The following is a 72,089-nucleotide window of genomic DNA, read 5'->3' on the forward strand; positions in this document are numbered from 1 at the left end:
CAACATGACTACAGGTATTATCACCGCGTTTACTTCACCATATGTGCAGCCTTTGCCACGCACCTAGTACTCTATCAACTTGTATGAGCTATTATATTTAGATTAGGTTTAGGCGTTACATGTGGTGTATGTATTTAGCTGCGCCATTGCACCAGTGACTCGTTATGACAGCATGCTACTAGTGTGCAGCTGGACTAGTTATACCTTAACCTGTAGTCACTCTATTTGGAGGGAAGGGATGTCAGCCTTTGGCTCTGTGAAGACTCCGTTTGTGTGACCGTTTCTCACTTTGTTATTGTAAGTGTTATATCATGTTGTTTTTATATTTTTGTAATTAATAAATAGATGGTTTTTATAGTTTAACTTATTTATGATCCAGTCTCTTCATTTTTTCTCTATTTATGCCCATTATATATTAATGGAGGGATCTTAGCAATATCATGAGGATATTTGTAGCTATTATATACTTTTGTATATCGTTTGTTCCTCTGTGTGCTTGTACCGTGTATGACTCGGCTTGTTCCACGTTCGGTGTCTGTATCATGATTCTGTACTACTGATATCTCTCTGGTATCGACTTTTGGCTTGTCTCATGACATCCTCTCTCATCTGTGTCCCTGGTTACTGCGTTCTCTGTCTGGCTTCTGACTTCGGCTCGTCTTGCACTATTTTACTGACCTCGGCTTTCCTAACTTCTCTCCCGGCGCTGCGGGTTTCCGACTCTCGCTCTCCCTCTCTCTCTTGTACGGGGGTTGGCTTCACCTCCAGCCACTCACTCAGTGGTCATGTGTCCTGCCAGATCCTGCTCTGGTGTGGCTTTGCACATAGCGGCGGCTGCATGTTTCGGTGCGGAGCTGCTGCCCCTTCTACAACTCTCCCTTGGGTGTGTACACTTAGACAAACAGTCAGTGTGCCTTGACAATACATTTTTCCTCTAGCTACTCATACTATATCCGTACCTATTCCCTCATTCACCATACTGTGTCTGTACCCATGACCTCACTCGCTCCTCATACTGTGTCCGCATACATTCCCCCTTCGCTCTCCATACTGCTTTGCACTCATCTTGCCCATTCTGTGTCTGCACCTATCCCCCACTCGCTATAAGTTTGCACCCATCCCCCATTCATACATTCCCTCTCATTCATCATACTGTGTCCGCACCCACCCCCACTCAACATACTGTGTCTGCACCCATCCCCTCACTCACCTTACTTTGTCCACACCCATTCCCCCACTCACCATACTGTATCTACTATGCTCAGTGAATGGCCGAATCCCAGAGTGGGGGTTGGCAAAATGCAGCCGCTGGGGAATACAACTTGAAGCAGCATTAGGCGGCTTGACTGCGCCACCCTGCAAGCTGTGTCCGGGGCAGATGTCTTGCCTGCCCCTCCCAGATACGCCTCTGCTGTGCCTATACCACTGTTCTCAGAATGAAATACAGAAGAGAACTATAAGCCTTTAATGATAGGTTTAACCCCTTAATAACCAAGCCACTTAGTAGGTAAATGGCCGGGTCTAATTTTTTAAATCTGGCCAGTGTCAATTTATGTGGCAATAACTCTAGAATTCTACAACGGATCCTAGTGGTTATGAGTTTTTTTTGGGAAATATTGTACTTCATGATAGTGTTAAAATTTGTATCATACGACTTGCTTTTATTTGTAAAAATATCAGATATTTGGTGAAAAATGTTGAAAATTTCACAATTTTCAAAATTGTAATTATTATCCCCTGAAACCACTGAGTTGTGTCACACAAAATAGTTCCTGGATAACATTTACAAAATGTCTACTTCACATCAGCACAATTTCTGAAAAACATTTTTATATTTTCAAGAAGGGTAAGGCCGGCCTCACACTAGCGAGTTTTACGGACGTAAGAGAGGTGCAGAAAATACGGATTGCACACGGTACAATGCATCTCTATGGCCAGGCTTCTACCTGCCGTATTTTACGGATCCGTATTATACGGGCTTCTACGGCCGTAGAAAATCGCAGCATGCTGCGTTTGTCACCGTATTGCGCAAAAAAAAATCGCCAATGAAAGTCTATGGGGGCGAGAAAAATACGGATTACACACGGACCAACAGTGTGACTTGCGTGAAATATGCCAGACATCTCCAGACATCGCCAGGTGCAAGGAATTGAGCCAAGCCCTCAATCATGAATCTCAGACATGCTAATTAGCTCAAAAAGCCACACAGACATCCCGGAAGTCTGGTGCTCGCCTCCACAGAGTTCCAAGCAGCATTGCATCCATCATTACCGTGGATATGCTCCTCATCCTGGTCCAAGAAAGGCCAGAAATATGGGACCAGCGGGATCCCAACTACTCAAACCAGGCCAGGTAAGAGGCAGCTTGGAGGGCCATCTGTGGGCTCCTATTCCCCGATTATGCCCAACGGCCACGTGCGGAGCAGACAAGTCTATGTAAGTACACTCATGTATTCACAAGATTGAACTTTACAAGATGCTTTCCCTACATGATTACTTGAGCAATCATTTTTATCTTTCTATGTCATTTATGGCCATTTTTGGCAATTTCTAAAGCTGAGTAACATGCAAAAGTGTTTCTGGACATAGGTAATCTTGATCTTGCCCTGCTAAATATTTTCTTGGCCTCATACCCCGTCCAGAGGGGTGTTGTCCCTTGTCTTATTTTGACATAATTTCGCTCATTATTGCACAAGGCATTTTCCTTTCCTATCCCAAATCTTACCTAATGTATGTTTGCAAGAACAGGGTTCTCTCCCTTCTCTACCAGTCTGTTACTGTAAAGTTATTAACTGTGGGCGATATATAGACCTCTGCATGTAACCCCTTTATCATCTGCAGCACCATGGAAATTATGGTGCTAGAAACAAATTTGAAAAAAAAAAAAAAATATAACTGACAACTGGGATAAGCTATGTTCAGAATGATATCGAACAATATTTCTGACCATGTAATTGCAGTGGATGATGTTATGACACGATGGCGCAGCATCCGGGACCAATACCGGCGGGAAAGACAGCAGCGGGCTAAAAGTGAGTCAGCAGCCCCACTGAAGAAGCGGAAATATACTTACTATGACCGTCTTTCCTTTTTGGATGTCAGTATGGATCTTAGGCAGTAAGTAAAAACCTCTCAACACATTTGTAATGAAACAAAATCTTAGTCTGTTTTGTGGTTTAGGGTTTTAATGTTGCGAATAACATGTAAGGATGTGTCAATACAGTGCCAACAATAATGTAAACAAGCATAAATTCAAAAAGGGTCCTGGAGGAGAGAGGATCCTGCCTGCAAGGCATCCCAAGCTTCAACAAGGGATGAGTGAGAATGTAGTATGCGAGGTTAGAGATGTTCATGCAGTGTTTTGTTGGATGGGTTGTTCCTGTAGGTTATCTGATAGTTTGAAGAGGTGGTTTGCCTGGTTTTTGTGTAGCTTGAAATGGTATGCCACATTATGATGTGTTGTGATAGTGTTTGGTACATTTGTGGGGATCCACAAGACAAATCTTGTATATTCTTGTGTGAATATGAGATAAGAGGGGAGTAGAGAAGGAGATGTTGTGCTGATCTGAGGTTGTGTTTTTTTTTTTTTTGGTAATATTGCTCACAGATGTGTAATTAAACAATGGCCACAAAAAAATTACCTTTTATTGTTTTATTAACAGAACACAGTCTAACCTCACAGAGAGGGAAACCGGATCAGAATCTGAGGCTCTCATAGATCCTGTAAGTGTGGATGAAGAGGTGGCAGGACCATCTTTTGATTCTTCAGCATCCTTCCTTGAGGACCCATCAGCATCATCATCACAGCAGGCAGCAGCAAATGAGGAAGATGCAGCACCACCACCCTCAGCAGCACATGATGCGGAAAGGCTTGAGGAACATGGCCAGAGCAGCAGCCCTACAGGCCCACTGGTGTCATCCCCACAGGCAGCTGGGCCTTTACGGAGATCCTGCCGAAGGAGAGAGCTGGAAGCCAGAAGAAGTGATGTTGATGCTGGGGTCCTCAATTATTTGGCCAGGGCAGCCACGGATGATGGAGAGGAGGCCTTTTCCCGCAGCCTTGCCCGTTACCCTAGACCCCTTCCCCGTGAGGTGAGGCTACGTATGAGAGGGTGTATGCAAATCCTGATTGATTTAAGCACCCCTCCAAATAACCCCTATGAGGTGTTTGAATATCTGGAGCGAAGGCAGCTTGGCCAAACCAACCTCTTGCGCCTTCAATTCCCTCAACAGGAGCAGAATAAATCAGGATTTGCAGCACCTACTCCACGTATGCCTCCACCTCAACCCCTCCCGCCCCAAAATCTACAAAGGCCATCAGACTACCAAATGGCAGGCTACAACCCCCAATCCCAATGTGGCCACTTTTCCAGACCCAGTGATGTTGGCTGGTCCCAACCTGGGTTTGGACAACATGGCCATTTTGGGTTGGGGTATGATGCAAGCCAATATGTACGTCAGCATGATGCACAGAGACAATTGGCTTATGGTCATCACACAACTGGCCAATATGGACAAGGCCAGTATTCTGGCCCACAAGCCACTGCATCCTCACAGGAAGAACTCCCATCGGCCCAACAAAGGCCCCCTGACCAGGACCCAGAGCTGTCAACATCTCCCCCACCAACTTACAGGGATCTGTAATTGTTTTTTGTTTTGGCTGCATTTTTTTTTGGGGGGGGGAGCTGCCTACCATGTTAATTTTGTGTTTGGCCACCATTTCCACTTTGTCGTGGTTCCTTGTTTGAAAGCCCCCCCCAAAAAAGGTTAAAAAAACCATATGCCAAAAATATGGTTTAAAGTTACCAAAAAAAGGCTTGGTATGTTAGTAAAAAGTTATCACAAAAGCCAATTGATGTTTGTGGATTAATCATTTTTGCATCACACACATATTCAGAAAACATAAACATATGGTCATTAAGAAAACAAAACACACACAGTACTGTTTCAGTGGATAAAAATAGTATATTTCTCAAACATATCTTTAAAATAATGAAATCACAACTGAGAAACAGCATAATCTTGCCAGGGAGTAGAACCCTGAGGAGAGAAAAAAATTGGTCAATACATCCCTAACTTTTAGGGCAGAAAGGGGACGGCGCGGAGGAGGGCCATGTGGTGTTGGCCTAATTACACTACGCAACATGTGTTCATCATTACCATCTGAGAAGCAATCATGTATGCGGGTATAGTTGTGCAAAATTACTGATGCTTTGATTACTTCATTTACTGTAGCCTCACTGAGCTGTATGGCAGTCTGTAGGACACGCCATTTGGCCACCAGAATACCAAAGGCGCACTCCACCAGTCTGCGCGCCCTAGAAAGGCGCAAATTAAATATCCTCCGACGGTGGTCCAGGTTGCACCGGGGATAAGGCCTCATGACGTGTCTGGTGAGCTGGAACGCCTCATCTCCCACAAAAAAAAGGCAGTGCTTCTGCAGTGGAGCCTGGGAGTTGAGGTGGTGGTGGGAAGTCTAACTGGTTGTCACGTAGCCGCCGACTCATTATAGACGAATTGAAGACCCTAGAGTCTCCAGTTCGGCCATAGGCCCCAATGTCTACAATTATAAACCTGTAGTTACTGTCAACTACAGCTCACAGAACTACAGAGAAAAACTGCTTATAGTTGTAGAATTGGGAGCCAGAGTTCGGCGGTTTACGTACCCTGATATGTTTCCCATCCACCGCACCAATGCAGTTTGGGAAGTCACAATTGACCTGGAACCCACGGGCTATTTTGAGTCAATCAGCCTGTTTTGGCTCAGGCATCACACAATGCCAGAAATTGTGGACCGGCCAATCAAAAATTCCAGGTGGAGACCCGCAAAGGACAATCCAGTGGACAGGAATCTGTAAGTGAAAACAAAAAAAAAAAAAGGTATGTTTCAAGAGTGAACACACAACATGAATAAGCACAATAATATTTGCATTTGTCTGATACTAGATTAACGCTGGAAAGGAAAAAATGTCCTTAAGGGGCTTAACTATAACAGTTACGTCACTTTGTCACATCTGCTTGGGACATAATGTACACATATTCCGGCAAAAAAACAGATTAAAACAAAAAAACCTAAAAGAAAAAAGATCATCAACATACAGTATGTGAGGATGTAGAATACATACCGTAACGTGAGGAGAAGACGCTTCTCAGCGGAGATGGCTTTGCGCATCCTTGTGTCCTGAAATGTGATTCCTGGGCGTAATATCTCCAACAATCTGTCAAATGTTTGGATTGTCATGCGACAGTAGAGATAAAACTTTTCTGGATGTTCCCGCAGAGCTGTATATAGCCGATGAAAATGGCCTTTAGTGAGCCGTTTAGTTAGAAGAGGATGCACCCACATTCTTCTGCTCCTCCTTCGCGGATCCACAATCACAGGGTATGGGTGCCCAAACTGACGAGACAATAGCCAGTTAAACAAAACCCGCTGCGTTGGGGTGAACTGCAGGTGGTCAGACATGGTACAAATGTTACCACAACACTACAACAGATGTCAAACCACAAAATGACCATATGGGAGTGAGCCACCTGTTGTAGAGGCCTTAAATAGGGTTGATGAGGGTAATTTAAATCAATTTCACCCTCAAAAACCGTTAAATGTCCATTTTATCAGGTTGCGTGAAAAATACGCATTACGGTGGGCATACGGATTACATACGCAACATTACATGCGCAAAATACGCGACCACACCTTGCCTACGGAGTTCTTACGGATCACCGTATTTCTAATTTTGAGGCGTATTACGGCCGTAAAATACGGACCGTATTTTTCAAAGCTGAGTGTGAGGCCGGCCTTAAAAGTTGATCAGCATTTCTAATTTTTACAACAAAATTTACAAAACCATGACTTTGGGCTGCCTACAGTATATGACAGAAAATACCTAAAAATGACACCACTCAAGAAACTGCATCCGTCAAGATGCTCAAAACCACATTCAAGAAGTTTATTAACCCTTCAGGTGCTTCACATGAATTAATGGAATGTGTAAAGAAAAAAGTAACATTTTACATTTCTGTTACAAAATTTTTTTTTTAGACCCAATTTTTTTTTCAAAAAGGTATCAGGAGAAAATGAATGGCAAAGTTTGTTGTGCAATTTCAGCTGAGTACGCTGATATCCCATATCTGGGTGTAAACTACTGTTTGGGTGAACGGCATGGCTAGAAAGGGAAGGAGCACTGTTTTACTTTTTGAACACAAAAATGGCTGGAATCGAAAGCAGATGTCATGACGAGCGTGGAGAAGCACTAGTAGTAAATCAACGTGCTCACAACCCACGAAGGTGCATGGGTAGGTTCCCAAACCGTTATATCAAGTAAGTAAGAAACCCAGCACTCAACTTTGTATGGTGAAAAGAAAACAGGTGGTTTATTGTATCCCAAGCAGAAACGTTTCGGTCACACAAAGGACCTTCGTCAGTAACAAACACTGGGATAAAGGATGAATATTAATGGCTATAAGCTCTGTCTCGATAGAGTCCTGGGAACAGCGCTAGTTCCAGAGGTAGAGGAATGTATCCTGGTGCAGCCTATGTAAATGGCCAGTTCCGCGGCATCCACCGCTCATGTGACCGCGACATCATCGAAGGTCCTTCACTCACCGCATTCTAAGGAACAGAGGGAGACGCTAGCAGCGCTGTGATCCAGGGCCTGTCTGAGGGTGAGTATGTCCATGTTTTTTATTTTTATTCTTTATTTTTTACATGAATATGGATCCCAGGGCCTGAAGGAGAGTCTCCTCTCCTCCAGACCCTGGGAACCACACGCCGAAATGCAGGATCGCTCCCTGCACACACCGTACCCGGCGTATAAGGCTACTTTCACACTAGCGTTAACTGCAATCCGTCACAATGCGTAGTTTTGCAGAAAAAACGCATCCTGCAAAAGTGTTTGCAGGATGCGTTTTTTCTCCATTGACTAACATTACGCGACGCATTGCGACGGATTGCCACACGTCGCAACCGTCGCGTGACGGTTGCGCCGTGTTTCGGCCGACCGTCGGCCGCAAAAAACGTTCCATGTAACATTTTTTGCAGCCGACGGACCGTCTTTTCCGACTGCGCATGCGCGGCCGGAACTCCTCCCCCACCTCCCCGCACCTCACAATGGGGCAGCGGATGCGCTGAAAAGCAGCATCCGCTGCACCAGTTGTGCGGCGGAGGCAACGCTAGCGTCGGTAACCTCGGCCCGACGCACTGCGACAGGCCGAGCCCGACGCTAGTGTGAAAGAAGCCTAAGACGACCCCCGACTTTTGGGACAATTTTTAGGGGTCAAAAAGTCGTCTTATACGCCGGGAAATATGGTAGCTAAAAAGTAATGACAGATTCTTTTACATAATTCCTATTTAATGTCACTGGCCTACCAAAGAACCTGAGCATCCCATGGTAGGAATGTAGTAGAAGAAATCCTTTAGAATCATTAATCCATTGATAGGAAGATCTACGCATTTCTGGTGCACACAGCACCCTTATTCATAATGTGAGTAAGGGTGCTGAGTGCACCAGAAACATGTAGATGTACCTATCTATGGACCACTGATGCATGTGGGGATGAGTTACTTATCTATATATAAACTTACCATGTAATGTCTTCACATCGTGTTCCGTCCAGATGTGTCCGGATCCCAGAATTCCAAGCTGCGGAAGTTCACCGACCTCCATATTGGGACACCCAAGTGATGGGTGTCTCATTATGGAAACTGCTGCTGGTACCAGCTACTTGTGCGGTACCACCAGCGGAACACCTTCGCACCATACACAAACACACTGTGTACGCTGTACGCACCACACACACACAAACACACATTGTATATGCCGTACGCACCACACACACACAAACACACATTGTATATGCTGTACACACCACACTCACACACACTGTATACTCCATATGCACCACACACACACACACACACTGCATAGACTGTATGCAACCTCTTGCGCGATACCACCAGTGGAACACAGTCGTGAATACGCCGCCGCCGGGATCAGCCGAATGATTCACTGACCGCCGCCATCTTTATACAGGAGGAGCGCATAGCACATGGGGTAGACAGGTCAAAGAAGAGAGCACAGATGGGAGAAGTCAGCACATGGGGAAAGAGAGAGTGGATAGGTGGGTGAGCACATGGGGGGAGAGATTTTCAACATTGCAAAGCCTGCCCCCATCGTGATATTACCGCCCTCCCAATGCGGGAGCATCAGACCTCCATCTAGTATACAAATAAAGTTGAAGATTTTATACTGTTGCACTGGATTATTTCCACTGCATTGTGATCATCATCGCCGGTGTCAGCGACGTTTATTGCGTGCTCTGGAGGAACTAGGCAGCTGTGCGTGAACTGGGTTTTTTCCTGTCTCCAATTCTATGGTAGGTCTACACTGCTGTTAAGTCTAACTCTGGTTGGCCCAATCAGCTGTGTTGCGATTGGTAAAGCCTCATTCCCCTCACAATCATAGTAACACTGTGAGGAGCAGGCGAAGATAGGTGGCATCCAGTTGCATCACTGGGCCTTTATCTCCCATAACCAATTAAGGCCTCCACTCCCAATCCCAGCATTGCCAGCAAGTGTGATTGGAGAATAGGCCCTCAGCAATTTAGGGGTGATAAGGTGGTGGAGTGGGACCATTAGGCAGGGTTTGGTAGGGTAGCTCCTCTCCCACAAAAGATTTCACCCCTAACAGAACAAGGCAAACCAAAAAGTTATGGCCTTTTTGGGTGATGTAAAAAAAGAGGTTTGTATAAAAAGTGTATGCAGGTGAAAGGTATCTCTCTAAATCTGCGATAACTCAGGAGGTTTAGGACCTCTTCTAAATCCTTACCTCTACTATGTTCTCATGTCGCTCTGGTAGTTCCGTTTGTCTGTCCTTTTTAGAAACAAAATTCCTGCCCAATATTGGACTGTTTGGTAACTGAAACAAGTGGAAGCTTGGAAGACCACATATTATGGGTCCATCTGGTTTGTTATTGTTACAATGCATTAATTTTCTAAAAAAAAACTACATTAAACTGAACCTAGACAAACCTCATAATTATCAAATAGGCCCTTTGTTTTCATTTACCATATATCACTTAGGAAAAGGGTTTGTTTTGTGCACAAATTCGGTTTGTTCCTAAAATGGAACAAACGGAACTCCCAAATTAAAGTGTGAACAGAGCCTTAGTTGGTCCATTTGCACATAATTTGTTGCAGAATTTCCACAATGTAAATTTTGCAGTTATATCTGTACAGATATTGTTGCATTTATGTCTTTGCAATTTATGTGCATTTACCAATATCTTGATCCTTTGCATGGCAGAGGGTGAAATCTGTGGTGAATATCCACAGCATAAATGCAGAAGTCCACAGCACCGGTCAATAAACTATTCAGGTTTTCTCTGCATAATACTAAAGACATTTTATCTGCATTTCCCTTCACCATATTTGGAGGATCTTCAAGAGATCAAAGGTGGTCTCAGTATGCATTCCCACAATCAAGAATAGCAGCATTTTGGACACAGAGCAAATGCTATAATGATGCATTCTGCATTAGAATTACAGTGGATGGGAATAGCATTTTAAGGGGTGCATGCGTGTGGGGTCAGGCATGCGCATTCCTGCAGCAAAGCATCACGCAGCGAAGCATAGAGACACCGCAGTTATTTTAACATCATCTCCTCTCTTCACACAGGTACAATCTCTGCTTCCTGTCAACTGCTGCCTATCATCCTGCAACATTCCCTTTAATGGTACAATCTCTGCTTCCTGTCAACTGCTGCATATCATCCTGCAACATTCCCTTTAATGGTACAATCTCTGCTTCTTGTCAACTGCTGCCTATTATCCTGCAACATTTCCTTTTAATGGTACAATCTCTGCTTCCTTTCAACTGCTGCCTATCACCCTGTAACAATTTCTTTAATGTGCCTGCTGAATGTTTGCTTACTGCTACACATCCATGCTTACTGCTACACATCCATGCTGGGATCACAGGAGATATTGTCTTGTGCAAGGAGGTGTTAAGGTACCGTTACGCTAAACGACTTACCAACTAAGTCGTTGTGTGGTCGCTGGGGAGCTGTCACACAGACAGCTCTCTCCAGCGACCAACGATCAGTGGAACGACTTCGGCATCGTTGAAACTGTCTTCAACGATGCCGAAGTCCCCGGGTAACCAGGGTAAACATCGGGTTACTAAGTGCAGGGCCGCGCTTAGTAACCCGATATTTACCCTGGTTACCATTGTAAAAGTTCAAAAAAAAAGCACTACATACTCACATTCCGATGTCTGTCACGTCCCCCGCCGTCAGCTTCCCGCACTGACTGTGTCAGCGCCGGCCGTAAGGCAGAGCACAGCGGTGACGTGATGGACTGGAGAGGTGCAAGGGTGATAGCAGGGAGGCCACAGAAAAGGATGTTGCAGTAGTCAAGGCGGGAGATGATGAGGGCATGCACAAGCATTTTAGTAGATTGACGGTTGAGGAAAGGACGTATTCTGGAGATATTTTTGAGCTGGAGGCGACAGGAGGTGGAAAGTACTTGGATGTGCGGTTTGAAGGACAGGGCAAAGTCAAGGGTTACTCCGAGGCAGCGGACTTCCTGTACAGGGGAAAGCGTGATGTTGTTAATTGCGATAGATAAGTCAGGTATGGAAGATCAATGAGATGGAGGAAAGATGATGAGTTCAGATTTGTCCACATTGAGTTTGAGGAAGCGAGAGGAGAAGAAGAAGGATATGGCTGATAGACGCTCCAGGATTCTGGACAGCAGAGAGGTGACGTCTGGGCCAGAAAGGTAGATCTGAGTGTCATCAGCATAAAGGTGGTACTGGAATCCATGGAACTTTATGAGTTGTCCCAGGCCAAGTGTATAGATTGAGAAGAGTAGGGGTCCTAGAACAGAGCCTTGGGGGACTCCAACAAAGAGAGGGTGGGATGAGGAGGTAGTGTGGGAGTAGGAGACGCTGAATGTGCGGTTGGAAAGGTATGAGGAGATATAGGATAGGGCAAGGTCTTTGATGCCAAAGGAGGAGAGGATCTGTAGTAGGAGGCAGTGGTCAACTGTGCAAAAGCAGAGGACAGGTCTAGAAGGAGAAGTACAGAGTATTGTCCATTATCTGACTATCGCAGCTGACATCCGGCACTATGTGCCAGGAGCAGTCACGGACCGCCCCGGCACATTAACCCCCAGCACACTGCGATCAAACATGATCGCAGTGTTCCGGCGGTATATGGAAGCATCGCGCAGGGAGGGGGCTCCCTGCGTGCTTCCCTGAGACCCTCAGAGCAACGCGATGTGATCGCGTTGCTCCGAGGGTCTCTTACCTCCTCCTCCCTGCAGCAGGCCCGAATCCAAAATGGCCGTGGGGCTGCATCCGGGTCCTGCAGGGAGGTGACTTCACAGCGCCTGCTCAGAGCAGGCGCCGTGAAGCCTCCAGGAGTGCACGTCAGATCGCTGATCTGACACAGCGCACAGCAAAGTGTCAGATCAGCGATCTGTCACTTTACTGTGATGTCCCCCTGGAGCAAAGTAAAAAAAAAAAAATTTACATGTGTAAAAAAAAAATAAAAAAATTCCTAAATAAATAATAATAAAAAAATATATATTGTTCCAATAAATACATTCCTTTAAGTAAAAAAAAACAATAAAAGTACACATATTTAGTATCGCTGCGTCCATAACGACCCAACCTATAAAACTTTCTCACTAGTTAACCCCTTCAGTGAACATCGTAAAAATAAAAAAAAACTAGGCAAAAAACAAAGCTTTATTATCATACCGCCGAACAAAAAGTGGAATAACATGCGATCAAAAAGACAGATATAAAAAACCATGGTACCGCTGAAAACGTCATCTTGTCCCACAAAAAATGAGCCATGATACAGTATCATCAGCAAAAAAATTAAAAAGTTATAGTCCTCAGAATAAAGCGATGCAAAATTAATTATTTTTTCTATAAAATAGTTTTTATCGTATAAAAGCGCCAAAACATAAAAAAATGATATAAATGAGGTATCGCTGTAATCGTACTGACCCGAAGAATAAGACTGCTTTATCCATTTTACCAAACACGGAACGACATAAAGGCCCCCCCAAAAGAAATTCAAGAATAGCTGGTTTTTGGTCAGTCTGCCTCACAAAAATTGAAATAAAAAGCGATCAAAAAATGTCACATGCCCAGACATGTTACCAATAAAAACGTCAACTCGTCCCGCAATAAACAGGACCTCAAATGACTCTGTGGACCAAAATATGGAAAAATTATAGCTCTCAAAATGTGGTAACGCAAAAAATATTTTTTGCAATAAAAAGTGTCTTTTAGAGTGTGACGGCTGCCAATCATAAAAATCCGCTAAAATACCCGCTATAAATAGTAAATCAAACCCCCTTCATCACCCCCTTAGTTAGGGAAAAATTAAAAAAATTTAAAAAATGTATTTATTTCCATTTTACCATTAGGGTTAGGGTAAGGGTTAGGGCTAGGGTTAGGGTTGGGGCTAGGGTTAGGGCTACAGTAAGGGTTGGGGCTAAAGTTAGGGTTGGGGCTAAAGTTAGGGTTAGGGTTAGGGTTAGGGCTAAAGTTAGGGTTAGGGTTGGGGCTAAAGTTAGGGTTAGGGTTTGTATTACATTTAAGGTTGGGAATAGGGTTGGGATTAGGGTTAGGGGTGTGTCAGGGTTAGGGGTGTGGTTAGGGTTACCGTTGAGATTAGGGGTGTGTTTGGATTAGGGTTTCAGTTATAATTGGGGGGTTTCCACTGTTTAGGCACATCAGGGGCTCTCCAAACGCGACATGGCATCCGATCTCAATTCCAGCCAATTCTGCATTGAACAGTGCTCCTTCCCTTCCGAGCTCTCCCGTGCGCCCAAACAGGGGTTTACCCCAACATAAGGGGTATCAGCGTACTCAGCACACATTGGACAACAATGTTTTGGGTCCAATTTCTCCTGTTACCCTTGGGAAAATACAAAACTGGGGGCTAAAAATAATTTTTGTGGAAAAAAATTTTTTTTTTTATTTTCACGGCTCTGCATTATAAACTGTAGTGAAACACTTGGGGGTTCAAAGTTCTCACAACACATCTAGATAAGTTCCTTGGAGGGGTCTAGTTTCCAATATGGAGTCACTTGTGAGGGGTTTCTACTGTTTAGGTACATTAGGGGCACTGCAAACGCAATGTGATGCCTGCAGACCATTCCATCTAAGTCTCCATTCCAAACGGCGCTCCTTCCCTTCCGAGCTCTGTCATGCGCCCAAATGGTGGTTCCCCCCACATATTGGGTATCATCATACTCAGGACAAATTGGACAACAACTTTTGTGGTTCAATTTCAACTGTTACCCTTGGAAAAATACAAAACTGGGGGCTGAAAAATAATTTTTATGGAAAAAAAAGGATTTTTTATTTTCACGGCCCTGCGTTATAAACTTCTATGAATCACTAAATGGGTCAAAGTGCTCACCACACATCTAGATAAGTTCCTTAGGGGGTCTAATTTCCAAAATGGTGTCACTTGTGGGGGGTTTCAATGTTTAGGCACATCAGGGGCTCTCCAAACGCAACATGGCATCCCATCTCAATTCCAGTCAATTTTGCATTGAAGCTTCCGAGCTCTGTCATGCGCCCAAACAGTGGTTTACCCCCACATATGGGGTATCGGCGTACTCAGGACAAATTGTACAACAACTTTTGGTGTCCATTTCCTCCTGTTACCCTTGGTAAAATAAAACAAGTTGGAGCTGAAGTAAATTTTTTGTGAAAAAAAGTTAAATGAACGTTCATTTTTATTTAAACATTCCAAAAATTCCTGTGAAACACCTGAAGAGTTAATAAACTTCTTGAATGTGGTTTTGAGCACCTTGAGGAGTGCAGTTTTTAGAATGGTGTCATACTTGGTTATTTTCTATCATATAGACCCTCAAAATGACTTCAAATGAGATGTGGTCCTTTAAAAAAATGGTGTTGTAAAAATGAGAAATTGCTTGTCAACTTTTAACCCTTATAACTCCCTAACTAAAAAAAATGTTGGTTCCAAAATTATGCTGATGTAAAGTAGACATGTGGGAAATGTTACTTATTAAGTATTTTGTGTGACATCTCTGTGATTAAATTGCATAAAAATTAAAAGTTTGAAATTTGCAAAATTTTCAAAATTTTCACCAAATTTCTGTTTTTTTCACAAATAAACGCAGGTAATATCAAAGAAATTTTACCACTATCATGAAGTACAATATGTCTCGAGAAAACAGTGTCAGAATCACCGGGATCCATTGAAGCGTTCCAGAGTTATAACCTCATAAAGGGACAATGGTCAGAATTGTAAACATTGGCCCGGTCATTAACGTACAAAACCTCCCTTGGGGGTAAAGGGGTTAAACACTTAGTATTGAACTTTAGGGCTACATTCCCACAATGAACTTTTGGTGAGTTTTTGATATTGCACATTTTCTGCACTATTTCTGCACCCATTAATTAAAATAGGTTACTTGCATTTTTTCGAAAATATACAGTGTAAAAAACTCATAAAAACTTATTATGGTAATGTATAAGTGGTGCACATGTTTCTATTATACTTTTCTACTGATTGTACCACTCCTGAGTTTGACTGATGTAACATACTGTACTGACCAAATACTGAAAGTATGAATATGGCTTAAGAGTATGTGTTGAAAAGTTGAACCAATGCTATGTGTAATTGCAATAGACTCCAAGGCAAGGTGTCAAGGCTGACCATCGGAATGCTGCCACGGATTTGCATTTTGAACTGCCAAAAATCCACATAAGGATTAGCCCGATTTAATGACATAAGTGGCCTCACACTTAGAGTACCGTCACACATAACGATATCGTTAACGATATCGTTGCTTTTTGTGACGTAGCAACGATATCGTTAACGAAATCGTTATGTGTGACAGCGACCATTGATCAGGCCCCTGCTGGGAGATCGTTGGTCGCTGGGGAAAGTCCAGCACTTTATTTATGTCTGGTCATGTCCCCCGCCGTCAGCTTCCCGCTCTGACTGGTGAGCGCCGGCCGGCCGTAAAGTACAGCACAGCGGTGACGTCACCGCTGTACTTTATGGCCGGCGCTCAGTCAGTGCGGGAAGCTGAAGGCGAGGGACATGACCAGACACCGGGAATGTAAGTATGTAGTGTTTTTTTTTTTACATTTACAACGGTAACCAGGGTAAATATCGGGTTACTAAGCGCGGCCCTGCGCTTAGTAACCCGATGTTTACCCTGGTTACCAGGGACTTCGGGATCGTTGGTCGCTGGAGAGCTGTCTGTGTGACAGCTCTCCAGCGACCAAACAGCGACGCTGCAGCGATCGACATCGTTGTCGGTATCGCTGCAGCGTCGCTTAGTGTGACGGTACCTTTACTGAAGCAGTTTTCAATGTTGTTGCAGAAAAAAGCTTGGTCATAAGAACAAAGTTATAAGATCAAGGTTATTTTTTTATTTAAAACAAGGGAGAAGGATTGTAGGCGGCTTCCATTTGGAAAGGCTTTTAAGAGCAGAACTTGTGGACAAATAAGTGTGAAAAAAACCTCTTTGATGCACACAAAGGCTGAAATCACATATACAGCGTAAGATGGCCGCCAGATTCTTGGGGGGAGATATGTATCATCGAGGTTGGTAGCTTTGGTGATGTGAGCTCTGAAAGCATGCTCCAGCACATATGGTGCTGAGAGAGTTATTAGCGCATTCCAGAGCTGGGATTAACGAGCAGTCAAAAGAGATGAGTGGGAATGACTGCTCACATATCCCCACCCCAGAGGCATGGTTTGGCAGATAAAATGGAGATCAAGTGTCTCATTCAGTGTCTGTGACTGCAGGTGTGGATCCTCCAGTGTGTTTGCTGAAAGACACTGACCTGAGCAGGCGGCCAAAAGTACTATATGGACTGTTTATTTTCTGTTTGTTTTCACTTTGTGCTGGAGAAGGCTATCTTTTGTTTTGCTTATGCTTAAGCAGGTTTATGGATTTGAATAAACCTGACTGAACATTTTTATGAAAACCGCTTCCTGTACCTACCTCAACCGCAGCTGACTGAGTAAAATCTTACAGCAGATTGACGTGCAGCTTTTAGCCATTCTACTATATAATTGTCTAAGGGTCACTTCCATCTGTCTTTTTGTCACGGATATTCATTGGTCACGGCCTCTGTCTGTCATGGAATCCAAGTCGCTGATTGGTCGTGGCAAAACGCCCACGACCATTGCCACGACCAATCAGCGACGGCCACAGTCTGGCAGCAATATGGCCGCTCTTTCCTCCCTGCAGTCAGTGCCCGCTCCATACTCCCCTCCAGTCATCCAGTCGGCCCTAACACAGGGTTAATGCCAGCGTTACCGGAGCACGGTGTAACGCACTCCGGTTACGCAGCTATTAACCCTGTGTGACCAAGTTTTTACTATTGATGCTGCGTATGCAGCATCAATAGTAAAATGATCTAATGTTACATATAATAATAATTAAAAAAAAAACGTTATTCCCACCCTCAGAAGTCGCATCCTGTCTGCCGGTAGGTTCTGGTGCTAAGGATGCTATGGGAGAAGGACCTGCCATGACGTCACGGTCATGTGACCGCGACATCATCACAGGTCCTGCATGGCTGCGTGAGGAGGACCTGCCATGATGTCACGGTCATGTGACCGCGACGTCATCACAGGTCCTGCGCGAGAAGGACCTGCCATGACGTCACGGTCATGTGACCACGACTTCATCACAGGTCCTGCGCGAGAAGGACCTGCCATGACGTCACAGTCACGTGACCGCGACGTAATCACAGGTCCTGCGCTCATAGTCATACCAACCCTGGCACCGGAAGCTGCCGCGTGCACCGTACACAGGAGCCAGGACTAAGGTGAGTATATGTTTATTTTTTATGTTATGTCACTGGCCAATATACTACATTACTGGGCAATATACTATGTGGCTGACCAATATACTACATACTACGTGGCTGTGCAATACACTGCATGGTTGGGCAATATACTACGTTGCTGGGCAATATACGACGTGGCTGGACAATATACTATGTGACTGGGCAATATACTACGTGACTGGGCAATATGCTACGTGGCTGGGCAATATACTACGTAGCTGGGCAATATACTACGTGACTGGCCAATATACTACGTAGCTGGGCAATATACTACGTTACTGGGCAATATACTACGTCGCTGGGCAATATACTACGTGGCTGGGCAATATACTACGTGGACATGCATATTCTAGAATACCCGATGCGTTAGAATCGGGCCACCATCTATTTACTTCATATTTCATTACATTGAATGCATTCTTGGCTCTGGCTCAAATACTGCATCAAAGGATGCCACAAAAGCTGCATGTTAAAGGCTAAAGGGGTTGTCTCAGGATGACAACCGAAATGCAAAGATCTACATCATGGCGAGAACATGGGACTATCCTTCAGTTTGACCCTCGTCAGTAAAAATAAAAATGCTTTGCATCTACAGATTCTATCCAAACCTATGTGTCTCCATATTTGCTTAAAATAAAGACTTATGTAGTATGAGTAGTGTTGAGCGATACCTTCCGATATTTGAAAGTATCGGCCGATACTGGCAAAATATCGGATACCGATACCCGATATCAATACAAGTCAATGGGACACAAATATCGGAATGTATCCTCGATGGTTCCCAGGGTCTGAAGGAGAGGAAACTCTTCTTCAGGCCCTGGGATCCATATTAATGTAAAAAATAAAGAATAAAAATAAAAAATATGGCTATACTCACCCCTCCGAAGGACCCTGGCTGTCACCGCTGCAAGCATCCGCCTCCGTTCCTGAGAATTGCAGAGAGTGAAGGACCTTCAATGACGTTGCGGTCAGGTGACCTGACCGCTCACGTGACCGCTCACCTGACCGCGACGTCATCGAAGGTCCTTCACTCACTACATTCTCAGGAACGGAGGCGGACGCTTGCAGCGGTGACAGCTAGGGTTCTTCGGAGGGGTGAGTATAGCCATATTTTTTATTTTTATTCTTTATTTTTTACATTAATATGGATCCCAGGGCCTGAAGGAGAGTTTCCTCTCCTCCAGACCCTTGGAACCATACGCACCGCACACTCCGATACCGATTTCCGATATCACAAAAATACTCGGTATCGGAATTCCGATACAGCAAGTATCGGCCGATACCCGATACTTGCAGTTTTGGAATGCTCAACACTAAGTATGAGTCTACTCCTGTCCTTTTGCTTTCTACTTCTTGCTTGTCACAGATACCACCCCTCAGGGTGTCTGGAATACAGTTACTGACAGTTCAGCCATTCAATCTGCTACGGGGGTGTGCTAAAGCTGTGAGTGCTTTGATTGGCAGCTCGGACAATCTGAGACTGGGAGGTGTTGGCTGTTTCTAAGTGTTAATTATCCCAGGTGTGACAAGAAAGGTAAAGAACCTGCAATGACATCAGCATCACTTAAATAGGGTTGCACTTGTCAGGCATCCAGTAGTCCAAAAAGCGTATTTTTGACCTTTTGCAAAGTTAAAAATAAAATTGCACATGGCTTGGTAGAAGATCTAAGCACTTATGCAGATTATTATCTTCGTAATATAATCAATTTACAATTAACCGTCCATATTGCTAATTATTATTTCATGTTATAGACATATACTGCTTAGACAACTTATATGCATCAATGAATAAGTTGAAGATGCAACTGAAACATCTAGGTAGTTAGACAAAAGTAGTAATCTTCCTCTGTCATCCAATAAGCATACGCATCCTGATCTGGGGCTACGGGCACAAGTTGCGTCATGGAGATCATGCACAGCACACGAGCTGTGCCTGCCAGATCACCAAGCTCCGGCTGTCACAACCTGCACCACCCACGGCGGTACACATATACATATACATATACACGGTACACATATTTAGTATCACCGCGTCCGTAACGACCCGACCTATAAAACTGGCCCACTAGTTAACCCCTTCTGTGAACACCGTAAAAAAAAAAAAAAAAAAAAGAGGCAAAAAACAATGCTTTATTATCATACCGCCAAACAAAAAGTGGAATAACACGCGATCAAAAAGACGGATATAAATAACCATGGTACCGCTGAAAACGTCATCTTGTCCTGCAAAAACGAGCCACCACACAACATCATCAGCAAAAAAATAAAAAAGTTATACTCCTCTGAATAAAGCGATGCAAAAATAATTATTTTTTCTATAAAATAGTTTTTATCGTATAAAAGTGCCAAAACATAAAAAAATGATATAAATGAGGTATCGCTGTAATCGTACTGACCCGAAGAATAAAACTGCTTTATCAATTTTACCAAAAGCGGAACGGTATAAACGCCTCCCCCAAAAGAAATTCATGAATAGCTGGTTTTTGGTCATTCTGCCTCACAAAAATCGGAATAAAAAGCGATCAAAAAATGTCACGTGCCCGAAACCAATAAAAACGTCAATTCGTCCCGCAAAAAACAAGGCCTCACATGACTATGTGAACCAAAATATGGAAAAATTATAGGTCTCAAAATGTGGTAACGCAAAAAATATTTTTTGCAATAAAAAGCGTCTTTTAGTGTGTGACGGCTGCCAATCATAAAAATCCGCTAAAAAAACGCTATAAAAGTAAATCAAACACCCCTTCATCACCCCCTTAGTTAGGGAAACATAAAAAAATTGAAAAAATATATTTATTTCCATTTTCCCATTAGGACTAGGGTTAGGGTTGGGGCTAGGGTTAGGGATAGGGTTAGGACTAGGGTTAGGATTGGGGCTAGGGTTAGGGCTAGTGTTAGGGTTAGGTTCGGGGCTAGGGTTAGGGCTAGGGTTAGGGCTACAGTTAGGGTTAGGGCTACAGTTAGGGTTGGGGCTAAAGTTAGGATTAGGGCTGGGGGCTAAAGTTAGGGTTAGGGTTGGGGCTAAACTTAAGGTTAGGGCTACAGTTAGGGTTGGAGCTAAAGTTAGGGTTAGTGTTGGGGCCAAAGTTAGAGTTAGGGTTGGGGCAAAAGTTAGGGTTATGGTTGAGGCTAAAGTTAGGGTTAGGGTTGGGATTACATTTACAGTTGGGATTAGGGTTAGGGGTATGGTTAGGGTTATGGTTGGGATTAGGGTTAGGGGTGTGTTTGGGATAGGGTTTAAGTTAGAATTGGGGGTTTCCACTGTTTAGGCACATCAGGGCTCTCCAAACGCGACATGGCGTCCGATCTCAACTCCAGCCAATTCTGCGTTGAAAAAGTAAAACAGTGCTCCTTCCGTTCCGAGCTCTCCCGTGCACCAAAACAAGGGTTTACCCCAACATATGGGGAATCAGCATACTCAGGACAAATTGTGCAACAACTATTGGGGTCCAATTTATCTTGTTACCCTTGGGAAAATAAAAATTTGTGAGGCTAAAAAAAACATTTTTGTGGGAAAAAAATTAATGTTTATTTTCACGACTCTGCGTTATAAACTGTAGTGAAACACTTGGGGGTTCAAAGTTCTCACAACACATCTAGGTAAGTTCCTGGGGGGTCTAGTTTCCAATATGTGGTCACTGGTGAGGGGTTTCTACTGTTTAGGTACATTAGGGGCTCTGCAAACGCAATGTGACGCCTGCAGACCAATCCATCTAAGGGTTTCCGTCTCACAGTGGCACTTTGGTCGCTACGACGGCACGATCCGTGAAGTTCCAGCGATATACTTACGATCTCGCTGTGTCTGACATGCTACTGCGATCATGGACCCCGCTGAGAATCGTACGTCGTAGCAGATCGTTTGAAACTTTCTTTCGTCGTCAAGTGTCCCACTGTGGCGGCATGATCGCATCGTGTAACAAAGGTGTGCATGATATTCTCCACCTCCTCTGCTGACCAAAGTGCCACTGTCCCTTCCGAGCTCTGTCATGCGCTCAAACGGTGGTTCCCCCCCACATATCGAGTATCAGCGTACTCAGGACAAATTGGACAACAATACTTAGGGTCCAATATCTCCTGTTACACTTGGAAAAATACAAAACTGGGGACTAAAAAATAATTTTTGTGGAAAAAAAATATTTTTTATTTGCACGGCTCTGTGTTATAAACTGTAGTGAAACACTTGGGGGTTCAAAGCTCTCACAACACATGTACATAAGTTCCTTAGGAGGTCTACTTTGACGCCTGCAGACCAATCCATCTAAGTCTTCATTCCAAATGGCGCTCCTTCCCTTCCGAGCTCTGCTATGCGCCCAAACGGTGGTCCCCCCCCCACATATGGGGTATCAGCGTAGTCAGGACAAATTGTACAACAACTTTTGTGGTCCAATTTCTCCTGTTACCCTTGGAAAAATACAAAACAGGGGGCTAAAAAATAATATTTGTGGAAAAAAATGATTTTTTATTTTCACGGCTCTGCGTTATAAACTGTAGTGAAACACTTGGGGGTTCAAAGTTCTCACAACACATCTAGATAAGTTCCTGGGGGGATCTAATTTTCAATATGGGGTCACTTGTGGGGGATTTCTACTGTTTAGGTGCATCAGGGGCTCTGCAAATGCAACGTGACGCTTGCAGACCAATCCATCTAAGTCTGCATTCCAAATGGCGCTCCTTCCCTTCCGAGCTCTGCCATGCGCCCAAACAGTGGTTCCCCCCACATATGGGGTATCAGCGTACTCAGGACAAATTGTACAACAACTTTTGTGGTCCAATTTCTCCTGTTACCCTTGGAAAAATACAAAACAGAGGGCTAAAAATAATTTTTGTGGAAAAAAAAATGATTTTTTATTTTCACGGCTCTGCGTTATAAACTGTACTGAAACACTTGGGGGTTCAAAGCTGTCGAAACACATCTAGATAAGTTCCTTAGGGGGTCTTCTTTCCAAAATGGTGTCACTTGTGGGGGGTTTCAATGTTTAGGCACATCAGGGGCTCTCCAAACGTGGCATGGTGTCCCATCTCAATTCCTGTCAATTTTGCATTGAAAAGTCAAATGGCTTCTTCCCTTCCGAGCTCTGCAATGCACCCAAACAGTGGTTTACCCCCACATATGGGGTATCGACGTACTCAGGACAAATGGCACAACAGCTTTTGCAATCCAATTTCTCCTGTTACCCTTGGAAAAATACAAAACAGGGGGCTAAAAAATAATTTTTGTGGAAAATAAATTATTTTTTATTTTCACGGCTGTGCGTTATAAACTGCAGTGAAGCACTTGGTGGGTCAAAGTGCTCACCACACATCTAGATAAGTTCCTTAGGGGGTTTACTTTCCAAAATGGTGTCACTTGTGGGGGGTTTCACTGTTTAGGCACATCAGGGGCTCCCCAAACGCAGCATGGCGTCCCATCTCAATTCTAGTCAATTTTGCATTGAAAAGTCAAATGGCGCTCCTTCCCTTCTGAGCTCTGATATGCACCCTAACAGTAGTTTACCCTCACATATGGGGTATCTGCGTACTCAGAACAAATGGCACAACAACTTTTGGGTCCAATTTTTTTCTCTTACCCTTGGGAAAATAAAAAATTGTTGGCGGAAAGATCATATTTGTGAAAAAATATGATTTTTTATTTTGACGGCTCTGCATTATAAACTTCTGTGAAGCACTTGGTGGGTTAAACTGCTCATCACACATCTAGATAAGTTCCTTAGGCGGTCTGCTTTCCAAAATGGTGTCACTTGTGGGGGGTTTCAATGTTTAGGCACATTAGGGGCTCTCCAAACGCAACATGGCGTCCCATCTCAATTCCAGTCAATTTTGCATTGAAAAGTCAAACGGCGCTCCTTCCCTTCTGAGCTCTGCCATGCACCCAAAAAGTGGTTTACCCCCAAATATGGAAAATCAGCATACTCAGAACAAATTGTACAACAACTTGAGGTGTCCATTTTCTCCTGTTACCCTTGGTAAAATAAAACAAATAGTAGCTGAAATAAATTTTTTGTGAAAAAAGGTAAATGTTCATTTTTTTAAAACATTCCAAAAATTCCTGTAAAACACCTGAAGGGTTAATAAACTTCTTGAATGTGGTTTTGAGCACCTTGAGGGGTGCAGTTTTTAAAATGGTGTCACACTTGGTTATTTTATATCATATAGACCCCTCAAAATGACTTCAAATGAGATGTGGTCCCTAAAAAAAAATGGTGTTGTAAAAATGAGAAATTGCTGGTCAAATTTTAACCCTTATAACTCCCTAACAAAAAAAAATTTGGTTCCAAAATTGTGCTGATGTAAAGTAGACATGTGGGAAATGTTACTTATTAATTATTTTCTGTGACATATCTCTGTGATTTAAGGGCATAAAAATTTAAAGTTTGAAAATTGCAAAATTTCCAATTTTTTTCACAAATAAATGCACGTTATATCCAAGAAATGTTACCACTATCATGAAGTACAATATTTCACGAGAAAACAATGTCAGAATTGCCAAGATCCATTGAAGCGTTCCAGAGTGATAACCTCATAAACGGACAGTGGTCAGAATTGTAAAAATTGGCCCGGTCATTAACGTGCAAACCACCCTTGGGGCTTAAGGGATTAAAGGGAACCTGTCACCTGAATTTGGCGGGACCAGTTTTGGGTCATATGGGCGGAGTTTTCAGGTGTTTGATTCACCCTTTCCTTACCCGCTGGCTGCATGCTGGCCAAAATATTGGATTGAAGTTCATTCTCTGTCCTCCGTAGTACATGCCTGCGCAAAGCAAGATTACCTTGCACAGGCGTGTACTACGGAGGACAGAGAATGAACTTCAATCCAATATTGCGGCCAGCATGCAGCTAGCGGGTAAGGAAAGGGTGAATCAAACACCTGAAAACTCCGCCCATATGACCCAAAACTGGTCCCGCCAAATTCAGGTGACAGGTTCCCTTTAAGGACAGTCAGGTTTAGTACCCATTTCTATCATTGCAGTCACCATTAGATTCAGTGTTCCATTCTTATTAAGCACCCTATCATGGTATCAGGATTAGTTTGGTGCCAATGGAACCCTCTGGGACCTGTTGTAACAACCCTGCCGGCATCACTGCATGGCCTTCCATTCTCCACCTGCTTGTTACATCAACTCACTCACCCAGTGCCATGCTGTGAGGTCTGTCTGCTGCCGGCTCCATGCCATGTGCTTCATGGCGGCTTGCTCTGTGTACACTTCCTGGCTGAGTGCATAGGGGGGCAGCGCCAGCTACTCCAGATTCTTACTGAGACTGTATGCACCTCCCTAAGGTGCTTCTGGCCAATAGCCTTGTGGCCTCTGATACTTAAGGCATCCTCACCCATTGGATGATGCCTGAGCAAACTATTCCCCTCAGTTAGCATTTGCTACTGAGCTGCCAGGTTGTGTGTTTCCTGTCTCAGAGGGCTGCAATACTGCAGGCCTTCATCTGTGTTCTGTTTGTGTATCCGTGTCCGTTCCTGTCTGAACTCTGGTCTATGTCCGTTCCTGCTCCTCCTTTGTCATTAGTCATTTCCCACTCTGCTGTGTGTACCTCTTATCTTTCTGCTCTGTTCGCCACTGTCTGTGGTTCTGCTTCTCTCTGCTCAGTTCTACCACAACCTGTGGTTCTGTGTCTCTCAGCTTTTCTCTCAGCTCTGCTCTCTGTAACTTTGCTCTGCACTCTGACCTTGCTTTACACTCTGTGGCTTTGCTCTCAGCTCTGCACTCTGACCTTGCTCTGCACTCGGGGCTTTGCTCTGCTCTGGCTCTGCGGCTCCGCTCCTTGCGGTTCTACCTGGCTTCGCTCCTTGCGGTTCTACGTCTTTTGCTCTTGGCGTTATCTCCTGCAGTTCTGGCTCTTGGTTCTGCTTCCAGCGACTCCGCCTCCAGCGACTCCGCTCTTGGCTCCGCCTCCAGCATCTCCGCTCTTGGCTCCGCCTCCAGCATCTCCGCTCTTGGCTCCGCCTCCAGCATCTTCGCTCTTGGCTCCGCCTCCAGCGTCTCCACTCTTGGTTCCGCCTCCTGCGTCTCCGCTCTTGGCTTCGCCTCTAGCATCTCCGCTCTTGGCTCCGCCTCCAGCATCTCCGCTCTTGGCTCCGCCTCCAGCATCTCTGCTCTTGGCTCTGCCTCCAGCATCTCTGCTCTTGGCTCCGCCTCTAGCGTCTCCGCTCTTGGCTCCGCCTCCTGCAGCTCCGTCCTTGGCTCTGCCTTCCCTTCTCTGCTCATAGCTCTGCCTTCTCCTTCTCTTCTCTTAGCTCTGCCTTCTCCTTCTCTTCTCATAGCTCCACCTCCTACTCTTACTCCGCCTCTTGTGATTCTGCTTTGCTTCCACTCTTGCTCTATCTTTATTCTGCTACTTGCCGTACTGGTCTCTACCTGTTTCTTTATATTCTCCAGTCTGAACAGGTTCTTACCTGTGCAGTGTCAGTGCAGGCTGTAGGCCTGTAGTACCAAAAGAACTGCTGCATTAGGCCCTGGGGCCTTGGCTGGGGGGTTCCTCTGCTTTTCTGGACAGTTGGTGCTGATATGCCAATCCGTTTGCAGGAAAAACACTGGCGAAGGTCGGTTGTAGGTCTGATGCTGTTGGCAATGGGGACAGGACCTCTGGTGAGTTGGCTGGCAGGGGCACTGGTGTTGGTTGAGGGCTTACTCCCTCTCCATAGATAAATACCCAAGAGAAAGAATAGGAGTACACGTCCAAGATTTTTGTAAAAAAAAGTATCAATACAAATTTTATTACACCATAATCATCATATACATAGACATGACATAAAATGACAAATAACACATTGTAACAGTGAGAGAATCTGAGGAACAACACTGAAAAAACCGGGGGCAACCTCTGAAAATGTCCGCGTTTCAAGTAAGGTGCTAATAGTGCGTGTCACAGAACAGATAAGAGATAATTTGCAAGGAATATGTCAATATTAGACTATGCATCATATGTATGATATCTTCCCTCACGTGATCTCCGGTCCTCCCAAGACCTCCTTCTCTCCTCCACACTTATTCGCTCCTCGTCCAATCGCCTCCAAGACTTCTCCCGAATATCCCCCATCCTCTGGAACTCCCTGCCCCAACACGTCCGACTATCAACCACAGTCGGATCCTTCAGACGGAACCTGAAAACTCATCTCTTCAGGGAAGCCTACAGCCTGCACTGACACCGCTGCCGCCTCATCACTATAGAAGCTACCGCCTCACCAACACCGGAGCTCCTGCAACCCTCAACCTACTGTCTCCTTCCCCATAATCCTGTAGAATGTAAGCCCGCAAGGGCAGGGTCCTCGCCCCTCTGTATCAGTCCGTCATTGTTAGTTTGTTTACTGTATGTGATATCCTTAACTTGTATGTAATCCCTTCTCATGTACAGCACCATGGAATCAATGGTGCTATATAAATAAATAATAATAATAATGTCCCAACGTTGAAATCACATCCGTTAAAGTGCACTAAGTGCCACCTATCCTTGCCAAAGTCTTACCCATTCTACGGACCACCAGGGGTTACCACTGGATCCCCAACGCGCGTTTCGCGTCGGCTTTGTCAGGGGGCTGGGTTTAGCTTCTAACGATTTCAGGGAGTTATAGATCTCTCGATGGACATCCGGAATATGTAACCCTTAGACCTTTAGCCCTGATTGGTGCCAATATATAACTTTAAGGCTGTGTGTACACGTTGCGTTATTTTCCCGCTATAAAAACGCATACATTATGCATCCCATCATTTAAAATGCATTCCGCAATTTCTGTGCACATGATAATAATAATCATAATCTTTATATAGCGCTAACATATTCCGCAGCGCTTTACATTTTGCACACATTATCATCGCTGTACCCAATGGGTCTCACAATCTAAATTCTTTGGAATTTGGAATCTTTGGAATTTGGGAGGAAACCGGAGTACCCGGAGGAAACCCACGCAAACACAGAGAAAACATACAAACTCTTTGCAAATGTTGTCCTGAGTGGGATTAGAACCCAGGACTCCAGCGCTGCAAGGCTGCAGTGCTAACCACTGCGCCACCGTGCTGCCACAAAAAAAGCATTGCGGTAAAAAACACATCATGTTCATTAATTTTGCAGATTTTTCGCGTTTTTCCCACTATTTAATGCATTGGGAAGCTCTGGGAAAAAAAACGCGTCAAAAACGCACAAAAAACACGAAAAAAAACCGCATGCGGATTTCTTGCAGAAAATGTCCGATTTTGCTCCGGAAATTTCTGCAAGAAATCCTGAACCTGTGCACATAGCCTAAAAGAACAATAGAATACCATGCTTTCTGTACCAGTTTTGGATGGTATTCAGGGGAGGAATGAGGAGTTTAAAGAGACCTGCTTTTGCAGCTCAAAACCATAAAAATTCTTGAAGGAGGGGGAAATGAAGGGTTTAGATTACACACACAGGCACATGAAACTGCAGTTGAGAGCTCTGTATGTGTAATTGAAGTAGTCGGAACTTCTTCCTATTTCCTGACATAAGCCAAAACAAGGAGTGGGTGATAAATACAGAAGTGGTGACATGTATCTATTTTATACTTTTCCTCTCCTGGTTTTGGCTTACAAATACTGAGGTAAAATACTGAATGTGGCTGCTGGAAAGCTTGCAGTCCACGTTTTTTTCAAAAATCCCTATCCAGTAAAAGGAAAGATTGAGAGCATGTGCTATTGTATAGGATTAGACATACATCTGAGGATATACCTGTAAGGCCGGGGCACACTTGCGAGAAACTCGCACAAGTCTCGCATCTCAATACGCGGCACCGCCGTCAGCACTCGGGACGGCTGCATGTATTTCTATGCAACTGAGCACTCCGGTCCGAGTGTCGGCGGCAGTGCCGCGTAGTGAGATGCGAGACTTGTGCGAGTTTCTCGCAAGTGTGACCCCGGCCTAAGGCCATGTTCACACAGTGCGTTTTTTACCGCGGAACCGCGGCGGTTTTGCCGCTGCGGTTCCGCAGCTGTTTTCCATGCAGGGTACAGTACACTGTACCCTATGGAAAACAGGACACACTGTGCACATGGTCCGGAAATTGTAAAAAAAAAGACGCGCTGAATAGCTCCCGGAAAAAAGAAGGAGCATGTCAATTCTTTTTCCGGAGCCGCAGCGGTTCTGCACCCATAGACCTCCATTGTGAGGTCCAAACCGCAGTAAAACCCGCAGATGAAAAATATATCTGCGGGTTTTACTGCGGTTTGATGTGCAGAACCGCTGCAGCAGGAAGTGCGGGGAGCGGGCGGAAGTGCGTGGGCGGAGTGTGGCTGCCCCCCCCGTGTTCCGATCCCGCCCCCCCGTGCTCCGATGCCCCCCCCCAGTGCTCCGATGCCCCCCCCCAGTGCTCTGATGCCCCCCCCGTGCCCTAATCTCCCCCCCTTATACTCACCCGGCGTCCCGGTGTCCGTCCGGCCGTCTTCTCCCTGGGCGCCGCCATCTTGCAAAATGGCGGGCGCATGCGCAGTGCGCCCGCCGAATCTGCCGGCCGGCAGATTCGTTCCAAAGTGCATTTTGATCACTGAGATATAACCTATCTCAGTGATCAAAATAAAAAAATAGTAAATGACACCCCCCCCCCCTTTGTCACCCCCATAGGTAGGGACAATAAAAAAAATAAAGAATTTTTTTTTTTTTTTTTTTCACTAAGGTTAGAATAGGGGTAGGGGTAGGGTTAGGGGTAGGGTTAGGGGTAGGGTTAGGGTTAGGGGTAGGGTTAGGGGTAGGGTTAGGGTTAGGGGTAGGGTTAGGGTTAGGGGTAGGGTTAGGGGTAGGGTTAGGGTTAGGGTTAGGGGTAGGGTTAGGGGTAGGGGTAGGGTTAGGGGTAGGGTTAGGGGTAGGGTTAGGGGTAGGGTTAGGGTATTTTCAGCCATTTTAACCCTAAAAAAATTCCTAGAAAACACACAGACTCTGGCTAGAAAACTGCATCAAAAAAACGCATCAAAAAACGCATCAAAAAACGCATCAAAAACGGACCAAAAAAGGACCTGCGTTTTCTGCCAAGAGCTGCAGTTTTTTAAAAAACAGTCAGGAAAAAAAAAGGATGGAAATCCTGAACGTGTGAACATACCCTAACACGTAGTGTGAACATGGGCTTATTGTGTGCCAGTAATCCCTCTTTTTGACCACCGTAATATGCCACCTTGATGAGCAAGCAACCAAAAAGTGTGGCGCAAAGCATGAAGACATTGCCTGTCAGCAGCACAAGCTTGCATGTCATTTCTAATAGCAGGGAGCCAGTCTACAAAGATACTTCTGGCTGCTGGGAACTTTCCTGTCATGGCCTCTGCCTCACCACAAGCTCTGGCTTGCTGAGCACAGGGTGTGTTCCTGGCAGCATAAGCTGAGGTTATTGCTAATGGCGGTACAGGAGACCAGAGTTTGTCGTATGTTTGTACACAATGCTAGTCATGGAAACACATGAAGCTGAGCTGGGAGCAGCTGCCAGAATCCCCACACCCACAGGAGCTGAGGAGAGTGACGTGGAATGGCCGCAGCCCTCACAGGCAGACAGAGGGCCGTCCTAGAGTTCCCGCCCACACACTGCATTGTACACTGTCACCATACAGCGAGGAGGGAAGAGGCCGCTGCCATCATGGTGTCGCATGTGGATGACCTGGTAGGTACGGTGAGGGCCTGGGCACGGTCATGTTTAACCCCTCTCTTGCTGGGGGAGAATCCCTCAGGTGGCCTCTTCTGTGAGGCTCCTGGATGAGTGATGCCGGCACACATTGGCAGTGTCTGGCTTCTACCCCACAGCCTTGGTGCAGTATTCCCCTGCAGTTGTGTTTGGACCGATGACAAAACCCTTGGCTAATTTTTTTTTCTTTTGAAACTTGCACAAAAAATGGGCACCGAAGGGCCTGATGGAAAGGGTTAAATGACTTTGGGTCAGAATGCAGACACCCAGATAGTGATGCCCCACATCAAATTCAGGTCACTCCAGCCTGGAGTCACTCCAGTTCTTGGGCTTCAGAACCGGCATCAAAGTAGGTCAATAGCCAATTTTCACAGATTTGAATAATTGGTGTTTTTAAGGGGTTAAATGACTTTTAGGCCACTGATCTCACACCACCATTACATAGATAGTGATGGCCCGCATCAAAATTCAGGTCACTCCAGCCTGGCCCCCAAAAGGGTTCTGGGCTTCAGAACCGGCATCAAAGTGGGTGAATAGCCAATTTTCACAGATTTGAATAATTGGTGTTTTTAAGGGGTTAAATGACTTTTAGGCCACTGATCTCACACCACCATTACATAGATAGTGATGGCCCGCATTAGACGCAGGTCACTCCAACCTTGCCCAAATGGGATCTGGGCATCAGAACTGGCATCAAATAGCCAATGGTTGTGTGAAATCAGTGGCCCAAAGTCATTACGAACTTCAGTTACTTATTCGCACCGTTAAAATCAAATGTTTGCCTGCTGTGATGCCAGTTCTGATGCTCAGAACTAGAGATGAGCAAATTTGATCGGGTCCCTGCTTATTCGGCAAGCTGTAGCGCTTACTGAATAAGCTGCAGAGGAAACCTGGATCGTGCCAGCTGATGGCTCCGCAGATGCATGGGTAGTGGCTGTCACTGTCACATCAGGCTGTCCATGCATGTGTTGTGACTGTCACACAAATGTAGCTGCGGAGCCATCAGCTGGCGCGATCCTTGTTCCTCCTGCAGATTAGCGCTATACCTTACCGAATAAACAGGGGCCCAGTCAAATTCGCTCATCTCTACTCAGAATCCATTTAGGCCAGGCTGTGCTGAACCGAATTAGATGTGTGGCACCACTATGTGTCTCCATTGTGAGCTCAGTGTCCCAAAATCTTCTAACTCTTTCAATAACACACTTCGGTGCCCACTTTTTTGCCAATGTTATCATTTTTGTAGCTGCTTTTACGTTTATTCACATCAGAGCACCTCACTGCATTGTATCTTATTATTGTGATGTTTGTAGTTTAAACTTGTATTAAACAGAAAAAAAAATTCGAAATAAGAAAACAAAGTTCAGCATTGTTTAGTATTTGTAGCCGAAACCAGGAGTGGGACAATTAGAGGAAAAGTATAATAGAAACATATGCACCACTTCTGTATTTATCACCCACTCCTGGTTTTGGCTACAAATACTGATGCAAAATACTGACCAAATACTGAACGTGTGAACGTGGTCTGACACTGAATATACTGTAATTGACCTATGTCAATGTTTCCCAAACTGCAGTCCTCGTGGCCCCAGCAGATGATGATTTCTGGAGTAGCTTAGTATTGCACAGCTGATGGAATTACTATTAGGATATGTGCACACGATGCGGATTTTGCTGCAGATCCGCAGCGTTTCCACAGCTGCGGGTCCGCAGCAGTTTCCCATGAGTTTACATTACAATGTAAACCTATGGGAAACAAAAAAAGCTGTTCACATGCTGCGGAAAAAACCGCGCGGAAACGCAGCGGTTTACATTCTACAGTATGTCACTTCTTTCTGCAGATTTCACAGCGGTTTTACAGCTGCCCCTATGGAAAACCGCAGTGAAAAACCGCGATAAATCCACAGCGGTTTTGCACTGTGGATTTATCAAATCCGCTGTGGAAAAATCCGCAGTGGACCAGAATACGTGTGCAAATAGCCTAAAGCTATTTGATTTGATAAATCTGCAGGGTATAAACTCTGCGTTTTTGCTGCAGATTTATCACGGATTTACCGTGGTTTTTCTGCGGATTTCACTGCGGTTTTACAACTTCGGTTTTCTATAGGAGCAGCTGTAAAACCGCTGCGGAATCCGCAGAAAGACGTGACATGCTGCGGAATGTTAACTGCTGCGTTTCCGCGCGTTTTTTTTTTCCACATTTCTGTTTCCCATAGGTTCACATTGAAATGTAAACTCAAGGGAAACTGCTGCGGACCCGCAGCTGCGGAAACGCAGCGTTTTCCGCATCGTGTGCACATACCCTAAAGGCATCAGAAACTGCTACAGGTTCTCTCACCTGTACAAGCCTAAGGAAATCCTGAGTGATGTGTTGTGGGGATGGAGTTTGGGATTCGCTGCCCTAGACTATCAGGAAAATAAGCTTTTATGCTACTTTCTCTACTACTGGTGCATAGAGCAAGGTTATGCCTTGTTCACATATCTGTTTTTCATGGATGTGTTCTATTCCCTATTGTAGTCTAAGGCGCTGTTGTGAACTGCAAAAAATGAGGCCCTCTTCACTGTTTTTACATTTAATTCAGTTGGAGAAGCTTGAAATTGATTTTTCTTGCATATGAATAAAAAATGTATGCTACCCTGATGACTAAAACAAACCAGAATGGCTGAAAATTAGATCCAACTTAGTGATTCATTACACTTATTAAAGGGGTTATGTGGGACCTTAAAGGGACTTTGTCAGCACAGAAAGACTGTACAAACTAAGTCCAACCACTCAGTGCTTCATGGCAGGGCTAGCCATTTGTATACACCTTTCCACCTGTTTGTTTTACCTCAATATCCAATCCCCTTCTCTTTTATTGACCGCTCTGACTTCATAGAGTCAGAGAAGGGCGGAGATGGATGGAAACCAAGCAGGTGGGAAGGTGTATATAAATGATTGACTCCGGCATGAAGCACCGAGTGCCTGTACTTAGTTTGAACAGTTGTTTTGTGCTGACTGTCTCCACTTGTCATGCTGGAAGATGCTCCTGGCAACAGAACGTTCTCCACGGCGTCACCAGATTCTGACATATCTGTCACATGCTCTGTGTGAACTTGCTCTCATCAGTGAAGAGCACATGGTGCCAATGTCGAATCTGCCTCTTTGTGTTCTCTAGCAAATGCCAATTGCCCTGCGCGGTGTTGGGCTGTAAGCTCAACACCCACTAGTGGATGTCGGGCCCTCATACCACCCTTATGGGGTCTGTTTGTGACAGTTTGAGCAGACACATGGATGTTAATGGCCTGCTAGAGGTCATTTTGCAGGGCTCTGGCACTGCTCCTCCTTGGACGAATGAGGAAGTAGTGGTCATGCTGCTGGGTTGTTGTCCTCCTTCGGCCCCCTTGACGTATCCTGGTATACTGGCCTGTCTTCTGGTATCTGCTCGATAATCTGGACACTGTGCTGACAGACACAGCTACCCTTCTTGCCAAAGCTCACATTGATGTGCCATCCTGAATTAGCTGCACTACCTGAGCAATTTCTGTGGGTTGTAGACACCGCTTTATGCTACTGTACCTCGGGAGGAGAGCAATGACAAAATGCAAAAGTGACCAAAACAGCCAAAAAGGATGAGAACAGAGAAATGGTCTGTGGTCACCCCATGCAGACCACTTCTTTATAGGGGTTATGTTGCTAATTGCCTATCATTTCTACCTGTTGTCTGTTCCGTTTGCACAACATCAGGAGAAATTGATTGTCAATCAGTGTTGCTTCATAACTGGACAGGTTGATTTCACAGTGTGATTGACTTGGAGTTACATTGTGTTTAAGTGTTCCCTTTATTTTTTTGAGCAATGTACATTAGCACATGCCCTCTGATTACCTTCCCTGGCCTTACCTTTACTGATTTTGTTTTTCAAAGTCTGGGGGAAAAAAGCAGGCTGGAATTTGATTGCTTACCTGTTACTTTTTTTTTGAGTATCTGTCAGACCAGGATTTATGTCTTTTTCTGTCTATTTCCAAAATAAGTATCCTCATTTGGCTTAAAATGGGACCACGCTCCCAAGGCAAAACTAAAAAATTTTTTAAGGCGTTTTGATAAAGGCTTGAATACCGACGGCTTTATATTTTTAGCAATAACTTTAGAATGAAAGTATTCTTTCAGTAATACGCCACTATCTAACCATTGATTTCTTTTGACAGGACGAATTTAATGCAATTATTATAAGTGGTGGAAATAAACTAATAGTTGTGGATTTCACGGCTACGTGGTGCGGACCATGTCAAACAATAGCCCCTTTCTTTGAGGTAAGTTAAAACTTTAGATTTTTTTTTTTTTACTTCAGAAGGTTGTCTAGCTGTAGGAGAAGAGATGCAAATGATCGAAATGATCAGCAGAAGTACCAGTATCTATCTCGCTGGCTCCTGTGCTACTGCTTGAAAAATGGATGTTTATGACTGCCAGAAAAAAGACGCAGCGTGAATATACCATAACGGTATGTGCACACATTCAATATTTGCAGCAGAAAAATCTGCTGCAAACACTGATGTGTTGGCACGAAAAATGCTGCATAAAATACACTCTGTTTTTACTAATTTTTGCATTTGTTTATTGTTATTCATTTTCCTCATTCATTAGAATGGGTGAAATCTGCAGCAAAAATGCTGAAAGGATTCACATTCCGCAGATTTGATTCTGCTGCAAGTCACAAATAAGCAACATGTGCATCAGACTTCAGGATTCTCACTCAGTGTTCTGAATCAGGAAACCCTTTAGGTTTTGTGATAAATTTGCGCATAGCCACAATGTGTGCATACAGCCTTAGGTTTCAAATAAACCTGCAGCTATGTCAGTGATTTGCGTTTTATTTGTTTTATTTTAAATTTGATCCTTGTTTAACCATTTGTTTGTTCTGCAGTCCCTCGCCTGTAAATACCCTGCTATCCTCTTATACAAGGTTGATGTGGATACTGCAGCGGTAAGATATTGCCTTATTTTAATGCACTTGTCATAGATCATTCAATGCCTCAGTCAATCCTATTTTCATCTTTGTGTCCGCCTCACAAGCATGATGGTGCTTTTTCCAACTCGGCCTCATAGATTGCTTGCTCCTTACCGACGGTTTCTTCAGTGGTGTAGGTTTTACATTAGAACAGTAGACCTCATTTCTATGTTTTAGATTAGAAGTGTTTATCAGTGTACCTGTTTATTATACAAATCACATGGAAATGGTGGAAAAATATTTAGAATTGAGAGTCCTCAGTGGTTGATACCTTTTAATGGCTAACTGAAAAGATGGTAACAAATTGCAAGCTTTTGAGACTACACAGGTCTCTTCATCAGGCAAAGACTTTCAACCACTGAGGACTCTCAATTCTAAATATTTTTCTATCTACTGGCTAACACGGTACCAAGATATATTTCTTTCCTGTATGGAAATGGTGAAGATTCGATACATCCAACATCAAAAGATTAAAATTGCATGAGATCCTGTTGTTAATTCGGAGTTGATCATTAAACACCTTCACTCCCCAGCAATATATATAAACAATTTTAATATTTTACATTTTAGGATATTGGGCTATGTGATGGCTTCAGCTAACATTTTTATTGATACCATTTTGGGGTAGATGCAATGTTTTTATCACCCCCATTGAATTTTATGGCAATGTTGCTGTGGCCAAAAAAGTGTAATTCTGGTGTCTTGATTTTTTTTTTTCTCACGCGGTTTACTGATTATTATACTACATGATTTGAAAAATCAGACTTTAACAAACGCAGCATTACCAAATCTGTGTATTAATCCCTGACAGCGGAGATTAGCAGCTGCAGGTGGAGCTTTGCTCCTCCCGTGATATTAAAAGAACATGATGGCTGATTAAATAAGCCATCATCTGAAGGGAAAATTGTGGGCTCTACAAGCAAGCCTGCTTCAGGCTGCCATCACACTAGCAGTATTTGGTCAGTATTTTACATCAGTATTTGTAAGCCAAAACCAGGAGTGGGTGATAAATATAGAAGTGGTGACGTCGTGTTTCTATTATACGTTTCCTCTCCTGGTTTTGGCTTACAAATACTGATGTAAAATACTGACCAAATACTGCTAGTGTGACGGCAGACTCAAAGTCAGCGACATGACATATGACTGCCACCATCATGATGATTGACATCTATCTCCCTACTGCCTAACTCAGTGTTCCCCAACTCCGGTCCTGAAGAGCTACCAACAGGTCAGGTTTTCAGGATTTCCTTAGTATTGCCCAGGTGATAATTGCATCACCTTCACAGGCAATAATTTCATCACCTGTGCAATACTAAGGAAATCCTGAAAACATGACCTGTTGGTGGCTCTTCAGGACCGGAGTTGGGGGAACACTGGCCTAACTAGTGGGAGCCAACTGTCAATCAATATAACGTTAGCAGTCATGGCCTGTTGACAGTGCAGCCCAGAAGAAGAGCTGCTCTGTTGACCTGGAGCAATTGAATAGCCGGTGTAACAGGCAGATAGTTGCGTCTTTTAGCAAGTACCTGCTGTTAGTTTTTAGACCCATAGTAAAAAAAAAAAAAAAGTCTGGACAACCCTTTTTAACCCCTTAACGACTGGAGGTATTTTTGTTTTTTTAGTTTTCGTTTTTTGCTCCCCTTTTTCCCAGAGCCACAAGTTTTTTTTCATTTTTCGGTCAAAATGTACTTTTGAAATACATCATTGGTTTTAACATATTGTGTACTAGAAAATGGGAAAAAAAATTCCAAGTACGGTAAAATTACAAAGAAAAAAGTGCAATTCCTCCGTTGTTTTTTTACCATGTTCAATAAATGCTAAAACTGACCTGCCATTATGATTCACCAGGTCATTACGAATTCATAGACTCCAAACATGTCTAGGTTCTTTTTTTTTTATTTTTTGTGAAAAAAAATCCAAACTTTGATTTAAAAATAAAAAATGGCGCCATTTTCCGAGACCAGTAGCGTCTCCATTTTTCGTGATCTGTGGCTGGTTGAGGGAATATTTTTTGCATGCCTAGCTGATGTTTTTATGTATGTCATTTTGGTGTAGATACGATCTTTTAATCGCCCCCTAATTGCATTTTATTGCAATGTTGCGGTGACCAAAAAAATGTTGTTCTGGTGTTTTGAATTTTTTTTCTCGCTACGCCGTTTAGCGATCAGATTAATTATTTTTTTATATGGATAGATCGGGCGATTTGGAACACACCGATACCCAATATGTGTGTGTTTTTATTTTTTTTTCTATTTTGAATGGGGCGCAAGGGGGTGACTTGAATTATTTTTTTTTTATATTTTTAAACTTTATTTTTTTTGCTTGCTTCAATAGGAAAGTGGAAGCTGCAGTTGTCTGATCGCTTGTGCCACACACAAGCGATGATCAGATCACCTGTGTAGCAGAAATGCTCACTTGCTATGAGCGCCAACAACCAGGCGGCAACTTGTGGCAATCAGGCTGTGACAACCATAGAGGTCTACTGGAGTCCTCTGGTTGTCATGCCAACTCATCGGAAATGCGCGATCATGTGACGGGTCACCGATGGGCGGGATTTCCAGCGCGCTTCCGGTAAGCGTGAGTTTAATGCCGCAGGTGGATTGCGTTTCCACCCGCGGCTGTTAGAGACACATGTCCGCTGTTCAAAACGGCTTACATGTGCTGGGATAGATGTGGGCTCAGCATCGGAACCCACATCAAAGGGAGGGATTGCGACATGGGCGTATTATTCGGAAAAGGGGATGATTATTGATCTATTAATTAACCTCTTAGTGACAGAGCCAATTTGGTACTTAATGACCAATCCAATTTTACAATTCTGACCACTGTCACTTTGATGTTATAGCAATAGAACGTTTCAATGTATCCCACTGATTGAGATTTTTTAGTGACATATTGTACTTCATGTTAGTGGTAAAATTTCTTCGATATTACTTGCTTTCATTTATGACAAAAATGGAAATTCGTCAAAATTTAGAAAATGTAGCAATTTTCAAAATTTAAATTTTTGTACCTTTAAATCAGAGTCATATCGCAAAAAATAGTTAATAAGTAGAGGAGAGAGAAATGAAATGTAAAATTGGACTTGTTTTTGTTTTGCGGTCGCTGTTATTCTGTTAATAACGGTGATCGCAACACTGGGGTCGGTAAAAACCGACCCGAATCATGATCCTGGGGTCTCAGCTACCCCCTATAGCAGAGACCCCAGAGAAATTCCGACTCTGGGGGGCGCAATACACTTATTTCTCAACGCAACGCTGAGGCAAAAGTACCCTTAATTGCCGACATTAAAAGGCGTATTGGTGGTCGTTAAGGGGTTAATAGATTTTAAAGGATAACAATACGCACTGATTAAATCACCTAGTTAACATTTAATGGAATGAGCTTCTGAAATTCTGTTTATGGTACATCTTTGCATATTATTGTAGCTACACCAGAGGTGACGCTATGCTGTGAAGTTCTGAAAACCCCTCCAAAAGTCTGCATGTCTGTATATCACATTGTCATTCAGCAGTACACTCTGTTCTCTAGGGATGAGCTTTAGTTTTTCTTCATATACATGGTTTATGTTTTTCAGGATATAGCTGCGGAATGTGGCATAAAAGCCATGCCTACGTTTCAGTTTTACAAGGATGGAAAAAAGGTATGGTCTACATATGTCATAATTATAGTGTTTGGGACATCCTTATAACAGTGTAAGGCTGGTTTCACATTTGCGCTTAAAAACGCAGCATTTTAAACGCAAACGCATTTGGTGAAAAAACGCGTTTAAAGGCTGCGTTTTTTAGACGCATGCGTTTTTGCATGTTTTAATACAAAAGCGGCGTTTTGACGCGTTTACATGCGTTTTTTCCTGCGTTTGCGTTTTTGAAACGCATGATGAGAAGTGTGTGACAGCTGCCAATCATCAAAATCAACTAGAAAACCCACCATAAACAGAAATAGCTAAGGTTAGGGTTAGGATCCTAACCCTAAGGGATCCTAACCCTAACCCTAAGGGAACCTAACCCTAAGGGACCCTAACCCAAACCCTAGGGATCCTTATGGTTAGGGTTGGGGGTTGGCTTATCAGTGTGTATTCTTGTGTTTTTCTATTAAAACGCATGCGTTTAAAAACGCATGCAAATGCATGTGCTTAAAAACGCATGCGTTTACATAGACAGCAATATGTTTTTTTTGCGGCAAAAAAACGCCGCTAGAAATTACTACATGTTGCATTTCTGCAACCAAACGCATGCATAGAAACGATGCATGCGTTGTCAAAACGCGGCAAAACGCATGCAAAAAAACGCATGCGTTTTTAATGTTAAGTATAGGGAAAAAAAACGCATGCGTTTTTTTGCGCAAAAACGCAGCAGCAAAAAACGCAAATGTGAAACTAGCCTAATATTGCTAGTTGCATGAGGGTACGTGCCCACGATCCGGAGTTGCTGCGGGTTTTATGCTGCATACTTGTGCAGCATCAAACCCGCAACGGACAGATGTTACAGCATAGTGGATGGGATTTCAAGGAATCCCATGTCCGTTATCCGTCCATAGACACCTTCGGATCACCCACGGAGACGGACATGCGGTGTCTTTCCAGACCGCAGCACATCAATTTGTCTTGTGGAGACGTCAGTCTCCACAAGATAAATTTCACCAATAGAATGTATTGGACACGGTGAATTACACGGTTCATTGAACACATGCGGATTCACCTGCTTTCAATAGAGAGCAGCGCTTTGGATGCAGTGAACATGTGATGCGTCGAAAGCGCTGCTACATCCGGATCGTGGGCACCTGGTCTTATTGTATTGAGAGAAGGGTACTAAAAACCTTTCTGAACGCGACCACAAGCTCATGTATGAATAGTCACATGACGCCCACTAAAACTGCGTGGAATCCCAATAGTGTGCTTATTAAACACTGTTAGGATACCACATATTGGACTCATTACTTCATTTTATACTTGGCCTGGAAAACCACTATGGCACAAAATCCTTATTATACAGGATGAAGCTCTGCGAACCTTCTGCCCCCTGTCTGCATCACCAGCTGGCTCCTTCAGGGCTCCTGCAAATAAACTGTATACTCTCTACATATAATGTACTGGAGAATGGTGAAAACAAAGATACACTCATTGCTGCCGTTCTTTTATTTAGTTTTTTATGGCATTCATTTTGCTGTCAAAATGACCCAGCAACATTATTCTTCAGGCCAATCGGTACAGTAGAACATTAGGTATCCATTAGTGGGATTGCTGAGGCAAAATAAGACAGGAGGTAAGGAGTTAGCAGAAGTCAACTGCAAAGCATTCCTGGGAAATTCTGCTTTCAAGTCACATTCGATGACTTGTGCTTGCCTTCACAAAGTGAAGAAAACATAGAAGTGAGCGGAAAGGCTGCAAGGACTGAATATGACACATTAGTTTATTTTTGTTTAACTGGTATGTTTAAATGAATTACAGGGCTTTACTTCAGCTATTCTTTTTTATTGACAAGTAAATATTTGTCTCTAACCCTTCAGGTTGATGATCTCTGTGGTGCTGATCCTGATAAACTTGAATCTTTAATTAAGAAGTGGACACAAGATCAATGAAGATATTGTCCAGAATCGCATGCAGATACTGTAATTTGCCTTAAAAGTTGAACAACTGCATCTTTGTCCACTACCTGTTTTCCTGCAGTCCTCTCCATATCCTACGACCCTGAGAAATTGCATAGTAGGACAACTCACTACCTCCACTAAAAAGGATTGTGGTCATTGGTAGCATTAATGAACATTGGCTTTTCTTAAATGCTGCCTAACTATGGTCTGCTTTATCTTCATCATAGAAGTAGTCATTCCTAGACTCCCATATGTGCACATACATAGAAGTGCTTGGTCAGACTGATACTCAAGCACTTCAATGTATAATGTAAGCAGGAACTCTAGCTGCAGGTTAAGCACTATTTATTGGAAGCCGGCAAACCACTTTAATTTTCTGACCTATATTCTTTGGGTGTTTTTTTTTTTTTTATGACTGTCTACATTTCACAATTGTTTGGCTAGATGTAGACTAGTTCTCTGGTTTAAACTGCTTCTTTCAGCATGATCTTAATTTACAGAATAAAGTAATTAATGTGTTAAAGTATACTATAAAGAATTTAAGTTTAAAAAAATATTTCTATTTAAGAAACCATATGTACAACCATTTAAGAAACATGCGTACAGCTAGGACTACTTTACTGAAGATGTTTGACCTTTTATTTTTAGTTCAGAACTCTTGTTCTTCAGAATTCTAGGATTTCCTAAATTCCAGTAACATTTTCCTCCCATATGTTTTCATTAAAATTCTCTCGAGAAACTAAACTATATTTTGCAGTGTTGTTATTTCCAGAACAATCTTAATGGATAAAATAACTGTATTCATAACGTGTAACATGTGCCATTTATAAATCATTAGACAAAAAGATATGCTTGCATAGTGGAGACCTGGGCAGACTGCAGCCTGAATGCCACATGCGGCTCCTCAGCTGTTCTGGGGTGGACTTGGACAGCCAGAGGGCTAAATGTAGTGGCGTCCTTCACTATACGGCTACCCCGTACCCGGCATCCTGCTTGCATCTGTGTTTTCAGGACTTGCCTACCATTTTATTTATCAGTCAGTACTTGTGTGGGTGGCCATAAAATTGTAGGAACGTCTTGTTTGGAAAGCTATTATATTCGGTGATGGTATGTAGTTGAATCGCACTATGTGGTGGGCGGGGTGGCATGGGGGAACCTGTTGATCAAGGTACTTCTATACTTGATCTATATGATTAGTTTTTATAAAATTAAAAACTAATTATATGGTTTTGATTATCTGGTACAGGTAAAAATACATGTTACAATAAGCCGTATTGTAGCTTATATTAACAGCATCCGCTGCTCAACATACTTAATTCTGCTCAATATTTAGTGACTAAAAATAATAATAAATATGAGAAACAAACTTGGCACTCAATTTTTTCTGAAGAAGGATAAGGTTGTTTATTTCACATCCTGACAAACAAATCAATTGCTGAACATTTTTGGTGCAATATGGACCTTCCTCAGAGCAATATGGTTTATCAACAGGATGGCTGTTATGGTTCAAGAGTACTGTGCCGCCAATGGATGCGGTTCGGTGACACCGTGCACGGTATACCGCTGCAGCGCTGGTGCGTCCTATGTCGCTGGGGAAGGCGCGACATAGGACGCAACCAGCGTACCATAACAGCCATCCTGTTGATAAACCATATTGCTCTGAGGAAGGTCCGTATTGGACCAAAAACGTTCAATTGATTTGTTTGTCAGGATGCGGAATAAACAACTTTATCCTTCTTTAGAAAAAATTGAGTGCCAAGTTTGTTTCTCATATTTATTGATACGGGTTGGAGACCCTACTTGAGTACCAGCATCCACCCTCCACAGAGTGCCGTGTATTCTACATTGACTAAAAATAATAATAATTGGCAGACGCATGTTCAGTAAATTGATTTGGACCTCCATAAAGGTCAGGATCTCTCATGTGGCTCCTTGTTAAATTAATTGCTCAGAGGAAGGTATTAAGGCTATGTGCCCTCGTTGCGGATTTTGATGCGGATCCGCAGCGTTTTTGAACGCATGGAACTGCATCAAATCCACAGTGTAGTGCACAACCAATGTTAGTCAATGGGAAATTCAGAATTGGTGTGCACATGCTGCGGAAAAACACACGGGGATTTGCATCGTTTTATTTTCCACAGTACCGTATGCCAATTCTTTTTCCAGATCTGCAGTGTTTCTGCACCCACTGACTTCCATTGTGTCAGTCAAATCTGCAGCAAAACCGCAGGTTTAAAAAGATCTGCGGTTATCCTTCAGTGTTGCGTGCGAGAAATGCTGCAGATTCGGAGGAGGAAGAGTGTGTGTGGGAGGAGACTGTATGTGTGGAGAAGATGTGCGTGTCTGTGCCGGTGTCTGTGTGCAGAGGTCTGAGGGTGTGTGTGTGGGGGTGTGTGTCTGTGTGTAGACAGGCATCGTCCGATGGGACTACTAGTACCATCTGGCTATGTCTGCTACAGAGACAGCTATCCGATGATGGGACAGTAGTAGTCCCACCATCCGGCTACTGTGTGGAATAGAAAAAAAAAAACAAATACATGTACACGTACCATACAGCTAATCCCTGATGCCCTCGATCCCCTGAAAAAAAAATAAACCAACAGTATACTCCCTGTTCCGATGTAATCCATTTAATAACAATTGTCCCACGACGATTTCCCGTGTAGAGCTGTCACATCGGGAGATGTGACCGCTCTACAGGGGCCACCGGTGTACAGTGACAGGAGATAATCCTCCTGCACTGTAGCCCTCCGCCGCCTAGAGGTCACTGGAGATCCTCCGTTCACTTGCAACACTGCTGCGTGGGAAAATTCTCACGCAGCAGTGCCGTAAAGTGAGAGCATGAACTCCAATGAACCCTCAGTGATAACACTGCAGGAGCCATTGTCTTCTGTCAGTGTGTCATTGGAGGCCATGTAGGACAGTCACATCTCCTGTCTGGCTGTTGTAACATCATACTAACCTTTGTACCATTTTACTTTCAGACACGTTGAATCCATTATCTTTTAGGTGAGTCCCCTTCATCCTCCATATTACCTATTTTTATTTTTGTATTTTCTTTTTCTTTTTTTATTCTCTATTTTGCATATTATCCTTCATTTTTTATTTTTTATTTTTATTATATTTTATCCCATTTTTTCATTTTTGTCTTTATTTTTATTTTTATCTTTTCCTTTTAGTTTTCTCTATTTTGTGCCATTATTTATTCATACAGGTGATATATTTTTTCTACCATTTACATTTCCCCCCTCCTCTTACATGCTTGTTTTCTGTTCCAGCATTTTGTTTCCATCCACCTACTCCTCCCACACCATTCATTAGCTTCACACTATGTAGATTACCATGTCACACCTCCTCCTAGTGCTCGCAGGGCGGCCAACCTCTGCACACTCCCACATCTGGGCACTACCATGCCCTTTCTAGCCTGCAGCGCCGTCTGCGCATGCGCGGCTCCCTCTGTGACATGACGCCGCGTCACTTCCGGTCCGGGAGCACTTACTTCCGGTCCGGCGGTATTTCAGGGAGACACCGCTGCCTTCCCTCACTTCCTCTCCTGTTCATTGCTGCAGCAGGGCGCGGGAGCGCCGCTGAATACACACCTATACACAGGACTTACAGGTATTACGGCGCTGGTTCCCTCATCTCCCTTCCAGGCTTTACTGCACACTGACCTATGGGTACCTTTTCATTTCAGGCCATCCTTTAATGTGCTGGCTCCTGTTACCAGCCTTTCTTCACCCGGGACATATAGGCCCCATACTGGCCCGACTACAAGGTATCCCACAGTGCTTTTTTCCAGGACGTCCCCCTGACAGCACATTGGAGGACGTCCTCCTCCTCCTTGCAGGGACAGGAAACACAACACGAGAGGTTAAAAGGTCCCACTCCACCCCCTTTTCCTCAGTGTTTTTCCTGTCCCTGCATGGAGGGACACACGAGAGAAGGAGCGCTATACTAGCGTGAAGACTCACCAGTCCGGAGGCTCGGGGGATCGTGCGGCTAACGCCAATATCCTTTCCCCGCTCCACTAAGCCCCAGGCAGAAACTTCCCGGTGGGGAGTCCCTCTGCCATAAAGACCAGTAGAGCGGATGAGCTCCTGGGTCGAACCGCTTCCTCCCGGTGGGGGGCTCTCGGTTCGGGCGCCAGGAGAAGAGGCGCCGCTAGAGGATCCAGCAGCAGCGTGCGTTCCACTGTGTGGAACGTGGAAGTAGGACTAATAAGACAGGCGCGATACTTCCGGTGTCAGGCGCAGGTAAGGTGACGTCACATCCGGGGTCGGGGCCATCTCGGCGTGCGTTCCACCTGGTGGAACGCGGAAATGAGCAGGCTTAAGAGCGCAAAGAGGGGCTCTCGCAGATGTTATCCAGTGCTTCCTCTGGTGGTAAGAAGCGCTAGAGGGCATCCCTGGAGAAATTGGCTACAGGACACAGTAAGGTCCGTACGACCAGATTGCTGCAGACATGCCGGAGTCTAAGGGTGAGTGCAGCAGTCGCTGCTATATCCCTTTTTTACATCTGTTACCATAAGGATCACTTACTTATAGTGGCATTTCTCCACAGAAGATATGGAGAACAGGAATGAGGAAATGGGGGTAAGTGCGCAATGCGCAGAGTACTCAAATATACGCCTGCACACACTGAGCCATTCTTGTCCTTATTATTACATTTAGGATAAAGAGGCCAGTCAAGCTCCCCTCCCTCAGTCTAAAAAATCTGGCAAGGTATTGACTAAATCTAAGAGGTGCTCTCTTTGTAACACAAAACTGTCAGAAACATACAAGAAGGATCTGTGCAGCTCTTGTATTAAAAAAATTTTGTATGGGAAGTGGCGGGTCAGCTGTGATTCCGGGGGTCTTAGATGTTCCTAGAGTCTTAAAATTCTTACAGGCAGGCTTTGACTTGGGGCTCAGGCCAGGTACAATTAAAGTCCAGATCTCGGCCCTTAGTACTTTTCTGGATTATCCATTAGCTTCCCACCCCTGGATAATCAGATTTGTGAGGGCTATCCAAAGATTACGGCCTACCTTGAGACAGCTAGCTCCCACATGGGACTTAAATTTAGTCCTTAGGGCTCTATGTAAAGATCCCTATTCTCTAGAGGAGGACATGCCTATTTCAGTTCGTACCTGGAAGACGGCCTTCCTAGTAGCGATTACAACAGCTAAACGCGTAGGGGAAATTCAGGCTCTATCAATTAAGGATCCATATCTTCAAGTCAGAGAGGATCATATAATCCTAAAATTAGACCCAGCTTTTATCCCAAAAATAGCTTCAGCAAAAAATCGAGATCAGGAAATAATTTTACCTTCCTTTTGTGAGAACCCTTCTAATGAAAAAGAACAGGCTTTACACTCCCTGGATGTTAGGCAGGCAGTATTAAACTATCTAGAGGCCACTAGCTCCTGGAGGAAGGATTCTAATCTTTTTATCCTATTTGGAGGTAAGAATAAAGGTAAAAAAGCTTCCAAGGCGTCTATAGCTAGATGGATTACTACTATAATTTCAAAAGCCTACGCATCAGAAGGGATAGCGTGCCCAACAGGGATTAAAGCTCACTCTACTAGGGCTGTTTCAGCATCATGGGCTGAGCGAGCAGGAGCGTCACTAGATCAGATTTGCAAGGCAGCAACTTGGGCCAGAGTAAACACGTTCTGTAAGCACTATAAGCTAGACGTAGTAGCAGCTCAGCAGACGTCTTATGGGAGGAAAGTTCTCCAAGCAGTTGTCCCACCCTGAACGTAGTTTTCTTTGGTATTCTCCAATGTGCTGTCAGGGGGACGTCCTGGAAAATGGGTATTATTACCTACCGATAATTCGGTTTCCAGGAGTCCATCCTGACAGCACCGTTATTTCCCCCCCTATGCATGCCAGTTCATATGCTGTAATATGTTTGGTCAAATAAAGTTTTCAAAAGTATATCTATCCATGGTGTGGTACTTGTCAAAACACTGAGGAAAAGGGGGTGGAGTGGGACCTTTTAACCTCTCGTGTTGTGTTTCCTGTCCCTGCAAGGAGGAGGAGGACGTCCTCCAATGTGCTGTCAGGATGGACTCCTGGAAACCGAATTATCGGTAGGTAATAATACCCATTATTCCCATTGTGCCCATTATATTAGGGGGTATTTTCCATTACAATCACGGCCCTCCTTGTACCTTGACACCATAACTTTTTAACCATTACGATGCCACTCTGTGACCTTCACTTGTATCCCTCCATTTACCACTAGATTCATTGAAATGGGGACTCCACCATTAGATTTATAGATACTATATTGTTCTTTTTTTCCCTTGGATAGACGTTACTCTTCCAGACCCCATTCTCCCACACATGAGTGTAGCACTACTCCTCATTGTATACTGTCCAGCTACCTATACATTTTATGTTTTATCATGACAACAGGTTATGCTTAAGAGGATTTGGTCGCCTACTTTCTACTATTGCCACTCTTGTCTAGTTGTATCATAGGATCAGAGGTAAAATACTTATGTCTTCCTTGCCATTGTTTACCTAATGTGACCATAGTAGCGGACGTTGCTCCTTGCCGCCAGCCCTCTACCATTATTGGCGGCTTTTAAGTTTTCAATTTTTTGTACCACTGTATATATTGTTGTCTTTGCATGTTGGTTGGTTTGTTTTTTCTTTAGGGAGTACTTATTAGTTATTTATCCAGTGTGTTTGTTTCTTTTATGATTACTATGTTGTATGACTTACGTTGTCTCCTTGTTTCCCCAGTAAAACCCATGAATAAGACCCAGGAGGGTCGAAACGTTGGGTCGTTGTCTGTACATATTTCTGTCTACCAAAAATCTGTGGCAATTTTGAAATTCTTTGTTTAAAAAAAACCTGGCATATACCTTTTTTTTGCATCATACCAGTATTGTGTGCGGTAATTTTTCTCTACTTTGATTAACTGGACCACACGGTCCGTTTTACCAGCACCTACTTGTCCCTGACCAGAGTGCACACCATTATCCCTCTATATACATCTCCTGATGTGACTGTTCTGCATAGGAGATCGTTGTGGGATACTCATTATTAAATGGATTACATCGGAACGGAGTATACTATTGGTTTATTATTTATTTTTTACAGTAGATCGAGGGCGTCGCAGGAATTAGAAGTATAATAAATATGGGAAACTAGTGTTTTGTTTCATTAAAATACTTTATTCTGGTTGTCTTTATTTAACCCTTAACTATAGGATTAGTAATTGATATGTATCAGACGCCTGTCCATTACTAAGTCGGGCTTGATGTCACCTTACAATACAAAGGTGACATCAACCCCACAACTATTACCCCATATGCCACCGCTACAGGGCAATGGGAAGAGAGAGGCTAAGTGCCGGAATTGGCGCATCTTAGGGATGCGCCATTTCTAGGGTGGCTGTGCACTGATGTTTATAGCCGGGGGGGCAATATCCATGGTCCTTCCTAGGCTATGAATATTAGCTGTCTGGATAGCCTTTTTTGGCTATAAATGATAGGGGGACCCAACCATTTTTTTTTTGGGGGGGGTCCCCCTATTTTAATAGCCAGTAAAGGCTAAGTTTACAACTGTGAGCTTATATTAATAGCCTGGGCAGCTCCATGGGTATTACCCCTTCCCTGGCTTAAAAGATCTGCCCCACTCGCTCGCTTTCCCTCTCTGGTTTTGATAATTGTGCTGAAGCACACGCAATTTTTTTTTTTTTCAAATTAAACAGATACTGCGTTTATGGCCGGGGTCACACTTGCGAGAAACTCGCACGAGTCTTGCACCTCCAATATCCGGCACTACCGCCGGCACTCGGGACTGAAGTACGCAACTGCATGTATTTCTATGCAGCTGAACGCTCCGGTCCGAGTGCCGACGGCAGTGTCGGGTATTGAGGTGCCAGTTTCTCGCAAGTGTGATCCCAGCCTAAGGCAGATTTTTTTTCTAATCTATAGATATTCATTTATACAACCCCTGGCAAAAATTATGGAATCACCGGCCTTGGAGGATGTTTGTTCAGTTGTTTAATTTTGTAGAAAAAAAGCAGATCTCGGATGTGGCACAAAACTAAAGTAATTTCAAATGGGAACTTTCTGGCTTTAAGAAACACTAAAAGATTTCAAGAACAAAAAATGTGGTAGCCAGTATTTTTTTTAACCAAGCATATGGAAAAGATTATGGAATCACTCAATTCTGAGGAAAAATATATGGAATCATGAAAAAACAAAAAGAACACTCCAAGTCATCACTAGTATTTTGTTGCACCACCTCCGGCTTTTATAACAGCTTGCAGTCTCTGAGGCATGGACGTAATGAGTGTCAAGCAGTACTCTTCATCAATCTGGCTCCAAGTTTCTCTGATTGCTGTTGGCAGGTTGGAAACTTGTCATGGATCATTTTCTTCCAACTTCCACCAAAGATTTTCAATTGGATTGAGATCCGGACTATTTGCAGGCCATGACATTGACCTTATGTGTCTTCTATCAAGGAATGTTTTCACAGTTTTTGCTCTATGGCAGGGATGCATTATCATCTTGAAAAATGATTTCATCATCCCCAAACATCCTTTCAATTGATGGGATAAGAAGTGTGTTCAAAATATCAACATAAACTTGTGCATTTATTGAAGATGTAATGACAGCCATCTCCCCAGTGCCTTTACCTGACATGCAGCCCCGTATCATCAATGACTGTGGAAATTTGCATGTTCTCTTCAGGCAGTCATCTTTATAAATCTCATTGGAACGGCACCAAACAAAAGTTCCAGCATCATCACCTTGCCCAATGCAGATTCGCGATTCATCACTGAATATGACTTTCATCCAGTCGTCCACCGTCCACGATTGCTTTTCCTTAGCCCATTGTAACCTTGTTTTTTTTTCTGTTTAGGTGTCAATGATGGCTTTCGTTTAGCTTTTCTGTATGTAAATCCCATTTCCTTTAGGCGGTTTCTTACAGTTCAGTCACAGATGTTGACTCCAGTTTCCTCCCATTCGTTCCTCATTTGTTGTGCATTTCCTGTTTTTGAGACATACTGCTTTAAGTTTTCGGTCTTGACAGTTGATGTCTTCCTTGGGCTACCAGTATGTTTGCTTTTAACAACCTTCCCATGTTGTTTGTATTTGGTCCAGATTTTAGACACAGCTGACAGTGAACAATCAACATCTTTTGCAACATTGCGTGATGATTTACCCTCTTTTAAGAGTTTGATAATCCTCTCCTTTGTTTCAATTGACATCTCTCGTATTGCAGCCATGATTCATGTCAGTCCACTTGGTGCAACAGCTCTCCAAGGTGTTATCACTCCTTTTTAGATGCAGACTAATTAGCAGATCTAATTTAATGCAGGTGTTATTTTTTGGGTATGAAAATTTACAGGGCGATTCCATAATTTTTTCCTCAGAATTGAGTGATTCCATAATTTTTCCCCTATGCTTGGTTAAAAAAAGTAACCATTACTGACTACCACATTTTTTGTTCTTGATTTCTTTTAGTGTTTCTTAAAGCCAGAAAGTTGCCATTTGAAATGACTTTAGTTTTGTGCCATGTCTGTGATCTGCTTTTTTTTCTATAAAATTAAACAACTGAATGAACATCCTCCATCATTTTTGCCAGGGCTTGTATTTTTGTGTGTGTAAACATTATATGTGAAAATGATATGTGATATTATGGTCTTCAATAGAGTATGTGAAAGAAGAGGTTAGACAAAGAAATGACAATCACAATTTTTTTTTTGTTAAATAATACAGTAGATCTTTATTTAGCTTACACAAACGCATACAAATCCACATGAAAAAAACGCATTGAAAATCCGCTACAAAAATGCATGGATTTTTACCTGCGTTTTCTGCCAAGAGAGGAAGAATCTGCGCAGAAAATTCCACAGGCAAAACCGCAACGTGTGCACATACCCTAAAGTGGCATTTGGGGAAGATTAAAATATATTGCTCCAACATAGTATCAAAAACAATAAAGGTACGTATCCATGTTACTTCTTTTAAATGGCCACTTTATTTGCTTTTAAAACTACTTACTATTATCCACCAAGAACAATCGCCCACAATGCTGGTTACAATACAACAAACTTTATTATTACACTAGCTGAAGAGCCCGGTGTTGCCTGGGCATAGTAAATATCTGTGGTTAGTTATAGCACCTCACGTCTCTTATTTTCCCATCATGCCTCTCATTTTCTCCCTTACACCTCTCATTTTCTCCCTTACACCTCTCATTTTCCCCCTCACTCCTCTTATTTTCCCCCTCCTCTTATTTTCCCCCTCACTCCTCTCATTCCCCCCTAACACTTGTCATTTCGACCTCACATCTGTCATTTTCCGATCACTCCATTTCCCTCACTCCTCTCATTTTGCACTCACACCTTTTCATTTTCACCTCACACCCCTCATTTTCACCTCAGTATATACATGTTTGTCATCTCCCTTATATATAGTATACACCTGTATGTCTTCTCTTGTATATAGTATATACCTGTATGTCATCTCCCCTGTAAATAGTATATACCTGCTGTATGTCATCTCCTCCTGTATATTGTATATACCCATGTGTCATCTCCTGTATATATTATATACCTGTATGTCATCTCTTCTGTATATACGATATACCTGTATATCATCTCCTGTATATAGTATATACCTGTATGTCTTCTCCCCTGTATATAGTATATACCTGCTGTATGTCATCTCCTCCTCTATATACCTGTCATCTCTTTTACATAGTATATAACTGTATGTCCTCTCCTGTATATAATATATACGTATGTCATCTCCTGTATATAGTATGTACCTGTAAGTCATCTCCTGTATATAGTATATACCTGTGTATCATCTGCTCCTGTATATAGTATATACGTGTGTCATCTCAGGTATATAGTATATACCTGTATGTCATCTGTATATAGTATATACCTGTGTGTCATCTCCACTGTATATATTATATACCTGTGTGTCATCGCCCCTGTATATAGTATGTACCTGTATGTCATCTCCCCTGTATATAGTATATGCCAGGTTGTCATCTCCTCCTGAATATAGTATATACCTGTATGTCATCTCCTGTATATAGTATATACCTGTGTGCCATGTCCTCCTGTATATAGTATATACCTGTATGTCATCTCTTCCTGTATATAGTATATACCTGTGTCATCTCCCCTGTATATAGTATATATGTGTGTCATCTCCTGTATATAGTATATATGTGTGTCATCTCCTGTATATAGTATATACCTGTGTCATCTACTGTATATAGTATATACCTGTGTCATCTCCTGTATATAGTATACAGTTAGGGCCAGAAATATTTGGACAGTGACACAAGTTTTGTTATTTTAGCTGTTTACAAAAACATGTTCAGAAATACAATTATATATATATAATATGGGCTGAAAGTGCACACTCCCAGCTGCAATATGATAGTTTCCACATCCAAATCGGAGAAAGGGTTTAGGAATCATAGCTCTGTAATGCATAGCGTCCTCTGTTTCAAGGGACCAAAAGTAATTGGACAATGGACTCTAAGGGCTGCAATTAACTCTGAAGGTGTCTCCCTCGTTAACCTGTAAGCAATGAAGTAGTTAAAAGGTCAGGGGTGGATTCCAGGTGTGTGGTTTTGCATTTGGAAGCTGTTGCTGTGAGCAGACAACATGCGGTCAAAGGAACTCTCAATTGAGGTGAAGCAGAACATCCTGAGGCTGAAAAAAAAGAAAAAATCCATCAGAGAGATAGCAGACATGCTTGGAGTAGCAAAATCAACAGTTGGGTACATTCTGAGAAAAAAGGAATTGACTGGTGAGCTTGGGAACTCAAAAAGGCCTGGGCGTCCACGGATGACAACAGTGGTGGATGCGGTAAGGAAACACGGCACTCAGTAGATATGAGGGTTGGCGGTGCTCAAGTAGGGTGTCCACCCCGTATATTAAAGATGAATGAAACGTTTTCGGTCCACACCGGACCTTCGTCAGAGCGTTTCTTAGACATTGACTGGATGAGGAAGCGACGCTCTCCTCTGCTCTGCACTACTAGCGCTCAGGATCCAGCGCCGTTACTCCCTCCAGGCTTTGTGCCTCTCCTCTGGCGCTTCACCTTCCTTTGTGATCCTGCAGCAGACTGCAGCTCCTATATCCCGTGCTCTGGCTGACGCTCATTCAGGCTCATTAGCTTCCTCATCCAGTCAATGTCTAAGAAACGCTCTGACGAAGGTCCGGTGTGGACCGAAAACGTTTAGCGGTTTTGTTTGTCTGGATGCATCAATAAACTAAGAAGCTTTTCTTCTCAAAAATTGAGTGCCAAGTTTCATTCATCTTTAACAGTGGTGGATGATCGCCGCATACTTAATTTGGTGAAGAAGAACCCGTTCACAACATCAACTGAAGTCCAGAACACTCTCAGTGAAGTAGGTGTATCTGTCTCTAAGTCAACAGTAAAGAGAAGACTCCATGACAGTAAATAAAAAAGGGTTCACATCTAGATGCAAACCATTAATCAATACCAAAAATAGACAGGCCAGAGTTAAATTTGCAGAAAAACACCTCAAGCAGCCAGCTCAGTTCTGGAAAAGTATTCTATGGACAGATGAGACAAAGATCAACCTGTACCAGAATGATGGGAAGAAAAAAGTTTGGAGAAGAAAGGGAACGGCACATGATCCAAGGCACACCACATCCTCTGTAAAACATGGTGGAGGCAACGTGATGGCATGGGCATGCATGGCTTTCAATGGCACTGGGTCACTTGTGTTTATTGATGACATAAGAGCAGACAAGAGTAGCCGGATGAATTCTGAAGTGTACCGGGATATACTTTCAGCCCAGATTCAGCCAAATGCTGCAAAGTTGATTGGACGGCGCTTCATAGTACAGATGGACAATGACCCCAAGCATACAGCCAAAGCTACCCAGGAGTTCATGAGTGCCAAAAAGTGGAACATTCTGCAATGGCCAAGTCAATCTCCAGATCTAAACCCAATTGAGCATGCATTTCACTTGCTCAAATCCAGACTTAAGACGGAAAGACCCACAAACAAGCAAGACCTGAAGGCTGCGGCTGTAAAGGCCTGGCAAAGCATTAAGAAGGAGGAAACCCAGCGTTTGGTGATGTCCATGGGTTCCAGACTTAAGGCAGTGATTGCCTCCAAAGGATTTGCAACAAAATATTGAAAATAAAAATATTTTGTTTGGGTTATGTTTTTGTCCAATTACTTTTGACCTCCTAAAATGTGGAGTGTTTGTAAAGAAATGTGTACAATTCCTACATTTTCTATCAGATATTTTTGTTCAACCCTTCAAATTAAACGTTACAATCTGCACTTGAATTCTGTTGTAGAGGTTTCATTTCAAATCCAATGTGGTGGCATGCAGAGCCCAACTCGCGAAAATTGTGTCACTGTCCAAATATTTCTGGCCCTAACTGTATACCTGCAAGTCATCTCCTGTATATAGTATATACCTGTGTCATCTGCTCCTGTATATAGTATATACCTGTGTGTCATCTCCTGTATATAGTATATACCTGTGTGTCATCTCCTCCTGTATATAGTATATACCTGTGTGTCATCTCCTGCTGTATATAGTATATACCTGTGTCATCTCCTGTATATAGTATATATCTGTGTGTCATCTCCCCTGTATATAGTATATACCTGTATGTCATCTCCTCCTGTATTAGACCGCGTTCACACGTTATTTGGTCAGTATTTTTGACTTCAGTATTTGTAAGCTAAATTGGCAGCCTGATAAATCCCCAGCCAACAGGAAGCCCTCCCCCCTGGCAGTATATATTAGCTCACACATACACATAATAGACAGGTCATGTGACTGACAGCTGCCGTATTTCCTATATGGTACATTTGTTGCTCTTGTAGTTTGTCTGCTTATTAATCAGATTTTTATTTTTGAAGGATAATACCAGACTTGTGTGTGTTTTAGGGCGAGTTTCATGTGTCAAGTTGTGTGTGTTGAGTTGCATGTGGCGACATGCATGTAGCGACTTTTGTGAGATGAGTTTTGTGTGGCGACATGCGTGTAGCAACTTTTTGTGTGTCGAGCTGCATGTGACAGGTTAGTGTAGCAAGTTGTGCGCAGCAAGTTTTGCGCATGACGAGTTTTGCGTGGGGCGAGTATTATGTGTGGTGCGTTTTGAGTATGTGCAAGTTTGTGTGAGGCAACTTTTGCATGTGTTGCAACTTTTGTGCATGTGGCAATTTTTCTGCGTGTGCAAGTTTTGCGTGAGCCTAGTTTTGCATGTGGCGAGTTTTGCGCGTGGCGAGTTTTAAGCGGTGAATTTTGTGTTTTGACTTTTATGTCGCGAGGTTGGTGTATGTGTGGTGAAATGTGTGCTGAGGGTGGTATATGTGTTCAAGCACGTGGTAGTGTGTGGTGCATTTTGTGTGTGTGTGTTCATATCCCCATGTGTGGTGAGTATCCAGACGTGTGACTGTGCAAAATTTTGTGGCTGAAGACACAAAAGAGAATAGTAAAACCAAAAACACTCAGTTTGAAAAAATGTTGCAGTAATCCGCAAGTGCTCCTGTTTCCAAAATTTTGTGGCTGTAGCTGCGACGGTGCAGATGCCAATCCCGGACATACATACATACACACATACACACACACACACACACACACACACACACACACACACATTCAGCTTTATATATTACGGATATACGGATCTTGCTTGTGACATATGTTATGCACGGCGGGCAGCTGCACTCAGGTGTATGCCACTTATGCTTTATTTGTAGTTTTTTACAACTACTATGAGAATGCACTTTATAAAAAAGCTGCCCGCTTTACAAATTTTCACTGATTAATATAATTGGGTGATTACATGCATACTCCAGTTATTCCTTGTAGCCATACTCACCGGTTTTTCTCCTGTACTTGACCCCTATTCTCATGTTTGTGTTTTTATCTGTTGTTTATGTAATAATAAAGTTTGTTGTATTGTAACCAGCATTGTGGGCGATTGTTCTTGGTGGATATTAGTGATTTGCCTTACGTTGGTATATACCATTAGGTTCACTTATTGGTGTTTAAACTATTTACTATGACGAAGATGCTGTTCCTGTGTATCGGGGGACATGGCTTATTTCCTCATTGTTATACCAGCCAACTCCCTTACAAAGTCTCTTTTCCTACAGGAAAGATGTATGTCTTTGTACCGTGTTACTTTCCTGCAGTCACAGTGCACGGAGGGAGGGGGAGAGCTTGGGAGTGTCTTGCTTTTTATGAAATCTAGCCACCTGATGTGTGTACCTGTTTGTACTGTTATGCCTGTGCACTTTGCCTGCTTCTTCACAGCTTGTAAGCATCATTCATAGCCAGTGGCGTAGGAAGGGGGGTGCGGGGGGGGCGGGCCGCCCCGGGCGGCACACTGCGGGGGGCGGGTCGGCCGGCGCTGCAGAAGGAGGAGAAAAAAAAAAAAACGTGGGCCCTTTAAGTCTTCGGGCGCCCGCCCCCTTCCCCCGGTGCCAGCGCTAATAATACTCACCTCTCCTGGTTCCTGCGGCTGCGCGGTAGCTGCAGCCAGCGTCTTCAGCGCCCTCTGACTCTGCGACGTCTCAGGGCAGAGGGTGCGATTGTATCATCACTGCGCGCTCAGCCTCTCTGTCCTGAGCGTCGCAGAGCCGGAGAGACGCTGACTGCACCGGACCTGCACTGGGAACGGGAGAGGTGAGGATTTTACTTTTTTTTTTTTTTCTTTATGTCTGTCTGGGGGCAATGCTGGAGACCCTGGGGCAGATTTCTGGACACACTGGGCAATGCTGGACACTGGGGCAGATTTCTGGACAGACTGGGGCAGATTTATGGACACACTGGGCAATGCTGGACACTGGGGCAGATTTCTGGACAGACTGGGGCAGATTTATGGACACACTGGGCAATGCTGGACACTGGGGCAGATTTCTGGACAGACTGGGGCAGATTTCTGGACACACTGGGCAATGCTGGACACTGGGGCAGATTTCTGGACAGACTGGGGCAGATTTCTGGACACACTGGGCAATGCTGGACACTGGGGCAGATTTCTGGACAGACTGGGGCAGATTTATGGACACACTGGGCAATGCTGGACACTGGGGCAGATTTCTGGACAGACTGGGGCAGATTTCTGGACACACTGGGCAATGCTGGACACTGGGGCAGATTTCTGGACAGACTGGGGCAGATTTATGGACACACTGGGCAATGCTGGACACTGGGGCAGATTTCTGGACAGACTGGGGCAGATTTCTGGACACACTGGGCAATGCTGGACACTGGGGCAGATTGCTGGACACACTGGCGGCAATGCTGGACACACTGGGACAATGCTGGACACACTGGGGCAGATTGCTGGACACACTGGGGCAGATTGCTGGACACACTGGGGCAGATTGCTGGACACACTGGGGCAGATTGCTGGACAACATGGGGGTAATATGCTGGACACACTGGGGGCAGGACTTGAGGCATGGGCAGAATGTAGATACGGGGCAGGATGGATACGATGGAGACTGATGGGGCAGGATGGGGAGATCATATGGGGTAGAATGGATACTCATGAGGGCAGGATGGGAGAACATATGGCTGGAGCCAGGAATGAGATAAACGGGGCCAGGATGGGGGATATTACCATAGGGGCTAATTAAGGGATATTATTACTGCAGTGATGTATTTATTTTATTTTTTGAGTATACTGTTTTAAATGGGGGGCGGTCCTGTTACTGTGCAGAGTGACACTATATCGCCTTTTTTTCTTCGTGGTGTAATGTAGAAGTTGTTAAAAATTAAGTAATGTGTTCTACAAGCGGAGCTCGAGATAACTGTGTTATTTCCTGCAGAAACGAGTCCTGGCTAGAAGAAATGATGGCGGTCTGTGCTGGATAAAAGATGAAGGACTTCATCTAGAGACGTCACTGGTGAGTCAGTGTTACCTATACACTGACACTATATACTGTATACTATATACAAAGGTCCTGTGTACAATGTCACCAGTGATCACTGTACCTATACATTATATGCAGAGCTCCTGTGTATAATATCACCAGTGATCTCAGTATTACCTCTACACAGACACTGCATACTAAGTACAGATCTCCTGTGTATAATGGCACTTATGGTGATAGTATGGTGCTTTTTTTTTATTACTGATCAGTATTGTAGTATTCAGTCACTATGTGGTGGTAATATGTGGTCTGGAAATGGTGTTGTGGTATTTGTCCCTTGTATGTACTATTTGGTCACCAAGTGGTGGTAATATGTGATCTGGTCATGGTGAGGCGGTATTTGTCCCTTGTATATAGTATTATTTGGTCCCTATGTGGTCTGGTCATGGTGTGGTGGTGTTTCTTCCTGTATGTGATATTATTGGTCTTGGTATAGTGGATTCTGTTGTGTATGGCGGTCATTTGTTCTCTCTGATTTTAATTATTTAAAAGTCACAGGTTTGGCATGTGGGGGTGACACCATTAGGCCCAGTTTAAGTTCTACAAAACAGGAAAACTATTTTTGGTACCTTTGTGTGTATTGAGCAGGGGGGGGGGGGGGGAAGGGGGGGGGGGGCGCCAAACTCGGGAGCAGCCCCGGGCGGCAAAAGCTCTAGCTACGCCTCTGTTCATAGCTTCCCTCAATGCTCAGACTTGTCACATACAAGCTGTAAAGACGCAGATATGGGGCACAATAGGTATAATTGTACAAACAATAGGTTTTACCAGGGTATGTGTTGCATACCAGGAAAGATGAAAGTTCCACCAACCCAATATGTGACTGCAGGGACAGACGCATCATTGAGGAGATGGATTGCATAACAAGCCACATCCCCTGATCTGTAACGTAATATTCTAAAAGGGAGGAAGAGCACTCGGAAACCACATCTCTGGCACAGTGATTAGTTCTAAAGAGTACATAGAATGGCAAATAAAAACCGTAATGTGAATAAGCTTTTATTCTTTTCAAGTTATGTTGACATGAATACATTTAAGGCTACTTTCACACTAGTCCGTCGGTACGGGCCGTCGCAAACCGTCAGCCCGACGTACCGATGGACAGTGTCTTAATGTAGCACAACGTGGGCTGCGGATGCAGTTTTACAACGCATCCGCTGCCCATTGTGAGTTCTGGAGAGGAGGGGCCGGAGTTTCGGCCACACATGCGCGGTCGAAAATGGCCGACTCAACCCACAAAAAAACGTGACATGTACCTTTTTGTGCCGAGGGTCCGCCAAAAGACGACACATCCATCGCACGATGGATGCGACATGTGGCCATACGTCGCAATGCTTCCCTAATGCAAGTCTATAGAGAAAAAACGCATCCTGCGGGCTCATTTGCTCGCTATGGGAGGTGGAGCCGCATATTCTTGACTGTAATCGGTGGCCCCACGTGACCGCTCATACAGGAGAAGGTGCGGCGAGGACAGGATGCTGCGAGGGAGCCAAGTGAGTATTTTATTACCAGGGGGGGGCGCACAGGGGGTGGGAGGGGGGTAAGGACAGGGATCTTTATTTTAAACACGAAAAAAAAAAAAAAAAAAAAAAAAAGGATTTTTCATATCTTCTAGCCAGCGAACGCTGCTGGAGAGAAGATATGAATGGCGGCTTCAGCACCACGTGGGGGGGACAGCGCTTACTGTAGCGCTGTCTCCTGCACGGCACACGGACTGCACACGGACAGCGTCTGTGTGCGGTATGTGTTTTACACGGACCCATTGACTTTAATGGGTCCGTGTAATCCGTGCGCTCCCACGAACACTGACAGGTCTCTGTGTTTTGCACACGGACACACGGTCCGTGAAAACACGCTGACATGTGCAGAGACACATTGATTTCAATATGTCTACGTGAGTCAGTGTCTCCGGCACGTGAGGAGACTGTCACCTCACGTACCGGAGCCACTGACGTGTGAAACCAGCCTTAGAAGACGTAGTGGTATCCCTGTTGGGAGACGTTCCAAAAAAGGAACCCAATACATTCAGACTAATCCACCATTTGTCATATCCAAGGGGCAGGTCAGTAAACGAGAACATCGACGCGGAACCAAGTACAGTACTATATACTGTACCTCCTTTGACGAGGCAATCAGGCGGGTCAAGAAGTTGGCCAAAACAGACATTGAGGGGGCGTTCCGGTTACTACCTGTGCCTCCGAATCCGAATAATGTCCGCCTATTGGGCTGCTTCTGTGAAGGAGCATACTACATAGATCGCTGTTTGCCCATGGGGTGCTCCATATCCTGCTCACTATTTGAGGCGTTTAGTTGCTTCCTCGAATAGGTTGTTATGGACGTTTCTAAGGGGGCACATATTCTAAGGGGGCACATTACCTCAACGACTTCTTATGCCTGGGCCCAAAAGATTCGCCACAGTGTGAAAACACGCGGTAGTCCACCTGTAAGAAGGAGAGAGCTGGAGGGAGAGTGGACACCCCAGAGCCGAGGGGTTAGATTGAGAAAGGAAGAAGGCAGTGTAGCTGGCTTCATGGGTACTCTGCTGAGTAGCAGACACTACTACTAGGCCCAAAAGGATTTCCTGGGCAAGATGCAGTTAAAAATTAGTAATTAGATAAACAGGCGGTGTAGCTTGCTTCATGGTGGGCTACTCTGCTGAGTAGTAGAAACTGCTACTAGGCCCAAAGTATTGCCTGGGCTAGATGCAGTTAAAAATTAGCAATTAGATAAACAGCTTGCTTCATGGGTGGGCTACTCTGCTGACTAGCAGACACTGAAGCTTTGGAGCAGACCTCTGAATCCCAGGCCATAGTATGAGTAAACAGCTCTGCAGACTCAATCATCTGTGTTACCCCAAGCCTAGTGTATGAAGTTTCCAAAGGTTAAAAAGGGGGGGGGCAACCCCACCCACCTGAAATTGATGATACCAAGATCATGTAAAACACAGCAAGGGGACTCCAAAAATTGGGCCACAGACACCACTTAACCCCTTTCTGACATCTGACGTACTATCCCGCCGAGGTGGGGTGGGCCCGTATGACCACCGACGGGATAGTACGTCATAGCGATCGGCCGCGCTCACGGGGGGAGCGTGGCCAATCGTGGCCGGGTGTCAGCTGCCTATCGCAGCTGAAATCCGGCACAATGTGCCAGGAGCGGTCATGGACCGCTCCCGGCACATTAACCCCCGGCACACCACGATCAAACATGATCGCAGTGTGCCGGCGGTACAGGGAAGCATCGCGCAGGGAGGGGGCTGCCTGCGTGCTTCCCTGAGACCCCAGGAGCCCCCCGAAGGTCTCTTGCCTCCTTCCTCGCTGCAGGCCCCGGATCCAAAATGGCCGCGGCATCCGGGTCCTGCAGGGAGGGAGGTGGCTTCACAGCGCCTGCTCAGAACAGGCACTGTGAAGCCTGGAGCTGTGCATGTCAGATCGCTGATCTGACACAGTGCACAGCAAAGTGTCAGATCAGCGATCTTACAATATAATATGATGCCCCCCCGGGCAATGTTACGGTGCAAAAAAAAAAAAATTCACATGTGTAAAAAAAAATTTAAAAAAATCCCCCTCCCCCCAAAAAATATTGTTCCTATAAATACATTTCTTTATCTAAGTAAAAAAAATAAATAAAAGTACACTTTTAGTATCGCCATGTCCGTAACGACCCCACCTATAAAAAAAAAAAAAAAACGAGGCAAAAAACAACGCTTTATTATCATACCGCCAAACAAAAAGTGGAATAACACGCGATCAAAAAGATGGATATAAATAACCATGGTACCGCTGAAAACATCATCTTGTCCTGCAAAAAACGAGCTGCCACACAGCATCATCAGCGAAAAAAAAAAAAGTTATAGTCCTCAGAATAAAGCGATGCAAAAATAATTATTTTTTCTATAAAATAGTTTTTATCGTATAAAATGCGCCAAAACATAAAAAAATGATATAAATGAGGTATCGCTGTAATCGTACTGACCCGAAGAATAAAACTGCTTTATCCATTTTACCAAATGCGGAACGGTATAAACGCCTACCCCAAAAGAAATTCATGAATAGCTGGTTTTTGGTCATTCTGCCTCACAATAATCGGAATAAAATGCGATCAAAAATTGTCACGTGCCCGAATGTTACCAATAAAAACGTCAACTCGGCCCGCAAAAAACAAGACCTCACATGACTCTGAGGACCAAAATATGGAAAAATTATAGCTCTCAAAATGTGGTAACGCAAAAAATATTTTTTGCAATAAAAAGCATCTGTCAGTGTGTGACAGCTGCCAATCATAAACATCCGCTAAAAAACCCGCTATAAAAGTAAATAAAACCCACCTTCATCACCCCCTTAGTTAGGGAAAATTTTAAAAAAATTTAAAAATGTATTTATTTCCATTTTCCCATTAGGGTTAGGGCTAGGGTTAGAGTTGGGGCTAGGGTTAGGGCTACGTTTAGGGTTGGGGCTAAAGTTAGGGTTGGGGCTAAAGTTAGGACTAGGGTTTGGATTACATTTACGGTTGGGAATAGGGTTGGGATTAGGGTTAGGGGTGTCAGGATTAGTGGTGTGTTTGGATTAGGGTGCCAGTTATAATTGGGGGGTTCCACTGTTTAGGCACATCAGGGGCTCTCCAAACGCGACATGGCGTCCAATCTCAATTCCAGCTAATTCTGCGTTGAAAAAGTAAAACAGTACTCCTTTCCTTCCGAGCTCTCCCGTGTGCCCAAACAGGGGTTTACCCCAACATATGGGGTATCAGCGTACTCAAGACACATTGGACAACAACTTTTGGGGTCCAATTTCTCCTGTTACCCTCGGGAAAATACAAAACTGGGGGCTAAAAAATAATTTTGGGGGGAAATTTTTTATTTTTATTTTCACGGCTCCGCGTTATAAACTGTAGTGAAACACTTGGTGGTTCAAAGTTCTCACAACACATCTAGATAAGTTCCTTGGGGGGTCTAGTTTCCAATATGTGGTCACTGGTGAGGGGTTTCTACTGTTTAGGTACATTAGGGGCTCTGCAAACGCAATGTGACGCCTGCAGACCAATCCATCTAAGGGTTTCCGTCTCACAGTGGCAGTTTGGTCGCTACGACGGCACGATCCGTGAAGTTCCAGCGATATACTTACGATCTCCCTGTGTCTGACACGCTACTGCGATCAGGGACCCCGCTGAGAATCGTACGTCGTAGCAGATCGTTTGAAACTTTCTTTCGTCGTCAAGTGTCCCACTGTGGCGGCATGATCGCATCGTGTAACAAAGGTGTGCACGATATTCTCCACCTCCTCTGCTGATTCTACATCGCAAATACATCATGAAATTATCGCTCCAGCGCCGTGCATTGCGAAGTGTGACCGCAGTCTACGACGCTGGAGTGATAATGGAGCGACGCTGGAGCGTCACGGATCGTGCCGTCGTAGCGACCAAAGTGCCACTGTGAGACGGTACCTTAAGTCTGCATTCCAAATGATGCTCCTTCCCTTCCGAGCTCTGCCATGCGCTCAAACGGTGGTTCCCCCCCACATATCGAGTATCAGCGTACTCAGGACAAATTGGACAACAATACTTAGGGTCCAATGTCTCCTGTTACCCTTGGAAAAATACAAAACTGGGGACTAAAAAATAATTTTTGTGGAAAAAAATTTTTTTTTATTTGCACGGCTCTGTGTTATAAACTGTAGTGAAACACTTGGGGGTTCAAAGCTCTCACAACACATGTACATAAGTTCCTTAGGAGGTCTACTTTCCAAAATGGTGTCACTTGTGGGGGGTTTCCACTCTTTAGGTACATAAGGGGCTCTGCAAACGCAATGTGACGCCTGCAGACCATTCCATCAAAGTCTGCATTCCAAATGGCGCTCCTTCCCTTCCGAGCCCTCCCATGCGCCCAAACGGTGGTTCCCCCCCACATATGGGGTATCAGTGCACTCAGGACAAATTAGACAACTTTTGGGGTCCAATTTCTCCTGTTACCCTAGGGAAAATACAAAACTGGGCGCTAAAAAATAATTTTTGTGGGAAAAAGTTTTGTTTTATTTTTACGGCTCTGCATTATAAACTCCCGTGAAGCCCTTGGTTGGTCAAAGTGCTCACCACGCATCTAGATGTGTTCCTTAGGGGGTCTACTTTCCAAAATGGTGTCACTTGTGGGGGGTTTCAATGTTTAGGCACATCAGTGGCTCTCCAAACGCAACATGGCGTCCCATCTCGATTCCAGTCAATTTTGCATTGAAAAGTCAAATGGCGCTCCTTCGCTTCCGAGCTCTGTCATGCGCCCAAACAGTGGTTTACCCCAACATATGTGGTATCGGCGTACTCAGGACAAATTGTTCAACAACCTTTGCGGTCCATTTTCTCCTGTTACCCTTGGTAAAATAAAACAAATTGGAGCTGAAGTAAATTTTTTGTGAAAAAAAGTTAAATGTTCATTTTTATTTAAACATTCCAAAAATTCCTGTGAAACACCTGAAGGGTTAATAAACTTCTTGAATGTGGTTTTGAGCACCTTGAGGGGTGCAGTTTTTAGATTGGTGTCACACTTGGGTATTTTCTATCATATAGACCCCTCAAAATGACTTCAAATGAGATGTGGTCCCTAAAAAGAAGTGGTGTTGTAAAAATGAGAAATTGCTGGTCAACTTTTAACCCTTATAACTCCCTAACAAAAAAAAATGTTTGGTTCCAAAATTGTGCTGATGTAAAGTAGACATGTGGGAAATGTTACTTATTAAGTATTTTGTTTGACATATCTCTGTGATTTAATTGCGAAATTTTCAAAATTTTTACCAAATTTCCATTTTTTTCACAAATAAACGCAGGTAATATCAAAGAAATTTTACCACTATCATGAAGTACAATATATCATGAGAAAATACTGTCAGAATCACTGGGATCCGTTGAAGCGTTCCAGAGTTATAACCTCATAAAGGGACAGTGGTCAGAATTGTAAAAATTGGCCTGGTCATTAACGTGCAAACCACCCTTGGAGGTAAAGGGGTTAAGAAGCATTAATTTCGCCAGAGTTTCTTAAAATGGTTGGTGAAGTGATTTTCAAAAATCATTAGGCTTTTAGTCTCCCCAGGATTTAGTCTCCCCAGGATGACACAGGGGTAGAAAAGTCCTTGCGGATCCAGGATTTGTTCATCTTGATGAATGTTAGTCTGTCTACATTGTCACTGGACAGCCGCGTGCGCTTATCTGTCAGCACACCACCAGCAGCGCTGAACACACGTTCAGAGAGAATGCTGGCTGCGGGGCACGACAAGATCTCCAAGGTGTGAGTGGCGAGCTCATGCCATTTTTCCACATTGGAAGCACAAAATGAGCAAGGGTCCAGTTCCACAGTCATGGCATCGATTTTAACTTGGAGATACTCCTGTACTATCCTCTCTAGGCGTAGGCTATGCATCAGACTTCTTGTCTCCTGTAGCCTTGCAAAGGATGGTCTAAAAAATTCTTGAAACGATTGGAAGAAATTGCTGTTACCACCAGATACGATGTTACTGTTACGGTTTGAGTGGAAAAGCAGATGCAAGATTCTGTAACAGTCTCTGCTGATACTCCTGCATGTGTGAATCCCTTTCCATGGCATGAATTATTTCGCCAAATTTACTTTTGTACCGGGGATCTAAGAGTGTGGCAACCCAATAGTCGGCATTACTTCGGATTCTGACAATCCGAGAATCATGATGCAGGTAGTGCAGCAAGAAAGCACTCATGTGTCTTGCGCATCCAGGAGGACCAAGTCCTTGTTGTCTTGGTGGCGGCAAGGTGAGAATCATGCTTCCTTCCTCTGCCCTCTCTCCCCAATCTCGAACAATAGAAATTTGATCAAGGTCTCCCTCATCTGATGAGTCTTCCATGCCTAGCGCCAGTTCGTCCTCCACTTCTTCTTCGGCTCCAGCACCTTCCTCAACAGTTTGGCTGCTACCATGCGTCCTCGGTAATCCCTCTCCCCCACCCTCCAATGCCAGCCGCCTTTGTGCTGCCAACCTTCTGGACCTTGGAGATATTATCCCTTCTGCATACGACTCCTCCTGCTCCTCCTCCTCCTCTTGTCCCACCACCTGACTCCGAATACTGTTTAAGGTGTGCATGTGAGCATGTTAATGACTGGAATAGTCATGCCGATAAAGGCATCGTCAGCACTAAACATCTTCGTCACTATTTGAAAACTGCAGAAGGGTGCATAGGTCCCTGATCTGAGACCACTCCTGCAGCGTGATTTGCCCCACTTCTGGATCTCGTTGGCCCTGGCTATGCGTCATAACGTATTGCACCAGGGCTCATTGGTGCTGCAACATGTGCAGAGTTGAATTCCACCGTGTGGGCACATCACATTTCAGCCAGTGAACTGGCAGGCCCAACGACTTCTGTAGAGATGTAAGTCATTGAGCTGCGGGATGCGAACTGCGGAAGTGAGCACACAGTGACCGTGCCCTCTGCAGAAGCCCATCTAGTCCAGGATAGTGGGATAAAAATTGCTGGACAACCAGGTTCAAAACGTGAGCCATACAAGGCACGTGTGTGACATTGCCCCGGCGAAGGGCCACACCCAGGTTTGCAGCATTGTAGCACATGGCCTTCCCTGGCTGCAGGTTCAGTGGAGACAACCATTGATTGAACTCGGTCTCCAGAGCTGACCACAACTCCTCAGCTGTGTGACTCACATTTCTCAGACATTTCACGGTAAACACTGCCTGATGCCATTGAGCCCTGGTGACAGCATAGTAAGGAGGTGTGCAGGATTCCCTCTGTGCAGTTAGAACACGGGTGGCATTACCAGACATGCTTTGGCTGCAGGTGGAGGACTGAGAGGAGGTTGAGGAGGCAGAAGCATGGAGGAACTTATAGATACAGAGGATCAACGCGCAACTCGTGGGGATGGCAAGACTTGGACAGCAGCCCCTTCTCCTGCTGTCACCATAGTTACCCAGTGCCCAGTCACCGACATGTAACGCCCCTGTCAATGTCTACTTGTCCAAGTGTCTGTGGTGAAATGCACCCTGTTATGAAAGGCAATTCAGAATCACAATGGACATGGAGGTCAGAGCACATACAGTGAACTGACCATAACCCAAAATAATAGAACGAGCTCTGAGACGTGGGAACTCTGCAGACCGCAATCCCTAAGCCTATCAAACCACACTAAAGGTAGCCGTGGAGCGCTCCTGACCAGAACCTAGGCGCCTCGTCACAGCCTGAGAAACTAGCTAATCCTGAAGATAGAAAAATAAGCCTACCTTGCCTCAGAGAATTTCCCCAAAGGAAAAGGCAGCCCCCCACATATAATGACTGTGAGTAAGATGAAAACACAAACATAGAGATGAAACAGATTTAGCAAAGTGAGGCCCGACTAGCTGAACAGAACGAGGATAGGGAAGATAACTTTGCGGTCAGCACAAAAACCTATAAAAAACCACGCAGAGGGGACCAAAAAGACCCTCCGCACCGACTAACGGTACGGAGGTGGTCCCTCTGCGTCTCAGAACTTCCAGCAGGCGAGAAAAACCAATAAAGCAAGCTGGACAGAAAAATAGCAACAAAATAACATAAGCAAAACTTAGCTTTGCAGAGCAGCAGGCCACAGGAATGATCCAGGGAAAAAAACAAGTCCCACACTGAAACATTGACAGGAAGCATAGATCAAAGCATCAGGTGGAGTTAAGTAGAGAAGAAGCTAATGAGCTCACCAGATCACCTGAGGGAGGAAACTCAGAAGCTGCAGTACCACTTTCCTCCACAAACGGAAGATCCCAGAGAGAATCAGCCGAAGTACCACTTGTGACCACAGGAGTGCACTCTGCCACAGAATTCACAACAGCACCCTGTCACACACAAAGTTTCTCAAGGAAGCGGTGATCTGGTACTGGGGCACTGCAACGGACATAAGGTCTCGAAAATCCTCTGTGTCCACCAGGCAGAAAGGCAGCATTTCTGTAGCCAACAGCTTGCAGATGGTGAAATTCAACCTCTTAGCTTTGTCATGGCTAGGAGGAAATTGTCTTTTACTTGTCCACATCTGAGGGACCAAGGGCTGGCTGCCCTTAGATGGGCCTGAGTAGGGTGCCCCTGGCAAACTGCTGGTCTGTGAGGAAGGTGCAGGCAGAGATATTATGTTGCCTTGATCAAAATGTGGTGGTCTCGATGTCGGAGAGCGCTCAACACCAGCAGGTGTTTCCACTTGCAAATTTCCTGATGACCTGCAAATCACACTGACTGTTGCGGGTAAAGAGGTGGATGGTCTGCGTCCAAAACCATGTGCGACTGCTGTCCCCACAGTTACAGAGGATGAAGAGGCCGCGGATGCACTTGATGGGGCAGACGGTGGTTGGCCCGGCCCACTAGGCCGGATTGTAGCAGAGTGAGCTTCCCACTGCAACTTATGACTCATATCCATGTGACGGTTCATGCATGAAGTACTCAAGCTAGTAATTTTTTGGCCTGTACTGATATTTTGGTGACAAATCTTACAGACAACATGAGTTGGGTCATCCTTTGCGATCTCAAAAAATGCCCAGGCTATGCAAGGCTTAGAGCCCATGCGACCTGAAGAGCCACCACAACTTGTGCTCAGAGGCATTGTTGTGGTTGAAGATGCAGTTGTTGATGTGCTTCCAGTACTCCGTCTCTGTCCAGCTCGTCGTCACTAGCATCCTCCTTCACCTCCTCTGCTGACCTCATGGACTGGCGGACTGTGGGTTGACAGTAAGTGGGGTCTCCAACCTCGATCATCACCCTGTGTGTTCTCACACCCATCGTCCTCAGAGCCAACCTCTTCCTGCCCTGTCCGAAAAGTCAAGTTTTCGTTCCAATCAGGTATCTTAGTCTCATCATCTTCCTTATTGTCTCCACCAAAAGGAGTTACAGTTTGGGAACGAGGGTCTACATTATGCTCAGAACCTTCTTCATCTGGGCCTAGATCCGACTCACAAAGATTCTTGGCATCAGTGCAGATCATTTCCTCATCTGGATTCACAGAAACTCTGGAGCAGACCTCTGATTCCCAGGCTATAGTATGAGTAAACAGCTCTGCAGACTCAACCATCTGTGTTACCCCATACTCAGAGGGGTGGCTGGAGACTTGGGAGCTGTGTGGAAGCAAGTACGATTGGGGTGACACCTCTGAGGACTGGAGTATTTGTGATGTTGAAGTTGAGGTGGAGGAGAGCCCACTTGAACAAGCACTTAATATCCGTTCTAGCACCTGCTGTTTTTGTGCCTCATCTGGAATTTGTAGTTATGCTCGTAGCGATGGTTGTAAGAAAGGGATCATATTAGATAAGAAAAAAGAAAAAGAAGTAGACATCTTACTTTGGCTGGAAGATGGTCTTTCTTCTGCAGATGTTACTGTTGCTTTATCACCTACCCCACGGATACAACCTTTTTTTCCCTTTCCAACATGCCTATTCCCCTTTCCACCAGCAGCAGGCCTTTTGCCACTCATTTTGGTGCTTAACTAATTGGCAACTCTGTAGTTGTTGGCACAAAAAACGATGGATGGAAACCGAGCAGGGTTGAGTGGCCAAACTGTGGTACTAGCACAAAATGATTTAATGGGTTAGATGCAGTAAAAATTTAGATACACAGGTGGTGTAGCTAGCTTCACAGGCGGGCTACTCCGCTGACGTGCAGACACTGCTACTAGGCCCAAAACGATTTACTGGGTTAGATGCAATAAAAATTAAATACACAGGCGGTGTAGCTAGCTTCACATACAGGCTACTCCGCTGACGTGCAGACACTGCTACTAGGCCCAAAACAATTTACTGGGTTAGATGCATTAAAGATTTAGATACACAGGCGGTATAGCTAGCTTCACAGGCGGGCTACTTCACTGGCGTGCAGACACTGCTACTAGGCCCAAAACGATTTACTGGGTTAGATGCAGTAATAATTTAGATACACAGGCGGTGTAGCTAGCTTCTCAGGCGGGCAACTCCGCTGACATGCAGACACTGCTACTAGGCCAAAAACAATTTACTGGGTTAGAGGCAGTAAAAATTTAGATACACAGGCGGTGTAGTTAGTTTCACAGGCGGGCTACTCCGCTGACGTGCAGACACTGCTACTATGCCCAAAACGATTTACTGGGTTAGATGCAGTAAAGGTTTAGATACACAGGTGGTGTAGCTAGCTTCACAGGCGGGCTACTTCACTGGCGTGCAGACACTGCTACTAGGCCCAAAACGATTTACTGGGTTAGATGCAGTAATAATTTATATACACAGGCGGTGTAGCTAGCTTCTCAGGCGGGCTACTCCGCTGACGTGCAGACACTGCTTCTAAGCCCAAAATGATTTACTGGGATAGATGCAGTAAAAATTTAGATACACAGGCGGGCTACTCCGCTGACGTGCAGACACTGCTACTAGGCCCAAAATGATTTACTGGGTTAGATGCAGTAAAAATTTAGATACACAGGCGGTGTACCTAGCTTCACAGGCGGGCTACTCCGCTGACGTGTAGACACTGCTACGAGGCCCAAAATGATTTACCTGGTTAGATGCAGTAAAAATTTAGATACGCAGGCGGTGTAGCTAGCTTCACAGGCGGGCTACTCAGATAACTACCAGACAATGCTACTAGCCCAAAAGGATTGGTTGAGATAGATTACACCAAATGCTGTGACAAACACTTGCACAGCACTGGCACAGACCTGCATTGCAAAAAGTGCTATGAACTGCTGTAACCTACCCTGAAAAGGTCTGATATTACAAATAGTCCCGACACCCTAAACCTATCTATCTAACTGCAAATTCGATCGCAATTCACACTCTTAGGCTGCCGTCACACTAGCAGTATTTGGTCAGTATTTTACATCAGTATTTGTAAGCCAAAACCAGGAGTGGGTGATAAATGCAGAAGTGGTGCATATGTTTCTATTATACGTTGTTCCACTCCTGGTTTTGGCTTACAAATACTGATGTAGAATACTGACCAAATACTGCTAGTGTGACGGCAGCCTTAGACTGTATAGCGCCCACAGCAGCAGCAGCAGTGCCGTCTAACACTAAGCTGCAGTAGTGAGGAAATGGTGGCGACGGGGAAAATGGCTGGTTCTTATAGGGCAAGGACATGTGACATACACAGCCAATGACACATGCCCTTGATTGTGTGCATCACATGCACATTGCTGTGTGTGTGTGCACTGCTGATTGGCTGAGAGACTGCACCAGCCCACTGTAAATGCGGGAAAGAAAAAAAAATGGAGATCGGCGTTATTTCAGCACAGATCTATCCCTCACCCCCCCGCACACTATACACTGAAACAGTCTATTAACTTTGATTAAACAGTTTTAATGTGACAATCAAGTTAGGCTTTTGGTGAATGAACAGTTATCGAACAGAAACTCGAACAGCCGAATTTTAAGCAAATTGTTCGAGTTCGTCGAACAACTCGAACACCGCCCCAAACAGCTCAAATTTGAAATTGGCGAACAGTTCGACTTGAACACCGCTCATCTCTAATGCTTATACCAGGATAAAGCTATATTTAACTGGATTTGGGGACATATATACTGGGATGGAGGCTTGGGAGAGATATATACCAGGAAAAGGCCATTGATGGGGGACATATATATCAGGAAGGGGCCTAAGATTGGAGACTTATACAGGTGCTTCTCACAAAATTAGAATATCATCAAAAAATTATTTATTTCAGTTCTTCAATACAAAAAGTGAAAACTCATATATTTTATAGAGTCATTACAGAGTGATCTAAGTCTGAAGCACTCTAGAAGAGGTTTTCATCCAGGATATCTCTATACCTGGCCGCATTCATGTTTCCTTCAATGACAACCAGTCGTCCAGTCCCTGCAGCTGAAAAACACTCTCATAGCATGATGCCGCCACCACCATGTTTCACTGTTGGGATTGTATTGGGCAGGTGATGAGCACTGCCTGGTTTTCTCCACTTATACCGCTTAGAATTATCACCAAAAAGGTCTGTCTTCATTTCATCAGACCAGAGAATCTTATTTATCATAGTCTGGGAGTCCTTCATGTGTTTTTTAGCAAACTCTATGCAGGCTTTCATATGTCTTGCACTGAGGAGAGACTTCCATTGGGCCACTCTGCCATAAAGGCCCAACTGGTGGAGGGCTGCAGTGATAATTGACT

General features: G+C 44.2%; 1 protein-coding gene across 1 annotated transcript; it reads left to right on the forward strand.

Annotated features, from left to right (window-relative positions):
* The first annotated feature begins 30,083 nt into the window (after positions 1-30,083).
* On the forward strand, positions 30,084-41,801 carry LOC138676849 (thioredoxin-like). Its single transcript, XM_069766511.1, has 5 exons — positions 30,084-30,464; positions 34,669-34,773; positions 35,385-35,444; positions 39,046-39,111; positions 40,977-41,801. Exons 1-5 carry the CDS (start codon positions 30,333-30,335, stop codon positions 41,046-41,048), a joined length of 435 nt encoding a protein of 144 aa, XP_069622612.1. The 5' UTR covers positions 30,084-30,332; the 3' UTR covers positions 41,049-41,801.
* The last annotated feature ends 30,288 nt before the right edge of the window (positions 41,802-72,089 follow it).

The sequence above is a fragment of the Ranitomeya imitator genome, chromosome 1 (assembly GCF_032444005.1).
Source record: "Ranitomeya imitator isolate aRanImi1 chromosome 1, aRanImi1.pri, whole genome shotgun sequence".
Taxonomy (NCBI): domain Eukaryota; kingdom Metazoa; phylum Chordata; class Amphibia; order Anura; family Dendrobatidae; genus Ranitomeya; species Ranitomeya imitator.

Excerpts from the sequence above, each read along its gene's own strand:
- LOC138676849 (XM_069766511.1), top strand. The coding sequence starts at position 30,333 with ATGGCCGCAGCCCTCACAGGCAGACAGAGGGCCGTCCTAGAGTTCCCG. Across the intron at positions 35,445-39,045 it reads TTGATGTGGATACTGCAGCG|GATATAGCTGCGGAATGTGG; the intron begins GTAAGATATTGC and ends TATGTTTTTCAG. Across the intron at positions 39,112-40,976 it reads TTTACAAGGATGGAAAAAAG|GTTGATGATCTCTGTGGTGC; the intron begins GTATGGTCTACA and ends CTAACCCTTCAG.